Below are 72089 nucleotides of genomic sequence, written 5' to 3'. Positions count from 1 at the left end.
ATAATAGATGTTTTACAGGTAGATATGATGTATAGTTTTACACTGCAACCGGCAAACAACAACTCTATCTATCTGTTAAACTGCGCCTAATATCGAGGAGGAGGAAACTGTTACATATAACACCTGTTGTAAGTGTCAGCATTCAGTCCTACTATGTAGTAGTTTATAAGACTAAGGGTTCGATTCGTAGAAGAAAACCCTTCGAGGTTACATCAATTCAAAACAACTATCAACTTAAAAAGTGTGTCGCATAAGTAGTCGTACCTAAAATAAAGTTAAGTTAACGCATACATGATACCAAAAACTTCACACAAAAAATACACGTGCTCTTATGAGAGAATCAGTACTGTTCAGGTCTATCCGCTAGAGTGAGCTTCAGTAGCTGTCCCTCGATATCTCGCTCAGTGTCGCGTATTGCCTCTACTGCAGCCCTGTCCAACGCGGTGCCCTTTTATGGCGCCCTTCGCAATTAATTTCCAAATCAAATTTCACTTAATATGTGAAAACAATACTTTTGTATTTCAATAAATATTCTTACTTTTCTCTTAAAAACACCATCCTCAAAGTCAGGAAATTTGTTATATCCGTACTTCCAAATTCACAAAGAGCTTTGAGTAAGCCATAAATGTGATCTACTTCATAATCTTCTGACCTGCTCGACCCATATTTTAACTGGCATAAAATGTAAAATGTAATACGCATATTTTATTGTATAGTGCAGCAGTTAACCTTCAATACCGATGTGTTGTTGTAGCTCTTCAACCAGGAAAGATTCCCTCGTCAGAACATATACAAGTCGAGATAGTGTATATTTCGAAAGCCCCAGAGCTCTCAATTAAGTATGGGGCTTTGACGACATGATTCGCACATCCATAGAAGGTTTCCCTTTCGTGAGTTTAGTGCCTTGATTTCGGTTGCTCCGAGTGATGTGCATGAATTGTGGTAGCAATTTTGGAAATGATTCATCCTTAGCGCAAAGAGAAAGAAATCCGTTATTTCTACCAGTCATAGACGGTGCCCCATCTGTTGTTATAGCGACAAGCTTTGACAGTGGTAAGTTAGTCTCTTTGGTGAATTTAACGAAAGCATTAAATATGTCTTCTCCCCTAGTACGCGATACTTACGGATTTCGCCTTGCTAAAATGGGAGACAATTCGACGGTGGCGCTCCTAGTGACTTGACCTGAACAAATCGCGCTAAATTCAAATATCAATGGAAATGTATATACGGAAATAGATAAGTAAATTACGTATGGAAAGAAAGTGGTATTGAGATATTAACTTCGAAGTTGCTAAAGCAATTCTGGATAAATGAATGCAGAATTATTTAAAAGGTTATTATTCAAAGACTGAAATTAGACACATAAAGAAGATATGAAATGGGCTGCTGTGAAATGGCTTGATCTTTCATTTATGCATTACTTTTTTTAGCTTTAGCATTCCTGCCTGAACTTTAACGGTTGGATTTGTCTTTTTTCTCATTTAAAAAACATTGTATGATCACATTAAGACACTTATCAATAAAAATATCGGCACATTCCTAACACACATGATGCAATGAAAAACATTTAAAAGCTGGACAATTTTCCTCTTAACATGAAGCCTACTAACAGAAAGAAAATCTATAAAATTCCGGCTTTAATCTGAGAAGAGGGATTAAAAAAAGAAAAGTATGAAAATGTTGTCGATAGTGATGCTTTAAGGAATATTTACGTACAATTAGAGTAAAAATGTAACATACCCTTGGCTGTATAGTCGAGGATTTTTAAAGTCGCTGGCCTGGAAATGATCTGAACAGATCTTATAATTCTTATATAAGCGTAACGTCCCTTCTTTCTTGTACACCTTATCCAAATCACTTCTGTGGCATTTAAAAACCCACAGATCACACCTACAACAACACATCGGTATTGAAGGTTAACTGTTGCACTATACAATAAAATATGCGTATTACATTTTATGCCAGTTAAAATATGGGTCGAGCAGGTCAGAAGATTATGAAGTACTATAAAAATCTCTGTCACTGGAAGAATATATATGCAAACACAATATTACTTACATGTTCTTGTCACGAGGGAACCTGAAGAACGACCGCGCATTTTTCTCTATTTCGTAATTACTGCAGCCAAACACAGCACATACCTTTCCCCTCATGTTGAGAGGAGATATCAAGGAATGACACACGCTACTATTTAATTATGTCAAGTCACTGAAAACGCATAAATAACACCAAAAACTTCACACAAAAATACACGTGCTCTTATGAGAGAATCAGTACTGTTCAGGTCTATCCGCTAGAGTGAGCTCCAATAGCTGTCCCTCGATATCTCGCTCAGTGTCGTGTATTGTCTCTACTGTATTTGTGCGTACCAAACATGATGTTCAGGGCTGTTAAATTTGAACCCTCAAGAAAATTATTACACCAGAATTGGAAATAAGACTGGCTTAGTTAAATTTTATATTTTTGTTGTCAAATAATGCTTTAATAAGCATTTTTTTTGTTACCGTGTTTTGGTGGTAGTTATGCATGAAAGAAGGGGCTGGGTGGTGAAGGGGTCTCAAGCTACTAAAGTGAAATTAATTTTAAAATTTAACAAGGTTATATTTTCTTTTCAAAATTAGGTAACAACAAATAGAACAGGTACTTAGTAGCCGAAACACGATTGACAAATACATTTACATAGGTACCCCATTTGGGGCTTCAAAAAGTCAGAAACATAATTCTTGAGCCATGAGCCCAACCTTACAATGAACACCATACAACAAAGGGGCCGAAAACCCCCAAACATGCCAGAAATACCGGCTTCCAATTACATCCAAAAGCCTCCTTGAGGCAGAAACACAATTTTCAAAAAGGGCAACTTCCCCTTAAAATACAAGCCTATCATAGGCCACTCCGAACTCCACCTTTAAGCCGTCCTCAAAGGACATATACACAGGGGCAAAATACCCAATCTACTGAGGTCTGTTAAATGACAAGAAAGTTAATACATGACCTCTAAAATCACAATTTGAGAGGAGGCGAACTTGCACTCCTAATACACTTTGTCTTTAAGACCTATTTTGGCTCTAAGGCCACTGATGCAAGGGCTAATCCCATACTACAGAGGTGACTTAAGAAACTACTAACTTACATTACTGAAGAATAGGTTGCGAAAAATAAGTTCACCTCAAACAATGTGAGTGGGAACTCGAGAGGGTTAACACTCTCTATCCCAGTATGTCGCTTTACAAGAGAATAGAAGAAAAGAGAAGTTACATTTTAGGAAAAGGTTACATAGGGGAACGCTTAGAACCTGCCCCGAAAGTTAAACTGCTGAGCTGGCAAAGAAAAAATTTATTAATCGGCCATTACCTTATTGTTGACCGCTGCCGAGGAAAGAGGCGCTTCCCGCCTCCTGCTATGTACTTAATACACTGAAAGATGGAACAGAAGTGGCCCGGAGACCCTAAAATCAGCAGTTTAAATACTCTCGCAGAAAGTTCTAGGCGTTAGGGGAAAGAAAACACCCTCCCACAAAGATTTTATTGGGTAGGACCCCGCAACAGATTCAAGTTGGGGAAAGATACACCAGATTGGTCAGAAATTAATTGAAAAAATTCGTGATTGGATACATTCAAAACAAGGGGAAGAAAGGGGTAAATATTGCCAACTTAAACAATGACAGAAAGAAATTTAACAAAGAACAAACTCCTGAAATTAAATTTTCTCCAACAAAATAGTTCTTTGACTCCGCACTAGGGTGCACTATTGTTGATCTTCAGTAGTGTCCTCTAGAAGAGAAAGTTCACACTTCTTAATACAAGCAAGACAAAAGTACGTCGAAAATGACACAGTTCACAAACTCAAAAATTTCCAGGTAGTGACATCTTCTGAGAAATTTGGAAATTAAGACCGTAGATAAAGTTCAGACTTCCTCCAGAAGAGGAGTTTCAACTGGCGCAACTTTTAAATAAACGGTGTGGAGGTGTACCGCCCGGTACAGACCTCCCCCCCCCCCCAAAGTTCCTCCACGGGGTAACACAGAAGAACATAAACTTTTGTTTGAAAATAAGTTCCAAGTTTTGATGTTGATATTAAGATAACTTGCAGAAGTATTTGAGAATTTTCTTAATTCGGTTCCAAAATTTTGTTGTTGGAGGTGAAGTGAAGTCTTTAGGTTTATAGAAGTTGAATTTCTGAAGATAAGCTTTTACTACTTAAAAGTGAAGGAAAAATTTGCAATGTCCATCAGATATTGCTGTTGAATTCCCAAATGTAGTTATCTCTTATAGTAACTGTCCATGTAGTTGATGTTGATGAAGTTGGATGGCCGGACCGGCCGTTGCAGCTTGCGTCCAAAAGGAGGCCGCTCGTACCCCTTAAGTACCCTGAGATACCGCTCGCCCGCACTATGAGGGGAGCAGAGTGTTGAAACACGCCGCGCCCGCGGTGAACATATACAGGCTGCGGGCCAGTAGCAGGTCGTGCGCCGCACATCAGCCTTGGCCGGGAGGAGAGCTCCGGCTCGCCGTGCACATGTCGTCCTCGCTGGAGAGGAGGGGGCCCATCCCCCTCCCCAGTTGCTGCACGGCGCTGCGCGGCTGCGGGGGCACTGAAACATTAAGGCTAGGCGGCAGAATTGTGTTGGACCATCGTCTTTTTGAAGGCACAGGCATTATGGAGAGGTTGAGGGGCCAGCGGCGTGTAGATATCCGTGGCATTTAATCTTATGAAGCCACAGTGTAAGGTGGAGCAGGAGACGGGAGCGTGGTAATGGCCGTGGCAAGAACAGGATGGCAGATTAACGGATCGGGGCGGGTTTTACAAAAGGCTTACATCTAAAACCAAAATATTATAGAAGGGGCAGAATGCCATAAAAGTGAAACTCAAAAAAAAAAATATAACCTTCATATCCTTTCAAAATAATATGAAGCAAGTTAACACAAAATTACACCGGTTTCACCTGGGACAGGTGAACCCTAAATATCCTCTCGGTGGCTGGATTACTTAACAATAAGGTAACCGGCGTAAGAAAATCGAGAATGATACAAGGCCCATGAAATCTGGGGGCAAGCTTGCCCGCGGGAACAAAATTTTTGACCATAACCTGGTCACCTACCTTCAAAGGGGTTGGTCTCCGTCCACGATCATACCTTTCCCTAACCTTTTCATGAGACACTTTAAGATTGGCTTTAGCCTTCTTCCAAAGATCTTTAATGTTGTCCGGATCTATTATCTCGGGTAGAATGTCATTCAGAGACCAGAGGTTAGAGAGCGGCGAGTTGGGAACAAACTTGAACATTAAAGAAGCTGGAGTGAACTTGTGAGATTCATGAACCGCCGAATTCAAAGCAAAAGCTATCCAATGCAGGGACGTGTCCCACCTGGAAGGATCTTCATGATGATAGGCAATGAGTGCGGACCTGAGATTACGGTTAACCCGTTCAGCCAGAGATGGTTGAGGGTAATAAGCAGAAGTAGTTACATGAGAGATGGATAAGTCAAAACAGAATTTACGAAATAAATTAGATGTAAAAGCCTTAGCATTATCGGAAACTATGTATTGACAAGGACCAAAAGAAGCAAAGATAGTATTAAGACAAGAAATGGTGGACTGAGCGGTAGCCAGCTTAGTCGGAAATAACCAGGAAAATCTAGTAAAACCATCTACACATACAAAGATGAACTTGTTGGCATTCCCCTTTGACTGGGGGAAGGGTCCCACATAATCAATATACAGGCGCTCCATGGGGCGCGACGCTTGATGAGAAGACAAAAGACCTACCTTAGTGGACATGGTCGGTTTACTAAGCAAACAGGATTTACATGCCTTTACTAATTCACGGATTTCACCGTCCATACCTTTCCAGATGAACATATCACGAATCTTTTCACGAGTTTTAAAGATACCAAGATGCCCTCCTAATGGGGTCTCATGATAATACTTGAAGATCATAGGTACAAGAACCGCTGGAACAACAACTTTCATCATCTTATCATGCCTCGAAGGGCAACATAGAACTCCATTCCTCAGAACATAAGGGACAACATGTTCCCCAGAAGAAAGGGTTTCCATTATCGGAGCCAGCGTCGGATCTTCACGTTGGTATTTCTCGATATCCCTAAACAGCATGGGAACATCTGTTAGGATGGCATTAACCTCAGATAGCATGGACTCGGGAGGTGATGGACTGTCGACCTGTTCATGCTTCTCAACGTCGTCTGAAAACATACGGCTGAGTCCATCAGCGACAACATTTTCGGTACCTCGGATATGCCTGACTTTGAATTGGAAGGCAGAAATACGGATGGCCCAACGGGCTATACGACCAGTACGACGCGGCCTACCTAAGACCCAGCTTAATGCTTGATTATCTGTCTCCAGGTCGAATTTGACATGTTCCAGATAGAGACGGAACTTTTCTAAGGCAAATAAGACTGCCAACCCTTCGAGCTCATAGATGGAATACTTGGCTTCTTGAGCCGATAGAGTCCTAGATGCATAGGCGATGGGTCGCCTCCCTAGTTCAGTCTCTTGAAGAAGGACTGCCGCTACCGCCGACGACGACGCGTCCGTTTGGACGATGAATTTCTTTGAGAAATCAGGCATAGCAAGGACAGGGGCATTACAGAGAGCTAATTTCAGATCTTCAAAAGCGGCTTGTTGAGAAGGTTCCCACTCGAATTTGATGCCTTTCCTACGAAGAAGGTTCAATGGCGCCGCTCTATTAGCAAAGTTAGGAATGAACTTTCTGAAGAAATTCACCATACCAATGAACCTGGCGATACCTTTAATGTCCTTGGGAGGTTTAAAATCACGGATGGCCTGTGTTCTAGAATGATCGACTGCTACACCATCAGGTGACACAATATGCCCTAGGAATGACATAGAGGGCTTAGCAAAAGCGACCTTGGACAACTTGACAGTTAACCCAGCCTTACGAAGGCGATTCAGAACTTCTCGCAGATGATCTAGATGTTCTTCGAAGGTCTCCGAAAACACGACGACATCATCCAAGTAGTGATATAAGTACTCGAATTTGATGTCGGAGAAGACCCTATCTAGTAGCCTAGTGAGCACAGCTGCCCCCGTGGGGAGCCCGAAAGGCACGCGGTTGTATTCGTATAAATTCCAGTCCGTGGCAAACGCTGTAAGGTGTTTAGACTCTTCAGCAAGGGGAATTTGATTATAGGCCTGATTCAAGTCCAAGATAGTAAAGAACTTGGCCTTACGAAACCATGAAAAGCAAGAATGAAGGTCGGGAAGGGGCACAGATTGTAACACCACCTTCCGATTGAGAGCCCTGTAGTCAATTACAGGCCTGAAGCCCCCTTGGGGTTTCGGGACTAGAAAAATAGGCGAAGAATACGCTGACTTAGAGGGCCTAATAATACCATCCTTCAACATCTGATCGATGATTTCTTTCAGAGCCTTCATTTTAGGTGGAGATAGCCTATACGGTGGAAAACGGACAGGAATCGAATCCGTGACCTCAATTTTGTATTCGATCAGGTCAGTAACGCCAAGAGTATCAGAGAATACCTCGGGAAACGACTGACACAGTTTGCGAATACTATCAGCCTGCTCCTCAGGTAGATGTCTAAGGTCTAACAACATCTCATCCTGGGTAGGCGAAATAGAAGAACATGACACAGAATTACACTTTAATAGTGGAATTTTACAACTAGAAGCAAATTTGAATGTGCACGACCTAGACTGGAGATCGAGCACCAGACCAGTGTGAGAAATAAAGTCAGCTCCCAATATAATGGGGCAAGACAATTGCTTGGCCACAAACAATTTAATTTTCCATGTAAATTTAAAAATACGAATTTTGACCAGTAAGGAACCTAGAATTTCTAATGGAGATGTATTAGCTGAAACACATTTCACAGGAGAAGAGTCATAGACAGGTAGGTTACAAACAGACTTCAATTTCGAGTACCATTCAGCCGAAATAATGGAACAAACACTGCCTGAATCTAATAGAGCTGTTATAGGTTCGTTATTTACCTCAATCTTAAGGAAAGGAACAGGTGCGGGGGTATCCGCCGCAATCTTAAGACACTCTTTGGGGCATTCAAAGGACAGATTAGCAGATTGAACGTTCCCAGAATTTTCGATCTGCTTACCAGGGGCTGAGCCTCGGGAAGATGAATTAGTTGACTCAGCCGAAGCCACTAGTCACTTTTGATTGTTGTTGGAAGTTACCCCAGAAGTTGAGCAGGAGGGGGTGCTATTCGAATTGGGACAATTCTTGGCGATATGTGAGAAAGCCCCACATTTAAAACAGCCTTGTGATGAACCAGCTCCATTATTTGCCCTACTAGGCTTGATCAGAGGACACTTATTGCGCAGATGGTCAGGCGCCCCGCACGCATAACATTTACGGGGATTGACTGGTCGGCGAGGTGGAGGCCGAGTGTTACTAAAGGAAGGCGGGGGTTCTTTCGCGACACGCAAAGAATTGGCGTATCTAACTCCTTCCGCCGAGACGGCCAATGCTTCAAGTTCCGAGAAGGTTTGCGGGCACGCCGCGAAACACAAATATGACCTATAGGGAGGTGAAATTCCCTCTACAATAGCCTGCACAATCTGATCTTCAGGAAAATGAAGGGCAAACACCCTAGTATAAAACTTAATGTCCTGTATGAAATCAGCCAAGTTTTCATCCAAGCGCTGTACCCGATAATAGTATTTCTGAATCAGAGATGACCTCGCGCGGGCAGGAATGAAATTTGCAAGCAAGTGTGCGTGAAAATCTTCAATAGATGACTGTTCAGCAATAGCTCTTACTATTCTATCTGAGAGAACACCAATAGCATAAGGATAGATTATTTGTAAAATTTGACAAGGGGAAAGAGAAAACACAAGGGCGTGATCCTGAAATTCAACTAAAAATCTTAAAAATGAGATAACTTCACTGGTGGTGTTGACAGAAAACTTAGAGATACCTCTTAGCAACATTGCCAATGGATGAGGCAAGCTGCTAAACCCGGGTGACATAGTAGGTAGAGGTTTCAGGGGCACAGAAGTTAATTCAGAACGGATGTTACTCAACGATGCACGGCGTTCAGACTCGTTGTCCAATGGGGCAGAGATAGTTTGAGCAGTGGGGGTTTTCCTATTTACTTCTCCCTTAGGAGACTCTTCCTCACTACCTACATTCACTATGGTGGGTTGATCAGATTTGGGAGGAATTTCCCCAGTTAACAATTGAGTGACTTTACTAGACAATTCAGAAATAGTTTCAAGGAGCGTATTAGCTTCCTTCCTCTGAACGTCATTCACCTTTAGAGACAACAGATCATTAACTCTATTTGAAAAATGATATAGCCTGCCTTGCACACGCTTAATTTGATTAGGAGACGGATCATTTTCATCAAAAAAACTAACGACCGATGCTAGCCCAGTAATGTTCTCGACGATCGTGGAAAGAGAGTCATCAATTTCTTTCTCTCCCAAATTGGGGATGGAAATGGGCAAATCAAGGGAGTCTCTAAGCTCGTTAGTGTCGATAGCAACCGTGCCTCCAGATTGCACGTTTCTAATAGTTAATTCGTAGATCAACTCCTCTTTGCGCAAGTAGTTAAGGAGGAGAACATCGCGAGGGCCGGGCATGATAACAGAAAAATTTTGAAAAACCTCAATAAAAAATTTCCAGCAACTGAGAAAATGGTTAGAGTTCGGATCAAAACAGAGTTTAGCCGTCAAAAGGGGCTAAATTGAGACCCATTCAACCACGCTCTGCTACCACTTGTTACCGTGTTTTGGTGGTAGTTATGCATGAAAGAAGGGGCTGGGTGGTGAAGGGGTCTCAAGCTACTAAAGTGAAATTAATTTTAAAATTTAACAAGGTTATATTTTCTTTTCAAAATTAGGTAACAACAAATAGAACAGGTACTTAGTAGCCGAAACACGATTGACAAACACATTTACATAGGTACCCCATTTGGGGCTTCAAAAAGTCAGAAACATAATTCTTGAGCCATGAGCCCAACCTTACAATGAACACCATACAACAAAGGGGCCGAAAACCCCCAAACATGCCAGAAACACCGGCTTCCAATTACATCCAAAAGCCTCCTTGAGGCAGAAACACAATTTTCAAAAAGGGCAACTTCCCCTTAAAATACAAGCCTATCATAGGCCACTCCGAACTCCACCTTTAAGCCGTCCTCAAAGGACATATACACAGGGGCAAAATACCCAATCTACTGAGGTCTGTTAAATGACAAGAAAGTTAATACATGACCTCTAAAATCACAATTTGAGAGGAGGCGAACTTGCACTCCTAATACACTTTGTCTTTAAGACCTATTTTGGCTCTAAGGCCACTGATGCAAGGGCTAATCCCATACTACAGAGGTGACTTAAGAAACTACTAACTTACATTACTGAAGAATAGGTTGCGAAAAATAAGTTCACCTCAAACAATGTGAGTGGGAACTCGAGAGGGTTAACACTCTCTATCCCAGTATGTCGCTTTACAAGAGAATAGAAGAAAAGAGAAGTTACATTTTAGGAAAAGGTTACATAGGGGAACGCTTAGAACCTGCCCCGAAAGTTAAACTGCTGAGCTGGCAAAGAAAAAATTTATTAATCGGCCATTACCTTATTGTTGACCGCTGCCGAGGAAAGAGGCGCTTCCCGCCTCCTGCTATGTACTTAATACACTGAAAGATGGAACAGAAGTGGCCCGGAGACCCTAAAATCAGCAGTTTAAATACTCTCGCAGAAAGTTCTAGGCGTTAGGGGAAAGAAAACACCCTCCCACAAAGATTTTATTGGGTAGGACCCCGCAACAGATTCAAGTTGGGGAAAGATACACCAGATTGGTCAGAAATTAATTGAAAAAATTCGTGATTGGATACATTCAAAACAAGGGGAAGAAAGGGGTAAATATTGCCAACTTAAACAATGACAGAAAGAAATTTAACAAAGAACAAACTCCTGAAATTAAATTTTCTCCAACAAAATAGTTCTTTGACTCCGCACTAGGGTGCACTATTGTTGATCTTCAGTAGTGTCCTCTAGAAGAGAAAGTTCACACTTCTTAATACAAGCAAGACAAAAGTACGTCGAAAATGACACAGTTCACAAACTCAAAAATTTCCAGGTAGTGACATCTTCTGAGAAATTTGGAAATTAAGACCGTAGATAAAGTTCAGACTTCCTCCAGAAGAGGAGTTTCAACTGGCGCAACTTTTAAATAAACGGTGTGGAGGTGTACCGCCCGGTACATTTTTAATATGCATTCAAAACTTCAATGCTTTCATTAATACCCTAAAATAACACTACCCTAGATTTATTTCATTTCATTTCATTTATTTATTTCAATTAATTCCAACGAGCCTGCAGGCTCATACATAGGAATTGTACAGGACATTACATACTGGCGGGCACTTACACATCAAAATATAGTTTGTGTAGATAAGATAATTAGTAAATGGTTGAACATATAAACACATACAATATATAAAATATGTACATCATCAATATGAGGATTACAGAGAATTATTTCTGACTGTATTTACATTTACGTAACATGAAAGTTGCATTGGAAAGTGCAGTTGAGAACTTGTTACAGACATTTGATTAGCGAGAGGTGAATAATTGTATTATATTATATTTAATGCAAGAAATAGACTTATTGGTGTAAGTAAACAGCTGATGTAAGTAACTCCTCAGGTAATCTGAGAGGACATTATATCATACTACAATAGAAGCTAAGAGGATATTGGCGTTGGATTCGCATGGTTTGGTGTTTATAATTAATTATTAGACAGGAAAAACTTATTGAACTAAAGTTGATTTGTGTATTTCAAAACCATCCTCTGTTTTTGGAATTGCATAACTTAAAGCCTATAATTCAGCAATACTTAAAATACGATATATCCTTGGTTTAATTATGCCAACAACACAAGGAAATAACACTGAACATTGCGCAAAATACGCCATAGAACTTACACAAGATGATAACTCCATAGGATGTGATGGCTGCAATTCATGGTACCGGTACCACAATTCATGCACATCACTCGGAGCAACCGAAATCAAGGCACTAAACTCACGAAAGGGAAACCTTCTATGGATGTGCGAATCATGTCGTTTTAGGCTTCAAAACTATGGTCTATGCAAAACTTCGCAAGAAGAATCAGAAATCGCCAGAAACTATAATAGCAATTGTAAAGAATTAAAGGATAAAATAGAAGAGCTAGGTGAAACATTAATGACAAAAATGACCCTTTTAATGGAGACACAACTTATGCAAACTGACCTACTAACTACAATAACATCTACAACTCCGCAGCAAAATAACACAGAATTTGCCCAAACATCTAGATCATCAGTAATAAAGGGAACAAGTCACCTGGAAATACAAGGGAACAATACAACAACAGGAGAGGATGCAGAAACGGATACACATTGCAAAATCAAAGATATCACAACGAATAAGAATGTGGAAATGGGAAAAGTGGATAACACAGGAGCACCCCGACAAGATAATATAACCAGCAAAATGAAAGGGATGGGTAATGAGCCCACAATAATTGGAACAATGAGCAATAGCGAGCTCCAAGCTGGAGAAAGAAAGGCCTGGTTTTACATAGGAAAACTCCACAGAGATACTACAGAAGAAAAAATTAAGGAACATCTTCAAAGACAAGGAATAACAAATCAGGTAACTTGTGAAGAATTACAAACTAAAGGATATTTCAAAGCCTTTAAAATCTCCATCCCGCTTGCGGAAAAAGAACGAGCCATGGAACCAGTTTTGTGGCCAGCCGGCGTGCTAGTAAGACAGTTTCGTTTTCGAAACAGAAGGCAAGAAGGCGCAAAATTTCAATAGGTTAATGAACACACTAATCAAAAAAGATAACTCTGATTCAGGCAACCTCACACTTGACTTGATTTTATGGAATGTAGAAGGAATAAGAGGTTTACTCTCAACAATCCCAGAAAATCCTTGGGCAGGACATGATATAATTATAATCACAGAAACAATGCTGACAGAAAAGATGGATACGGCAGGCTACTACAGTAAACACGCATTATCAATTAAGAAGGATCGAGGAAGGCCAGAAGGAGGAGTGACCTGCATGTACAACAACAAAATGGGTAGACTGATAGATACAACAATAGATGAAAACTTAGTAATCTTGAAAGCAGAAGAAATTACTATAGTAGGAACTTATATTAGTCCGTTGAAAAAAGTGGAAGACACTGTCGAGCAAATAGCCAAAATTCTAGCACTTACTGACAAGGACAAAAATGTAATACTAGCTGGAGATTTTAATTGTCGTCTGGATAAACAGACTAGCAAAACAGATATCGTATTAGAAATGCTGCTCACGGAAGGATGCCGTCTAATCAATAAAAGCGAAGAAGTCACCTACTTGGCTCCAAACGGTTCCAGTACCATTGCTTTAATTTTCTACCGAGGAAGAAATATTACATTGATAAGACATCAGATTATGAGAAATCAAGGTATTGCCGCACAAAGGAAACATCTACCAGTATCGACAAATTTCTTAATCAGACAAGAGGTTCCACACGAAACAGAGAATATACGCATAAGATCAAGAAATATAGACGAAAACAAACTCAGGGAAAACAGCCAAAGAATAGAAGAGACTCATCAGCTCATCGAGGAAGGTAATCTCGAAACAGCTCTAGATGCCATCAATGGAATAATAAGGGATTCTTTGTTCCACAAGAAACCTCGGAAGTCCAAAGAATGGTTTGATGAAGAATGCTACATAGAAAGAAGAAAAACGCTCAACTTACTACATATAGCCAGAAGACTTAAAACTGTAATCACCTTACAAGCGTACGCGATACAACGAAGAAACTATAAACAATTACTGAAATCGAAAAGGAGCAACTATACCGAAATGCAGGCACAACAGAAAGCCCAAGAAGCTTTAAGAGATCCTTTTGTAGCTCTAAAGAAGAAAAGAGTGAATCCATCGAATCAAATAAACATGAATAATTGGGAAACCCACTTTAATAATGTACTAAATACAGGAAGACGAACATTAGCACTAGAAGTCACAAAATGTTCGGCAAAAATCTAGAAATAACAATAGATGAAGTGACGAGAACAATTCAAGACACTAAAAAATACAAAGCAGCCGGTCTGGATGGAATTTACAACGAGAATCTAAAAGACACTCTACAATTGCTAGCACCTTATTGGACCAAGCTATTCAATAAATGTCTAGAAACAGGTAGAATTCCGGAAAGTTGGAGGACGTCCTACATAAAAATCTTATACAAGGGAAAAGGAGAGCCTGATGACGAAAACTCGTATAGAGGGATAGCGCTAGAGAACAACATCATGAAAGTATATACAAAAATCATTAATCAAAACTTAACGAACTAATAGATGATCATCTCCCAGAAGAACAATTCGGTTTCAGGAAAGGCAGAGGAACTCTACAAGCTGTCGCTAATTTACTAGATGAGGTGCAAGAAGCACTTAGGCACCCAAAAGGAAAATTTTATGCTATATTCATTGACTTCAGCAAGGCTTTCGACATGCTCAACAGATCAAAATTAATGGAAAAATTAGACGGCATGATTGGAGCAGACAACGAACTTAAGATTGTAATAAATAACCTTCTAGCCTATAATAGCGTGAGAATAGATGATGGGGTATCACTTTCTTCCCCCATCACTCAAACAAACGGTGTGTTACAAGGAGACCCCATTAGTCCTACGCTTTTTAACGTAGCTACAACAGACATCACAAGAATAACAGATAATTTGCCAACAGTGCTGTATGCATACGCAGATGACATGATAATAGGTTCGAGAAACAGAGAAGACCTTCAGATCGCAGTAGATAGACTACAGGAATGGGCCGAAACAAACGACTTCCAGGTTGAAAAAGACAGTCTGTATGGTCTTCAGATAAGGAGGAAGAATAGCAGCGACAGATAGAATTTCATATGCAGGGGTAGATTTAACTACAGTAAATAATTTTCGCTACCTTGGCATCACTCTACAAACGTCAGGATCCTCATTCAAAATACATGTGAGGGAAAGAGCAGCAGCAGCAATAAGAGGAATTTACGATATACAAGACCCAACCAAAATATCAATAGGCTCAGCAATGAAACTTTTTCATGCAAAGATACTACCCATTCTGACATATGGCATAGATTTAATCTGGGACAAATTATCAACATCTGACATAACTACCCTTGAAAAAGTGAAAGCTACCTTTCTGAAAAGAATATTAGGTATTTCTAAGACATCTCCATCTAGACTAGCTTATGAACTAGCTCAGGAGCCTTTCCTTATTGAGGACCTTAGATATCTTTCTGTGCCATCGACACCCCAAGCCACTGCTCACCTAAATCTAAGGTTAAGCAAAAGAGAAGAAATCTGGCCGGAGTTCTACGTGACGGATGCTATGACAAACAGAGACTAGATGGGCCCAAATAAGATCATGCGCAGCGCTATCAACAGGCTGGCAGTACATGGTTTCCATCATAAGCTATGCGTAAAAGAGATATATCACGATCCAAGCGACGAATGCGTGTGCAAACTGTGTGAGAAAATATGTGAACGATACCAAATCAAAAATCAAAAAATCAAATCAAAATCTCTTTATTTGCAAATGAGGTGTCTACCTCGGTGGCAAATGGTACACTAAAATACATTATTGTCAAGCACTAAATATTAAATTAACAAGAGAAGAAAATTTTTCCTATAATACAATATTATACAATTTACGCTAACAATGTTTTCTATTAAACACACAGCTCATCCTTAATAAATTTATATTGTTTACAAAATTCTACTTATAATATATCCTGTCCTACTTACAAATATAGTCAACTGATATACAGTATGTGGAATTACTTCAAATGATACTATACAACTGGTATAACATTAATATTTACATTGCATTTATTTATTTACTTTTTTTTTTTTTTACCCGTTCTGGATCCTAAGTAGCATAACGACCTGCTGCGTCTTAACCAGAGCCCCTTTTGCCACCACTTTTCATTGTTCCTGAAGGGCCTTCACAGCTACCGTAGCGGTCCCAGGGCCCTCGAAGTCCCCACTGTACTTCACCCCTACAGGCAGTCCCCTACTTTGGCTGTCCAAACTCCTTAGACCAGGGGATGGAATTAATTTATTCACACACATTTTTTTATATACAATAACCTGCACTGGTCGAATGCCCTCTAACATTTCATTTATTTTCTCTGTTGCTGTTTATTCTCTTCTTGAATATCTGTACAGATTTTGGAAAAGGATCAAACACTACCCCTGGTAAACTGTTCCACTCCTTCACACCCTTCCCAATGAATGAAAATTTACCCCAATCGCTTCTGCTAAAATTCCTTCTAATTTTATATTTGTGGTCAGTCCTGCCGATATAATTATTTTCCAACTGAAGCCTCTCACGGATATCTCCCCATGCTTCTTCTCCTGTATAGGCTCTATATAATCCTGTAAGTCTAGTTTTCTCCCTTCTCTTACTTAAAGTTTCCCACCCAAGTTCCTTTAACATTTGTGATACACTACTCTTTCTCCTGAAATCCCCTGTTACAAATCTTGCTGCTTTCCTCTGCACACTATCTATTTCTTTTATTAGGTATTCTTGGTGAGGATCCCAAACACTGTTTGCATATTCCAATAATGGACGAACCATACTCAAGTAACTTTTTTCTTTTAATTCTTTGTTGCATCCTTTAAGTAGCCTCATTATGACATGTAATGATCTGTATGCTTTCCCAACAATGTCATCAATATGACCCTTCCAGTGCAAATTACTTTCAAATCTCACACCTAAGTATTTGCACTTGCCATCTTTTGGGATAACTACCTCATCCAAAGTATATTCAAATTCAGTTTTAAAGCTCCTGTTTGTAAAAGTTGTAACAGTTGATTTGCCTCCATTAACCTTCATATTATTTTCTTCAACCCATTGTTGGATACTTTCAAGGTCCCTTTGTAATTCTGAACAATCCTCAATGTTGTTTATTTCTCTATAAACAATTATGTCATCTGCATACAATCTTATTTTTGATGTTATATTGTTCCCTAAATCATTTGCGTATATTAAGAAAAGTAACGGACCGATTATACTACCCTGTGCAATTCCCTTCCAAACTTTCTCTTCCTGAGATACATTATTTCCTACTTTGACTTTCTGAACCCTTGAATTTAGAAATGCTTTTATCCAACGTGTAACCCTTACGTCCAATCCTATTCCCTCCAATTTCTTTAATAATATTCCATGTTCCACTCTATCAAAGGCTTTGGAAAGATCTATGGCTATGCAATCTAACTGACCTCCTGAATCCAACTGATCTGATATGTCCTGCTGAAATCCCACCAGTTGTGCCTCACAAGAAAATTTCTTTCTAAATCCATACTGGCTCCTCATGAACCAATTTTTATCATCACATATCCCTCTGATGTACTTTGATATTAAACTCTCCAGAATTTTACAAACTATACTGGTCAGGCTGATTGGTCTGTAGTTCTCTGGTTTCCTTTTATCACCCTTTCCTTTATAAATTGGTATTATTATAGATTCCTTCCATTCCTTTGGTATTACACTATTATTTATGACATAGTCAAAGAGAAATTTTAAATAAGGCACTATGTACCACCCCATTGTCTTTAATACCTCCCTAGTAATTTGATCACTCCCTGCTGCTTTTCCTTGCTGAAGCAGTTGCATTTCTCTGAAAATATCTTTGTTTGTGAATGAGAAGCTTCTTGTTTCCCTCTGTCTCTCTCCCTCTCTATCTTCTGTTTCGGTTTCCAACTCTTGACAATCATCACTTCAATAAGTGTAGCAAAAGAGAAAAGTCCTTACATGAATATAGTAAAGAGTAGAAAATTTACATATGGCCATTGGCTGCAATAAAACTTTATTATAAAAATAGCCTGCACAGTTGCTGTTTGGTTGCTAGGTAACACCGTCTGGCCGTTCTCAACCCATACCTTACATCATAGTCTGCACGGTTGCTCGGGTTACACTTCCGTCACACATTCTGTGATGCTTATTTCCGTAACGCACATTTTCAAATGACCCCCAGTTATAAGACATATTTATGTCGGAACCATCGGTCTTCAGCGGAGTGTGGAAAGAGTGAGAGGAAAAAATCGCATGACGTTAATGTTACAAACATCGTCTTGGACGACATTACTGAAACGAAACCATTGCCTGATGGCAATGATTGGCTAAGCGTTCCAATGATAACTTCCATGAAATCTTCGATTTGATCGTTCGCTGATCATAACCTCTTCTTTAGTTTAAATTGTATATGTAGCCATCAATTAATATACGTATCCGAAGCCAGTGTAGCGTACGTTTTGCATACAAAGTGATAAGCGTAGTGTTATCTCTGGGAGCGACCTTTGAACTCTCATACATATTCATAAATACTTCTGTTATAACTTCTCGTTCTCCCTGTTGCTGACTTGAGAGCGGAGAGAATTGTAGCTTACTCTCTTACAGATCTCAAGATGTCGAAAGCAGTACGAAAAATTATATGCACCGCCAGTGCACCCAAACCTGTTGGACCATACAAGTAAGATAGGCCTTTTTTGATCGCTGAAAGGTTGTGTATTTGAAGAAAGGAACATATTTTTGCTATTAGCCTATTATAGTTGATTCGTTCGAGTTCGTCGTTTGGATGCATTGTGTAAAATTTTGGTTCTTAATTGTCAAGCAGTTAGTTAGTTGACTTTGACGGTATCATGATAATAATGTACCGTAATTTGTCTGTCATTCCTTGGATCATATTGCTGTAGATTCTAGATGATGCCAAGATGTTGGAATTTTGTCCTGTGAATATGTTGATATCAGTGGCGGTTCGTGCATGAAGGGCATTTGGGCGCCGCCTTTTCAAAAACATTTAACGTAATTTCACTCTGTAAATGATTAGGTACATAAGGACAAATGTAGCGAAGTCGAACTTCTGTGGTGTGATATTCAGTTATGCAATGTTATCTTTATTATTTCGGCAGTAAACATTTGCTTTTCTATTTTCAAGAAAATGGCAAAGGCTTTCAGGCCCCGGCTGCTGCCCAGCAAGCACGATGTTTTCTCTTTAGTCGTGAGGAGCTCGGACTATGGCAGCAGAGCCCTGAGTACGTCCCCAAACTTTGCTAGGAGCCTGGAAGGACGATGTGGGCTTGTCTGGGGAAGGGGAGAGTGCAGGTGGGTATGATGTGTCCGGCAGAGTCCTCAGTAGGTCCCAGGCATGTGTGCTGAACGGCGGAGTCCTCAGCAATATTGCCAACACTTTAAAAATGTACCTAGGCTTTTCCCCCCATGTCTTATATTAATTGTTGTTAGAGATTAATTCCAAAATATTTTACAAAACAATGAATTCTATTATACTGATATTCAGTTCTATAAAGAAGCCAAAGATCCAAAATATAACCGTAACGTGACGGCACTATTTGTAGGGTAGTCAATTTGTTAAATATGTTGTTATGCCTTGAAATTTGAGCAAGGAGATAGAAATTCGAGAGTGCACTGTTTAGGCCTATTTGTTTTCATGAATGTTGTTATTATCAGTTGTGATTGTGATCAGTGAAACAGTGAAAAAAAAAAAAAAAAAAAAAAAAAGGAAAATCCACAGCCTGTTTCCAGTCATTTGACTGGGTCAGGAATGGAATGAATGAAGCCTCATCTAGTGGTGAGGATAGAAATTGTGCCGGCTGCTGAAGCCTGTCGCACTTCTCTGGAGCAATGATTAATGAACAAAACATGAAATGAATTGATTCTGGAGAGTGTTACTGGAATGAAATATGACAGGGAAAACTGGAGTACCCGGAGAAAAACCTGTCCTGTCTCCGCTTTGTCCAGCACAAATATCACATGGAGTGACCGGGATTTGAACCACGGAACCCAGCAGTGAGAGGCCGGCGCTCTGCCGCCTGAGTCACGGAGGCCAGTGAAACAGTGCAGTGCCATAATAGTTGGGATAGCTTTAGCTGTTAGCGTGTTAATTAATGTGTGTGCATAAATGCCATTGTAGTGTAGTTGTAGTGCAAGCAGATTTCTCTTCAGCCAGTGTCATCGATTATTATTATTATTATTATTATTATTATTATTATTATTATTATTATTATTATTATTATTATTATTATTATTATTATTATTCATCTCAGTGAAAAGTGTTACCACACTCCTTCTGAGAGTATATTGTCGCTTGCACCCCAGCATTTTTATGAGTAGTACAGATGTCATTTCAAAGAAGTGAAAGACTTGATAGTTGATATTACTTTTGTATAAGATTACATCATATGAAAATGATGAAATGGCAAATAATATATTGAACACTAGTCAGCGTCAACATGTCTGACTCGTTGGCTGAATGGTCAGCGTTCTGGCCTTCGGTTTAGATGGTCCCGGGTTCGATTCCCTGCTGGGTCAGGGATTTTAACCTTAATTGGTTAATTTCAATGGCTCGGGGGCTGGGTGTGTGTGGTGTATTCAACATTAGAAACAATCCTAGGTAGGGCCCTCATCTTCACAGATATGAAGGTCGCCTAATAGGCAATCTACTAGAAAAAAACCTGCACCAGGCCTCTTCGGAGGCCATACGCCAGTATTATTATTGCCATTATTATTATTAGCATCAACATCATAGAAACTAGCAATCTCGATCATGCACTAATTGAAAATAGTTCACATCATGCAAAACGTATGGCACTCATAAAGTTTAAAATTAATTTCTTACGAGCTTTAAGGCTTACCCCAGTATGTCCTATTTGTACTTCAGGTCAATACGGCGGCATGTTGTGGCATCTAAAATGTCTATCACAGTATCGTAGAAATTATGCCTCTTCGTTAAGTCACTCAGAAATTTCTTCTCAATCGCAATAAAAAAAATGCAGAGAGTCTGTCCTGTACTTGTGAATTTCTTTGTAAGGTGTGTATCCTTTTTTGAGACCGAGAAACTTCTTTCAGCGAAAGTGCTTGTTGCTGGGGTGGTGAGAATAAGGTCAATCAATTTAGTTGCTTCTGGATATGCTTTCTTAAGACCACTGATGTTCAAATATTGGTAGAGGTCATATGCATTATTTTTCACAAGGTCTGGCCTCATGTAGAGGACAGACAGTTCACTTTTAAGTTTCATGCAGTTGAAATTTTGTCCAGAGGTCTTCACTAAAAATTGATAGGCACTGTTTGGGAACTTCTTCGCAAAATTGTTAAACTAGTCAATATTAATTAACTGAAGGAACTCCAGCTTGTTAATATCAGAAAATCTATCTGTTAGTTGCACGGATATGATGTCAATTATTTCCAAATACAATCGGAGGTACGATGTTTTCTTGGTTCCTATAAAATCAATTCTCTGGCGCTTTTGAGGGTAGTCTTGCCTCCCTTCATTGTCTTGCAACTTTGACCACATAGTTTCAAAATTATTTCTGGTTGTCCGTAAAAAAATGCTTTAAACTGCTGGATCTCTTTGGAGCAGAAGGCAGCATCACATATTTGCTTCTAAAGAATCTGATACAGAAGATCAGATTGAGGGAGCACTTCAGCAAATAAACTTGATAGGAAATAGAAATCAGATTCGTGCAGGTAACATAGTAACCCTTAGCTTGAATTCTCATTCCATCGTCCCATTCGTCTGCATTATCTTTCATTTCTCTGAAGAATTTACAGAGATCTGTATGTACAGAGGGCACAACTTCAACCAGCCTACCAGCATATATCCATCGAGTAGGCGCTACTTTGGTAATCGTCTCTGTATTACTTTGTCAAGAACAGTGGCCCTTTCAGGGGATGATGAAAAAAACCCTGGTAACCCGGACAAGGTCTGAAAAAATACTTTGCATTCCCTGATGTGGTTAACAGATTGCTGTAATATCAAGTTGAGCCTATGACCAAGCAGTGAACAAATATGGTCTGGTCATATCCCTGACTAACTTCTGCAACCCACTGTGCTGTCCTGCCATCACTGCTGTGCCTTCAAATGTTCCTGCTACTAACTTTTCCCCACACTGAAATTCTTGTAACACTTCAGAGAGATGTTTAGAGAGAGAAACAGCAGAACGGTCACCGTTTACATCACTGAATCTCAAAAATTTTATCTTGAATTTCGCCTTTGGAACTAGCATATCTAAATACCGTAGAGAGTTGTGTTCTGTTAGAAACATCCGTACTTTCATCCAAAATAACGGAAATAAAATTTGCTTTCTTAACCTCATCTTTAATTTCGCAGGTCATAAAAGCAGCTATGGCTTCAATAATATCATTTTGTATATCAGATGAAAGTCCTGAGAAAATGGTAGATGTTTCTAAGTGGTGCCCAAATACGTCATCTTTCTTAGCAATTAACGCTAGTGACTCCCTGTAATTACCTCTGTTATCAGATTCTTCAGTTTCTCGATGACCCTTGAAAGGTAATTCTCGCTTTGAAAGAAAACACACAGTAGCTATTAAAGTGCTGACAATATATCTGTGATATTTTACTAGCTCATTATGATCACCAATTTTCTTTCTGTAAACTGTACTCAAACAGAACTCTATTCTGGACCTTCTGAACTGAATCATATTGGCAAAAGCGTTGATATGTGCTTAAGACACCTCATGGCATCTCTTTAAAACTCTGAACCTATCTAAATTGTACACACCATCTTTATTCCAAACATTATTTTCTGAGGATAATAGAATATGAAAATGTAAGTTTTCTATCATACATGAATATTCTGGGCCCAACAACTCACTGATTTTCGGGGTGGAAGCGACAGCACTCATTATAATGTTTAATACATTGTGCAGTCCTATAGGCTATCCTTACCTAACATAAATTAAATATAAATTCACACTTTAACGAGAGAAGTCACATCGTATTATAATAGAAAACAATAACACAATAATATAACAATGCACTGTTGAGCGCGGTGGAAAGAACGGACAGAACAGCTCAAGTCCTATGTTATAAGCTTTTGTTTCCACTTTCCACAGTGGTAACACGACCGGAGAACGTTGCAGGATACATCTCAGTGTCGAGGGGAGAGGGGTTTGCTTGGCGCAGGTGCAGTAATACTTGCCTAGCCGTTAGAAGAGATTCAAAGCGTAACCACTGCATGGAGTGGTAACAGCCTTTTGCTCAGCTTTTACGGTGGCAATCTGATGCAATATAGTTCTCGCAACATGCCCTGGTGAAGAAACAAAAATATTTCATATTAATATTAAAGAATATTTGATTTTTATATTTTCAAACTGTTACTAGTGGTAACAGTGGATACTAGCACGCTTTACCACTGATTCATCTAAAAGTATCATGGTCAGTGAAAACTGGACCGATTGGTGAGGGGAAAGAGATGGCGGCACAGCCCTGCCAGAGTAAAATGTCACGAACCGCCACTGGTTGATATACGAGGACGGTCTGAAAAGTTCTCGGAATCACCGCTAGATGTCAGTGCTATAGCAACGAGGTTCCCGCACAATAATCACACATCCTTTGTGAGTGAACACGTGGCGCGTCAGTGCTCTAGGTGCAGGGGTGTGGTAGTGATGACTCTTTGTTGTTGTTCCCACGTAGTGATTTGTGACAATGGAAAAAACTGAGATTCGAGCAGTGATTAAATACTTTGTAAAGAAAGGTATGAAAGCAAAGGAAATTCATGCCGACTTTCAGAACACACTGGGGGACTCTGCTCCTTCATTTTCAACTGTTGCCAAGTGGACCAGAGAGTTTAAATTTGGTCGGGAGGGCTTGGATGATGATCCGCGTAGTGGACGGCCAAAAAGTGTTACTACCCCAGAATTTATCGCAAAAGTGCATAAAATGTCCATGGAGGATTGTCGACTGAAAGTGCGGGAGATTGCTGAAGCTGTAGGGATGTCTTCTAAATGGGTATATTATATTTTAACCGAAGAATTGGGTATGAAAAAATTATCCGCAAGATGGGTGCCGCGACTCTTGACATTGGACAATAAACGCACCAGATTGGAAATGTCCGAACAAAGTCTGGCCCGTTTTCAGTGCAACCAACAAGATTTTTTGCACCGGTTTGTGACTACAGATGAAACTTGGGTCCACTACTATACCCTAGAGACAAAACAGCAGTCAAAGCAGTGGAAACATGCTGATTCACCACCCCCAAAAAAAGCAAAGGCAGTGCATTCGGCCGGAAAGATCATGGCCTCAGTTTTCTGGGATGCAAAAGGCATTCTGCTGATAGATTATCTTCCTACTGGCCAAACAGTTATGGGGCAATACTATGCAAACCTCCTAGACCAATTACAGGAAAGGATACGTGAAACAAGGCCTGGTTTGGCAAGGAAAAAGGTCATCTTTCATCAGGACAATGCTCCGCCGCACACAAGAGTTATTGCCATGGCAAAACTTCATGAACTGGGGTACGAATTGTTGCCACATCCACCTTATTCACCTGATTTGGCACCATCAAACTTTCATCTATTCCCAAAGCTGAAAATTTTCCTCGGTGGACGGAGATTTTCTGCAAGGGAAGAATTGACAGCTGAATTGGAGAGGTATTTTGCAGACCTGAAGGAATCTCATTTTCGAGATGGTATCAAGGCATTGGAACATCGCTGGACCAAATGCATTAGTCTACAGGGAGACTATGTTGAAAAATAAAAGCAGTTCCACCAAGGTAAGGTACTGTAGTACATTCCGAAAACTTTTCAAACCACCTACGTATATATGTAACGTGCCGGAAGCTAACAACATAGAATTGTCGCACTTAAAGACTCAGTGCCCATAATCTCAGCCGTGATCGAACCCACTACCTTGGAAACTGAAGACCTATAACTAGACCCCTGCACGGATGTGGATATCTTCAAAGTTATGTCTCAGTGGGTGCAAACTGTATCGCATGCGGATACTCTTGCTGTTAATTTCTAAATAATGAAGTTTATTAATTTTCACTCAGGTATACTCTTGCTTGTTGTTAAGTGACTCTTGACAGTGGTATGGGAGAATGGTGATATATAAAGAGTCTTGAGACCATAAAGCCGTAAATCTGACCTAAGTCTATCTGGCTCCTGCTCACAATTAATGGAAGGAAGGAACAAAGGTTAATATTTTGGTAGTTGTTGCAAGAGAAAATTCCTCACAAACCTGTGACTGTAGGTTTTCTGGTGCCAGGTATAAGACCTATTGCATTGTGTTAGCAGATCTATCCGTTTCAATACCATGGGTGTAATATACGGTACTGTAGTTAAATATTTACAATATCTGCAGATAACAATATGTGGGTGCGGATGAAGGAAGTGCAGATGTGGATAATATTTTGTATATCCACGCAGGGCTCTACCTATAACTAACCAAACGCATAGCGTAATTCATTCATCTGCTTTCCTTAAGATGTAATAATAATAATAATAATAATAATAATAATAATAATAATAATAATAATAATAATAATAATAATAATAATAATTTTGTGTCCCACTAACTGCATTTGTTGGTTTTTGGAAACTCTGAGGTGCTGGAAGTTTGTCCCGTTGGAGTTCTTTTTACGTGCCAGTAAATTTACCAACACGTAGTTGACATATTTGAGCACCTTCAAATATCACCAGACTGAACCATGATCGAACCTGCCAACTTGGGAATAGAAGGCCAGCGTCTCAATAGTCTAAGCCACTCAGCTGGGCTTCTTAAGATTTCAAGAGGCTCTCAACATGGGATAGCTGGTGACCTCAGGGACTCCAGCTGAGCCTGATGTAGTTCTGCTTTTATTTTTTTTTTCCCTCTGACTATTGTTAAGAGAGGATGTTTGCTTGTTGTATTTCACCTTAAACAATAATCACTACCACCACCATCACCTATGACCCAGATGCTCACAACATGTGAGACAGTTAAGCAATCACAGAGCCCCAGCAGAACCACTTCTACTTCTGCAGGGCTACTTTCTTTTGATTCAACTGCATAAGGTCTAGAAAGTCTTAATTTCTTTACATATCCTGCCTTAAATGTGATACAAAATCACAAAATCTGGTATTATTCTGAAGTCAAAAAGAAAAAAAAAGTAGCTTATCTCATTTAAAAATACAGTAGAGTCTCGTTAATCTGAACTAATTGGGACTGGAGTCTGTTCGGATTACGAAATTTTCGGATTAACCGGATTTTTTCTAATAATAATGTTATTGTTTTTACGTCCCGCTAACTACTTTTACGGTTTCCGGAGACACCTAGGTGCCGGGGTTTCCTCCTGCAGGTGTTCTTTCACTTGCCAGTAAATCTACTTACACGAGGCTGACGTATTTGAACACCTTCAAATAACACCGGACTGAGCCAGGATCGAACCTGCCAAGTTGAGGTCAGAAAGCCAGTGCCTCAACCTTCTGAGGAAAATAGTTTCTACAATATAGTACAGTACATATTGGAATTGAAATGCCCATTCTTTAGCAGTTACATTATTAAAATACTGTATAAAATTACAGTAATGTAGTTAAGAACCCGTAGAGGAGAAAACGACAATGAAAATGACATTAGCGAGTGGATGGAAGCTGACTGTCATCAATTAAACAAACAGACCAAGAAACTGTAGCTATGGTGGAGAAAGACTCTGGAGTTGGTGAGGAACAGGGTTACGACGAAGAAGACAACAATGAACAACTAGTGTCACATTCAGATGCCGTGGCCGCCTTAGAACTTGCCGTATGCTACGTGGAGCAACACTCCGCTGCTATGCCCACTGCTGTGATGTTTATGAGACGCTGGTTTAACACTGCATATTTGAGTAGGTTCCAATCACTACGCCAAAAGAAACTAACAGACTTTGTAAAGATAAACGACCAGTGATTGATGGTCTATGATGTGTAATTGTGTTTACATTAAGTTATTCTAGTAAAATATGACTAATAAAATGCAAGTAAATCTTCATTCTATTATATGTTCTTTCATTTCAATAAGGAGAATTAAAAAATGAATACATATTTCAGTTCGGATTAACCGGACTTTCGGATTAACGGGGTTCAGATTAACGGGACTCTAGTATAGTTCTAAGTATGATAAGATACTTACCGAGCTCGATAGCTGCAGTCGCTTAAGTGCGGCCAGTATCCAGTATTTGGGAGATAGTAGGTTCGAACCCCACTGTCGGCAGCCCTGAAAATGGTTTTCCGTGGTTTCCTATTTTCACACCAGGCAAATGCTGGGGCTGTACCTTAATTAAGGCCACGGCCGCTTCCTTCCAACTCCTAGCCCTTTCCCGTCCCATCGTCGCCATAAGACCTATCTGTGTCGGTGCGACGTAAAGCAACTAGCAAAAAAAAAAAAAAAAAAAAAGTATGATAAGATACTTAGCAATTGGTTTGCATATAATTACACATCGAGCGTGTTGACTACTTGGTATGGGTCACAGCTTGCATTCAGGAGCAGCCAGCAGCTCTGAAGATAGTTTTCCGTGGTTTCCAATTTTCACACAAGGTAGAAACTGTGGCGGTACCTTATTTAAGACCAAGTTGCTTCCTTCCCAGTCCTAACCATTTTCTATCCCATCGTTGCCATTAGTCTTGACTGTGTTGGTGTGACATATTTCCATGTAAATACTATAATTAGCAGTCTGAAGCCTTAAAATGAGACTGATGATGTGAAAATGATACTCTTGTATAACAGAAAATTTTCTGGGGCTTTATTTTCAGAGCTTTTATAAAACATAACAAATGTTACAATGAAGACAATTCTTTGTTTTTCACCTCTTAATGGTTATTTTCTTGTATAATTACTGAAAAGTTTAGGCTGTCTCAGTTTTAGGACCCTTTACCATCCCCTCCTTTTTGATACTTTCTGAAAACTAAATTCCTGATACCATCATACTTGATTTCTGGAAATATGTAGCAGTTGCTTATTTGCTCAATGGTAATGGTTTCTTCCACTTCTGAATGGACCTTGTTGGGACCACATTTCTTCAGTCGTTGCACTTTGAATTTTGCCCAGTATTGTTGCGTCTTTTCTTGGTGTAGCTCTTTTCTTTCCTCTGACCACGGGGTATTTTCATTGAAATCTAGCTCGCAGCCTGTGTATTTTGTAAGTCTGCTGGCCCCAGTTCTCTTATGTCCTCAGTCTCCATCAGCCATGGACTTTCTTGTTTCATCAGGAGGTGAACAGGAGGTTTGCCAGTTGCTTGGGAAAGAATCTTGCACAATCGGAAAGCTCTGAGTGGTGTCATCTCCAGTGTTCCTCATCTTCCAGTACAGGGCTCTGATCTTTATCACTTAGTGACACAGTCTTGGTCTTGCTTATTACAGGTGGTTTGATTCATCTATGTCATCTATGCTCTCGGTGAGAAGGCTTCTTCCTCTGACAAGTTGGGTTCAGTCCAGTTTCTCCTCTCCCTCCATTGGTGAAGTACTTGGTTTCCTCCTGTGACACTTGGAGTCCCACTTTGGCTGCATGTCTTCTGAGAAAATTGACCTAGATCACAGCCATTTTCAGAGATTCAGCAGTCAGTGCCATGTCGTCTGCAAAGGCCAGGTAATCTACTGTCAGCCCTTTGTTCTTTTGACCCAGGTGGATACCACTCTGGACACCCAAGACGATAGTTCCTTGTGCCATTCTCTTGCAACTTTTCAAGGATGATGTTGAAGAGCAGTGGGGAAAGACTGTTATCTTGCCTGACCCTTGTTTTGACTGGGAGGTTTCTGAAATCTCACCTCTGAATTTCACTTTGGGCTGTGTTTTAGTGAAGGTTTGTGGAACAAGTCTTTTGAATTTGTTGTCTTGTCCTAATTCCTCATTAATTTTACTAAAGGTTGGTCTGTTCATGTACTTGAAGGCCTTTCTAAATTCAACAAAGGCAGCTACTATCTTGTGGCTTCTAATTTTGGAGTAGGCTGGTACTGTTTCGAGGTTGAGATGACATTGACTTCATTGGTAAGAATTAATGCTGTGTGTAGATTGTTGATCTGCTTACAACATGCTGAACACTGAGGTATAAGCAGCTATACACATCACTAACCTGTGTCGATTAGCTTCTAGTGCGTGATATAATGGTTACATTGGATAGAAAAGTGCACTAAGACAGTTGCAGTTAAGTGCTAAATCAGCACACTTTTTTCAGTTTCAACTTAGTTATATAACTTTGAAATTTTTCAGTCTGTTGAAACCAAACTAGAAGGTACCTGCAAAAGATATAATTTAATAAATAACAGTGACATGTTTCGTTCTTGAAAGAACATCATCAGATTCTATCAAATTACCTTTTCTTAAGAACTGATGAATATTATGTTTGTTTGTCCAACCCTTGTACCATTTCTCTACGGGGTTGGATATGAAGTGAGATGAATCTGCAAAACGAGAGGTGGAAGAGGAAAGGGACCTCACTGACTGTTGGTTTTGTCAAATCGTCTGAGGACCTGAAGCTTTCAAAAAGAAATCTGGTTAATAACAAGGTCCTATTTGTACTCCTCCCTATGACTGACTGCCTCCCGAGCTAAGCATTAGCTTGTTCTTTACAGTAATGCTGCGTGTATTGTACAATTCTGCTTATGTGATTACCCCAATGAAGATGTTTCCTTATATCAACACCTAGGTACTTACAGTGATCCCCATAATGAACTTTCCCACCATCCATGCAGTAATTAAAAGTGACAGGACTTTTACTATTTATAAATAGGCACAATATGCACTGTAAAGAACAAGCTAACACTTAGCTCGTGAGGCAGTCAGCCATAGGGAGGAATACAAATAGGACCTTGTTATTGACCAGCGAGGTCTCTTTTCTCTGCCACCTCCTGAGCTATAGCTCAACAAACACACAATCAGTACACTGAAACTCAAATCAAGCTACAATCAGCTGTTAACTGTTTTTAATAAAGTTTTTACAAAGAATGATTGTACTCTAGTTGTATTTTTAAGTGTTCGTTTTAAAACATTCTTAAGAAATTTTGTGGAATGTAACCAAAAACTGTCGCACAGATATTTTCTAAAGATTCCTCAGAAGACGAATTGATGTTCTCAATAGTATTCAATGTATTCAAGAGTAATATTCAATAGTGATTTTACTTCTAAGATATGAAATGAAATGTCGTATGGCTTTTAGTGCTGGGATATCCTAGAACAGGTTCGGCTTGCCAGGTGCAGGTCTTTCTATTTGACACCTGTAGGCGACCTGCGCATCGTTATGAGGATGAAATGATGATGAAGACAACATATACACCCAGCCCCCGTGCCATTGGAATTAATCAATGAAGGTTAAAATCCCCGATCCGGCCGGGAATCGAACCCGGGACCCTCTGAACCGAAGGCTAGTATGCTGACTGTTCAGCCAACGAGTCGGACACTTTTGAGTTATTATTTTTAGTAAGACACTACAGCTGAAGAAGTCTTCTAGTAAAACGAAACATGTACTGTATTGCACTTAAGACATTAAAATTACATGTATTTTCACTTGTGAAGCAATGTGTGTTGATTAGGTGGACACTTTAAATAAAATAAAGTTCTTAATCAAATTATATCAGTACAGACCATTACAATGAAATTTGTCAATTCTTTGTCAGAAATTGCCCGAAACAAATTGTGTACCTTTCCTTTGGATCTTTTCCAGTTCAATATCAAGTAGTCCTGGTGAGGGTCCCATACGCTGAAATCATACACTAATTGGAGTCTTACCAGAGACTTATATGCCCTCTCCTTTACATACTAACTACAAACCCGAAATACCCTCATAACCTTGTTAAGAGATCCGTAACAGTTATTTACAATCCCGTTTATGTGATTATCCCAATGAAGATCTTCCCTACCTAGGTACTTATAGTGATCCGCATAAGGAACTTTCACGCCATCAATGCATTAATTAAAACTGACAGGACTTTTCCCCATTTATGAAACTCACAACCTGATTTTTCATCCCGTTTATCATCACACCATTGCCTCCTGTCCATCTGACAACATTATTGTGGTCATTTTGCAGTTGCTCACAATCTTGTAACTTATTTATTACTCTGTACAGAATAACATCATCTGCAAAAAACCTTATCTCTGGTTCCACTTCTTTACTCATTTCATGTACATATAAAGAAAACATAAAGTTCCAATAATACTCCCTTGAAGAATTCTCCTCTTAATTATTACAGGGTCAGATAAAGTTTCGCCTACTCTAATTCTCTGAGTTCTGTTTTCTAGAAATATAGCCACCCATTCAATCACTCTTTTGTCTAGTCCAGTTGCACTCTTTTTTTGTCAGTAGTCTCCCATGATCTACCCTATCAAATGCCTTAAATAGGTCAGTCACGATACAGTCCATTTGACTTCCTGAATCCAAGATATCTGCTATTTCTTGCTGGAATCCTACAAGTTGAGCTTCAGTGGAATAACTTTTCCTAAACCCGAACTGCCTTCTATCGAACCAGTTATTAATTTTGTAAACATGTCTAATATAATCAGAAAGAATGCTTTCCCAAAGCTGATGTGCAATGCATGTCAAACTGACTGGCCTGTAATTTTTAGCTTTATGTCTGTCACCCTTTCCTTTATATGCAGGGGCTACTATAGCAACTCTCCATTCATTTGGTATAGCTCCTTCACACAAACAATAATGAAATAAGTACTTCAGATATGGTACTCTATCCCAGCCTACTGTATAGTATATCCTCAGAAATCTTATCAATTCCAGCTGCTTTTCTAGTTTTCAACTTTTGTTTCTCATTGTAAATGTTATTGTAGGTAAATTTTAATTCTTCACTAGTATTAGTCACCTGCTCTATCTGACATTATTCTCGTAACCAACAATCCTTACATACTGCTGCCTTCTATAAGTTCTCACATACACACTCCCCTTGTTCATGATTCCTGGAATGTCCCTCTTGGAACCTGTTTCTGTCTTAGAGTGTCTGTACATACCCTTCTGTTTTGATTGCTTTTTTCTGTGATGAGTATTTCTATTGCCTCCTTTATATTTAATGAAATTCTATTATTTTATGATGTGTAATGTTTGAGGCATTTCTATTATTAATTAAAACATCTTTTTCAGGTAAATTCTGTTGTTAACACATTGAAGACTGGGCAGGTGAAGTTAGATCTTAACACTGTGGACTGAGTATTTTAGTGTGTTTTCACATTTTTATAGAAAAATAACTGATAACCTTACTTACAGTCACAAACCTCTTTTGGATTCAGCAATGTTTGAGCTACGCAAGCACACTTTGGTTTTCAAAATTGGAGCAAAACCACTAACTTTAATAAATAAATTATAAAACATTTTTTTCTACTTTCAATTGTTTTAATTTTCACAATGCATATTAAAAACATGAAAAATTACATAGGGTATTTACAAACACCATGATACATTTATGAAATTCAGCACATACTGTACACTCTAATCATTGAGAAATGAAAAAAATTCATAAATTGTGATAATTTGCTCTAGTCATTAGCTGCTTGAGACTATGTGTTTTGAAGCTGCCTCAGTAGTACCAACTTAGTATCACAGTAGAATTAGGTTCCAATCATGTGCTGCTGCTTGGTATTTTTTTATGAACTACAAGCACTGCGAAATGTATTCCAGCACTCTGCTAGCGTTTGCAGTATGTTGAAGTGCATATATAATCATTAGAACTCAACGACGAACGGTGCTCGTCATCTACGGAAAATTACCATCAACGTACGATGCACGGCGCTCGTCTTCAAAGTGTTAAATGTTTTCTTTTCCAGTATTTTTAGACTTGCATTACTTTTGGCAGACTGAAAAACTTCAAAGTTCAGTTCAACTCACTGCATTAACATAAGGACAGGAATTGTATTTGTCCTGTGTTCCTAATCTTTTAACACCCTGTTATTGTGTTATGAGTTCCGATACATGTTTGTGTCTGTATTTATGTTGAGTGTTCAGTCCTGAAGCTGGTTTAATCCTCAACAGCTCCATAGTTGGGGTAGGCATCGCTGAAGAGACATACGAGGGAAACGAGAAATGAAGTGGTTTCCCCGTTGTTTTCCTCACCAAGCCGTAACTTGCTATTGCACATCAGCCTGTGAAGCCCATTGAAATGTATGCCTTAACCCACCCTAAGAATGATGTTTTCACACCATTTGTCATAGGAATTGGCTACATAGGGGAAAAAAACATGCCAACTGGGTCGCTATTGATGTTTGCATTGCTGCTAAAACAAAAGAACTGAACTGAATGGAAGTATGTATTCACAACATGTCTCGCTGTCTGGATGACTGCCTCGAAGTTTCACCGCGGTACAAATGATTTTGTTTCATATGGATGCTTGCCGCGATGTCAACGAGGATGGTCTGCACTCTGATTTGTGCAAGCAGGGTCACCTCTCCTTCGCTGCAGCGAACAGTGCACGTTTCATTTTATTGCGTTGTCTTGGTGTTGAAGATGGCAAAAATTAAGGAGAAAATAAGTAATGCAACAAGAATCATCATAACTCACATTTTCTATAAAAAGAAAAACCTATGAGCTGGGAATTGCAGGTAAGTGTGCAACTTTATTACTGTGAATGGCATGTCACTCAGATCATTGGCTGAACGGTCAGCGTACTGGCCTTCGGTTCAGAGGGTCCCGGGTTCGATTCCTGGCTGGGTCGGGGATTTTAACCTTAATTGGTTAATTCCAATGGCACGGAGGCTGGGTGTATGTGTTGTCTTCATCATCATTTCATCCTCATCACGACACACAGGTCGCCTACTGGTGTCAAATAGAAAGACCTGCACCTGGCGAGCTGAACCCGTTCTGGGGTATCCCGGCACTAAAAGCCATACGACATTTCATTTCAAGTCACTCAGAGAAACAGAATCAACAAAATCCTGAAAGTAGACAGAAAAGCTAAGACATTCATTGAAAAATAAAAAAGATGGGCAATGGTGGATGATGCGGTGTACAGAGAACTGGAGCCCTTCACAGATACTATACGGAAGAAGAAGATCATTTTTTGGGTCAAATTATGAGGACACCAGAAACCAGATTACCAAGAAAAATTATAGAGAATTTCCACAACAAATAGGATAGATTAAAGAAATTAGAGAGGATATGGAAGAGCTAGAAACAGCTCTTGGATGATTTGCAAAACAAAATAGAAAATTGAAAGAAACTGAAAAACATAAAAGTAAGATTTAAACATAAAATAGACAAATGACACACAATAAAAAGGGCATTTACAGGTGAGGAACGACATAAAAGACCAGAACAAATGAAGAGCTACTGGGCAATTTGGAAAGAAAACTTATCAACGAAGATAACCAAAAAGTGTTTGACTGAAACGGTCCAATGGGGCTGTAAAAGCAGGAGAGGAAGAAAAAGAAGAATGGACACATGGCAAAGTGCAAATAACATATTTTAAAGAGCTTAAAATTACAGTGAAATACACTTCGGAATACTACTTGTGATGAGTCCTCGAATAAAACATGACCACACATCACTATTCGCTTGTCTGGCAATTGTTCTGTTGATGTTGTAGGAAAAGTTTTGAAGCATTCTCTTATGCTATTTTCCCTACTTGAACAACAATTGTTTGATATGGTCATAGACCTTTTTATTTATTTTACAAGTTGTTTTACGTCGCACCAACACAAATAGGTTTTATGGCAACGATAGGACAGGAAAGGGCTAGGAGTTGGAAGGAAGCAGCCATGGCCTTAATAAGGTACAGCCCCAGCATTTTCTTGGTGTGAAAATGGGAAACCATCTTCAGGGCTGCCAACAGTGGGATTCGAACCCACTATCTCCCGAATACTGGATACTGACCGCACTTGAGCAACTGCAGCTTATCGAGCTCAGTCGTAGACATTTTACAATGTGCTGGAAGAAGAGGGAAGTACATACCATCAAGGGTAATAACTGGGGCTCGGAAGTTGAAGTCCTACAAATTGCCTAAAAAAGACCTAAAAACTGGCAAAAGGACGTATAAATGTGATCCAAATTAATTCATAATTGTAGTTTTAATTAAATATTTAATGAAGGAATAGAATGTTTTAAAATACATAATTCTTGGGGTATGCAACACACAATACTTCTTTCAGACAGTACATATTTTTAAATTAACATAATTAAGAAAAAGGAATTCTGTCTGTGTTAAAAAAGTACTTGCAGAATTTAGAATGAAATATTTTTTCCACATAGAATGAATTCAGCAAATCTGCAATGTACATTCTGCAGAAAGAAATTGAAATTCGTATAACTGGAATCATATTTGTCTTAACCACACTAGGGTTACAGAAATTGGAATTTGGAAACCTTACCTCAGGTGGCTTTGCAGTATATCACAGTAGTCATCTTCAGGTTCTTAGGTGTAAAGGATCACCAGTTTTCGGACAGCACGTTGTGAAACATCGAAAAACTTCTCTCCACATCAACGGATTTTAAGGGTTCATACTTGAAGCAAGGGAGATCTTCCTCTTCACAAACTCTCACATCAAAATTTTCTCCTTTCAATATTTCACTTATCTTGCACATAATTTGATACCTCAGGTTTTTTCAAGCATTAGTTTCAATTTTTTAAGTTTCATTTAATTTTCTCTCTTACTGCAGAAAAGATGCTTAGAATGATGATTCTAATCGAGAATGGTCAGTACAAATGTAGTCAAAAGAAGGTGAAGTTGCAAAAAAAAAAAGGCTGTTGAGACCTGAAAAAGGTCCTATAATTTAAAAAATCTCAAAAAGGGCAACAAAAAAAAAAAGGACAAATAAAACCTGACATTTTCTGGCCTACAGTGACCCAGAATGAACATATATTATGTTAGGCCTCGTCTTCGGACACTCGAGAATTAAGACTTTCCTCAACTTCTGAGCCCTAGTAATAATCTTCCTTGTCAATGATGAGATTATAATACAACATTTTTGTCTACTTGAGAAAACAGAACAGTCTGCGACTGAAACTGCAAGCAAGTTGTTTCACTGCAGCTGGCAGCGATAGCAATATACCTTGTGAGCCAATTGACACGTTTGTGACACAGCGACATAGACATCCATAGCAATAGCATAAACGATCCACTTGGCATGTTTTCATGGTAAGGAACAGCATTCTAGCATCGTTTATACCTCAGTTGCTTTCATATTGTCAAGCCAAGGATGAGCCTGAGACAGGTCAATGTTTTAGCCCATAGCAGAAGACATAGAGTGTTGTAAACACTAGGTCTTGTCAGCAACAACAACCATTTGTTCCTTTCTTTTATTTACATATACAGTTGCTCAAAGAAAGAGTAGGTAAGGGTTATTCTGCCCGAAGGCAGGTCCGAACCTCCGCAGAGGTGCTCCTGAGCTAGAGTTTACGTGCGGTAGGGTGGCCAGTTCCTTTCCGCTCCTCCATTCTCTTACCCCCCACCAACAGCGTGTGGCAACCCATCCAACTCCTGACCACGCCCAATGTTGCGTAACTTCGGAGATCTCACGGGATCCGGTGTTTCAACACGGCTACGGCCGTTAAAGAAAGAGTGACCACATGGTAATATGTAAGTTCATAGCAATTACAATCAGCAGAGATAAGGATTCCATCTAATCAATACATGTTTATATGTGTGACTATTTATACATCACACTGTGGTACTAGTTTCAATCATATAACGATTATCCTCAGCCACTTATAGCTAAAAATTGACTCTGTATATATATGTAAAACAGTGCTGAAACTTATACTTAAAATTCGGTGATGTGCTCATGAGCTGTGTTGTGAAATTTGATGTGTCTTAAAAAATAAAATTTTGCATCTGGTGACATCACAACAGGTATACATTCTTGAAATTAAAATTACCTCTAATGACACTTACATTGGATAAAATAGTATTTTGATGAATGTCAAATTCATCCAATTTGATTAGTTGAGTCAGTGGAAAGTATGTCTATGAGAATTTTAGCATTCACAATAATCATGAATGTCATATAAGTACTATCGGTTGAAACCCACAAACTGCGGTAATAAGATTATGCTGAGGAGAAATTGTCAGTTTTTCTTGAGAGTGTTTCAGGAGAGTTGATTTTAATTTGTAAACTTCCATTGTTTTCCGGGAATTTGAAATCGAGGTGTGGTTAATTGACATTTGTGAACATCATAAACTGTATATAAATTTGTGAACTGTGCCATTTCGGGTTGTTGAAGATAGCATTTGGAAGGGAAAACAATGAAGAAACTTATAGGGGCTTGTGAACTAATGCTGGACGAAAGTGAATGAACAATGTGTTTTGCAGGGCTCACCTCCGGTAGCACCGTCACTGCTGATTGTGCACAGACTAAAGCCAAACTGACCACTGACGAGAGTGTGTGAGGAGGAAGGTAAAGGAAGGGAAGACGATAGAAGTTTACAAATTAAAATCGACTCTACTGAAGCTCTCTCAGGAAAAACTGGCAATTTCTCCTCAGCGTCATCTTATTACCCATTTTGTGGGTTTCAACCTATAGTACTTATGTGACATTCATGATTATAGCGAATGTTGAAATTCTCATAGACATACTTTCCACAGACTCAACTAATCAAATGGAATGTGTTTGACATTCATCAAAACACAATTTTATCCATTGTGAATGTCAAAAGTAATTTTAATTTCAAGAATTTATACATGTCGTGATGTCACCAGATGCAAAATTTTACTTTTCAAGTCACATCAAACTTCAAAACACAGCTCATGAGCACATCACCCAATTTTAAGTAGAAGTTTCGTCATTGTTATATATATACATATATATATACAGAGTCAATTTTTTACTACAAGTGACTGAGGATGATTATTATATGATCGAAACTAGTCCCACATTGTGATGTAGAAATAGTCACACATATAAAAAAAGTATTGATTAGGTGGACTCCTTATCTCTACTAATAATTATATCAATACAGACCAGAATGAAAATAATTGCATATGAAGTTCCTAGCAGGTACACTTGTAATAAAGGAGAGTACAAATGATCCACCTTATATCAATACAAAATATGTTGCTAATACAAGATCACAACATTTTTATTAGGGACTGGTTTCCATGTCTTTGGACATAAAATAAAAATGCTGTGATCTTGTATTAGCAACATATTTTGTATTGATATAAGGTTGATCATTTGTACTCTCCTTTACTGTATGTTAGTCTCTTTTCAATACGGACTAAATATGAAGTTTTTAATATTAAAAGGTACACTTGTCTCAGACATAATGTTTGTTGTGGATATCCACAGAGATTGCTTCTGCATGGGAGGTGAAACAGGGTAAGTCGTTCAGTTGCAGTGCAAAATTCCAAGCTAAGACAATTTCTAAATCAGGAAAACCAAATGAAGCTTTCTTTTACCAACTGTGTGTGCAGTCAAGCTGTGCGGGTCGACAACACGGTGTACGTGTCCGGTGTGCTGGGCCTCAACAAGGACACTATGAAGCTGGTAGATGGAGGAGCTCTCGAAGAAGCAAAGCAGGCTCTTATCAACCTCGGGAAGATCCTAGAAGCTGCTGATTCCAGCTATGGTAATGGTATGTACAGTAAATGGCATTTTTTTCACTCTTAATGGCTGAAGGTGATCTTATGAAACATCCTCTATGACAGCTGATGGCAGAACTGTTATTAACACGTTGGGTGCCACGTGCCGCCATATGGCGTCACGGTGGTCTACAAATTTGAGATGGCGTGACGCCATATGGCGGCACACCGTTCTTGAAATCAGAGTTGGCGTGACGCCATATGGCGGCACAGTTGAGTTTCAGGCGATGCGCCGTAGATAATCAGCTGTGACATCTATCCGCGTAAAATTGGTACTACGTGAAGGGCGAACTTCAGGGTCGATTCCAGCTATGTATTTTTACTGTATGCCACCATGTGGCGCCACAGTATTCTTCCGAAGCCACTGACTGGCCAGTGGTCTTTGTCACAGGTGAAAGCGCGCCAAGCTTTATTTATTCCTCGTTTACGTACGTATTATCACTCAGTTTATATAGTTGTGCAAAAATATAAAAAAATGGAAGATATTGGTAATAATCTTACGAGGGAACACATACATGTGTTACACTCGGATTCGGTTGAAATTTGGTAGGAATATTCGTGGGAGGCAGTAGAATGCCAAGGTGAAAACTGCATGTACCCAGCGCAAGTTTAAACGCCAAAATTGAGCAAATAAATAGTCATAAAATTAGAAGTACCACGGGAGTATCGGGGTGTGGCGGAGAGGTAGGGAGGAGCGAAACATCGGACGTGAACCAACCGGGCTGCATCGAGCTGCGCCAGCAGCCAGGTAGCGTACAGTTAGCGCGTTTCCCTTAACTTCCCGATCAGAAGTGCAAAACGTAAATATGAAAACAGCACATGAAACAAGTGTACAAAGGACGATGTTTGAACAACGATGCCAATAAGGTTTGAAAAATTACGAGTAACAAGAACTCGGGCATGTCGAGACGCATATTTTCATTGTTTAGAGTTATCAGAAAACTGTTCACAACAATATGTAATGAAATATAAGTACTTGTTTTGCATTTTACTAGGTTTTCATAAATATTGCGTTAATTTGAATTAGGAAATAAATATCCCGTATTGGAAATTCGTATTGAACATTCCATGTCAAAAAATTCTGTGACACCATATGGCGTCACGCTAAATTTTATCTTTCCTAAAAATTGATGTGACACCATATGGCGTCACGCATGACCATGGTATGGTGAGATAAAATTTACTTAGTACATCATATAAATACATCCCAAGATTATATAAACAGTCTACAACGCGTACAATTGCTTTGGCACCAGCGGAATGCAATTCAAAAACATGCCTGGCACCAGTGGAATAGTGTGCTACAATCGGCTCGGCACTTAACGTGTTAATCCAACTCAAGTTTCCTTTTGATATGCATTTTTGTATTTCAGTGATGTTTCTTTCCTTTATCTCCCTAAACTATTACTTAATTTTTTTCATTTTTAATATGCTTATTTGGAACTTATATTCCTCTGTTTTGCCTGTTAGAACAATGATCAATAGCTGTTGTACTGTCGTGAACTTGACCGATTTGATAGTCTAAAACAGAGTACACTAAATTTGGTGATGTTGAATCCCACTTGGGACCATTCTAGAAGGAAAATTCCAGGACAATAAAATTAATGTTTTATAAAATCACGGGCAGCTTCCCTACATCCACAAATTATTTGGGTGTGGTCAAGGGTGTGATGGGAATAGCTTGTGCCACTGGCAAAACTACAAACATCTGCATTTCCTGTATAAATTAATTATAAAACTGATAATCCATGTATGTTGCCATCAGTCCCTTCCTATACAGCACAGAAACCTAGAATTCTCTTCTTTATTTTGCAAACTAAATGTGAAATTCATAAGAACTCTTCAGCTAAGAGAACAGAGAAACTATACTACAGTATTTATCCACACATTATCACAAGATCGTAAATTCAAACCCGCAGATGGAGAAGGGCAGTCATTTTTACTACTACTACTAAAAAAATGTTTTCATTCCTCCCCTGAAGGGGGAGGTGGGTCTCTTAGAGGGTGATGCTGTCGCTCAGGCCGAGAGATTTGTTACGGTGAAGGAGATGCTTGGAGAAGGTGAGGGGGTTGGTGGCCATGGCCTATACTAGGGACTGTCCTGGCTTTCGCCTTAGTGCAGGAGAATGGAAAACCACGGAAAACCATTCTCAGGACAGCCGACGGTTGGGACCAACCTTGAGGTCCAGCCCTGTCCTGTCTCCCAAATGCAGAGGTGTAGAGCCACAGTAGAGCTGTGGCCAGCCCTCCTCTGCTCGGTTGGCTGGTCAGTGTGCAGAGCTGTTGGACCACGGACCAGCCATGGCCACTTATGGGCCAAGACCCACTCTGCATCTACATACATACATACATACATACATACATATCTCATGTCGTTCCATCTTAAGCGATGGGTCGGTGAATGAGGCTTCTCCACCAGTTCCGGTCTCTGAACTTCTCTCCTTCTTCGATGTTTTCCAAAGTATGTCCTTGCTGTTCAGTGTCAATCTTCACCATGTATTTGTACCTGAGTCTTGGTCGCCCTCTTGGTCTTTTGTCTTAAAGTTTTAGATCATACATTTGTTTTGGTAATCTGTTAATATCCCATGTGTCGCATATGTCATACCTTCTCAGTCACTGCGCTGTTATTCTGTCCTACAGTCTTACAACTTGAGTCTGCTTGCAGATTTTCTCATTACGGACTCTGTCCCTCCATGTTTTACCGATCATGCTATGGACAAATCTCATTTCTGCTACCTGGATTCTACCAACATATTTATTTCTCATGGTCCATGTTTCGCAATCATAGGTCAGGATTGGTACGTAATAGGTTTCATATATGACTCTCTTACATTTTGTTGGTATTTTCTTGTTCCATATTATGTCTTTAACTATTTTGTAGAAGTTGCTACCTGTCTGATTCTTTAGGAAATTTCCTTGTCTATAGAACCAGTATCAGAGATAACACTCCCAAGATATTTGAATTGATGGTTCATCTGTAGCTGTTTCCGCTCCATTTCAGTGTGTCCCACTGGTTGTCTGTATCTTTTCATGACCATAACCTCACTTTTCTCTTGGCTGAAGATGAGTCCATATTCTTTAGCAGCTACTGTCCAGGAGTTTATTTGTTCTTGAAGGTCTTCTTTAGAGTCTCCCCACAAGCATATATCATCAGCGAATAAGATAACTTTCATTTTCTTACCTCCAATGGTTTGGTGAACTTTTCTCTGAATCTCGTTCATCACAGTGATGAAAAGAAGAGGAGACAAAACACCACCCTGTCTTAACCCTGATTTTATATCAAATGTTTCAGTCATTCCTACAGGTGTTTTGACTTTACTGCAGGTATCTTCATACAAATTCTTGATCCTGTGTATCATATCATCCTGTATTCCAATTTTCTTCAGTGTTTCCCATACCGTCTCTCTGTTTACAGCATAAAATGCTTTCTTGATATCCAGAAAGGCTAACCACAAGTCTCGGTTGTGTTCGTAGTATTTTTCCATTAACTGACGGACAATAAAGATTAAATCAGTTGTTGATCTCCTCTTCCTGAATCGAAACTGTTCTTCCAAGAGGTTCTCTTCAATAAGGGGTCTGATTATAAGCTCTATAATTCTTTCATAAAGTTTACCAACTTGAGACGTTAAAGTGATGCCTCTATAGTTGAAACATTTCTTTCTATCTCCTTTCTTGAAAATTGGAATTATGATGCCTGTTTTGCAATAAACTGGTATGTACCCTTCTTTCCAGATCTTATGAAAGTATCTATAGATCCAATGTTTTCAGAAATGCCCATAGCCTTGATCACTTCTCCATTCATTTCATCGGCACCAGCTGATTTTCCGGTTTTGATGTATTTCCAGGCATATTTTACATCACTCCATGTTAAGTCTAACCCGTTGTCAGAGGCAGACTTGCATGAGATAGTACTGTTTTTTCTTGTGTAGGCTGCATGCAATTTACATTTTTTAGCAATTCATCAAAGATGATCTTATCATCTTCAGTGATCAGATTTTCATTATCATCTCTTAGGTATTTGGAGTGTTCTTTATCTCTTTTTCTATTTTTCATCATCCCATATAACATTTTCTTATTACCATTAATATCCTCTTTCAATTCATCACTCCACTTGTTCAACCACTTCTCTTGTTCTTCTGTAACAACTTGTTTTGCTTGTTTTTTAGCAACCCTGTATAGTTCCTTATTATGGTCAGTCCAGTCCTTAAAATATTTTCTAAACATGTTGTTCATGTTCAGGACAGCAGTTCTTGTTCTGTCATTCCACCATGGATTTTCCTTCCATCTTCTAGTGCCACTGGTTTGTCCATATACCTTCTCAGTTATAATTACTAGATTTTCTTTCAGATCCTTCCATCCCTCCTCAACTGTTCTTTCATCTGTCTTTGGTAGTACTGTTTTGATGTTTTCTTGGAACTCTATTATTCTGTCATTGTCCTTCAGCTTCCATGTCTTCAGTTTCTTTACCTATGTGCTTCTTACTTCTTTTAACTTGTTAAACTTGAAGTATCCAATGAGGAGTCTATGATATCTTTCCAGGGAGACACTAGGAATCACTTTTGGGTCTAACAGTATTTTTTAGTTGTTTCTCGATCAAAAAATAGTCTACAAGATATTCACTTTTTCCATCCCATCCATCTTTTGTGACCTTATGGCTTTTTTGTTTTTGATACTATGAGTTGCCTATTACAAGGTTGTTCCTGAGACAGAGATCAAGTAGTCTAGTTCCTTCTGGGTTTCGTGGAACCCATCCATGTGCTCCTAGAATACTTTCATATTCATTTCACATAGTCCCTACTTGAGCATTCATATCCCCTATGATAATCATTCCATCTCCTCTTATTCTTTCCTCTATGTCTTCTTAAAAATGTTGTTTTTCTTCATCTTCATAACCAGTCTGTGGTGCATAGCACTGAATGATGTTGATGTTCTGGGAAGAATACAATTTTAGCATTATGTGAAGAATTCGATCAGAAACATATTTTATTTCTACTATATGATCTTTCATTTGATGATCCATAACAACACCAACTCCATTTTTTGTTTGATCTCCACCTGACCAGAATAGATGATATCCCTCTCTGAGTTCCTTTGATCCTTTTCCCTTCCACTTGGTTTCACTGAGTCCCAGTATGTTTATGTTCCTTGTTTTCATTAAGTCTACATATTCCTCTATTTTGCCAGTTAGTGTCAGAATGTTTAGCATGGCTATTTTGATGAGTTTTGTGTATTCTCCTCTTTGGTTGTGATGGAGCATCAGGTATTGAACCGTCATTAATATCATTACCAAGGAGGGAACTAGAGTCATTATTCTGGAGATTGCATTATTTCCACCCGATGCCTCGTTTAGTTTTGAAAGCAATTCCAAATTATTCAGAAGTTGATTTGCTGGGCCTATCACTTCCAATGATTTTTCTGTCAGGGTTGTTTCCCTTAGCCTTTAATAGTCCCCTATCAACCTGCAAGGCAGCAGGCCCTGAGTCACTTCTCAGGGATCAGATATTGCCTCTTCCGCCAGATCCACCGTACCAGTGATTTTCACTTCTGCCTTCACTGCCATTGAGGTCTTCACCCATATCCCTGGGCATGGGTTCCATGTTATACCCCACGGGACTGGGTCCCTGACTGAACTCAGCCATCCTATCACTCCGGCCTACTGAAGTGTAGGGTGCCCAACCCCGCGACGTGGACGCACCAGACAGAAATTACTCAAGTGCAGGAATAGGGAAGGTGACCCTATCTCCCTTGAGCCGAGTTAATGGCTGTGTATGGTGCCATAACCAAAGGCATCTATTGATGTCATTTTTACTGACAATAGTTCATCTTGAAAAAACTACAGTCTTACCCTAGCTAAAGCTTTTACGGTAACATCGTACTGCAGGATGGCAGGTTAGGTGTAGATTTCATCTACAGAATTCGCAAAGCCTCAGCAGTCTTTCAGTGCTTGCAATCCATCTGCTCTGTTTCATTGGTTGTTAAGGAGATGAAACTCAAACTTCATAAAACAATCATCATGCCACCAGTAATCTACATCACTGAAACATGAAAAATTATGGTGCAGACAGCATGGAAACTCAACATGTTTCACCTATGTTCCTTATTCAAAATTTTGGGTGTTTCTTTTTGCTTACCTTTAAAGTTTACAATACACCTTGAGAAGTCCTCTCTTCCATACCATTTGAAATAAGGCTACAGCATAAAGCAACAGTTTGTACAATGAATAAATATTGAAGAGTTGTTTACAAAAACAAGCCCAATTTTACATAAACTCTAGTCCTGTTTCCAACAGAAGAACTAAGTCTATTACAATCCAGCCCTCCTACATCCATTCAGTCTGATTTGTGTAGGCGTATGTTTTATACCAGGATTGGTCTTTTTAGTCATTGCAAACACATCCATAAACTGAGTTGGACTGGTCATTGTCTGCAGGAAGAAGTTATGTGTACTTGGATCGAGTTACAGCCAACGAATAAATGAGAAGGACTTTTGTCTGCAGGATGAAGAAAACCTTTACAAAAAGGATTGAAATTTGAAATGTATAATAGAAATATTCTCAATGGCCAGTCCTGTCGCATTTTAATCTTAATGATTTTTATGGCTAGAGATGTCTCAAATACAAGATCAAACATCTCTGGTGTTTTTAATGTAAAGAAAATAAAGCATATGTAATCTGTAAGATTGTAAGTTGTTTTGACTAAGTGGAACCTCAAGGTATCTGTCATTCAGTTTTGACGTACTGTACTATTTCAGGCCACAACCTGTGGACAGCGAATGAAGTTATTACAGCTGAAGCTGCTCCTTCTTCATCTGTGCTGTCTGCTACTTCTGCAGTAACCACTTGCTTTGTGTAGACACTGTCGTATCTCTACCGAAAATATTGCTTCCCGACACGTCCCTTTCACTGCTGTCGTCTATCAAAGGAATAATCCCTGTGCCTGTAAGAGTATGCAATGACCTGGCCATTCTTCTGTGACTGACTAGCCTCTAGCCATTGATAAATTTAACCATAATAGGTATTTTATTTGATCCTGTATTGACTTGTCTAAATCTATCAAAGAATTTTAAAGTTCGATAAAATTCATGAAGCATTATCGAGATGGCAGGAAAGGATGCAACACATTATAAAGCAGCTTCCTTGAAACTGAACAGAGCTCATTTCATGTTCTATTCCTGACTGTTATGAGTCAAAAGGAGCATGTATTGATACATTTTGTATTAATTCTAACTGAAACAGCAATATCAGAAATGTACACAGCTTCTCGAATCATATGGTGAAAAAAGACCCCGGAAAGCAGCAGTGCATAATAGGTGCTCTAACTTCCACTTGCACCGGCCGTTTGTGGTATGTCGAACTGGCTGAGTCCACTGGATGTACACTGAATGTCAAACCAACTTGAATGGTTAAATGTACAAATCATAGCTATGGATGATATCTCAGCCGCAATTAAGAAATTGAAAGGAAAAGCATTGCAGGTTCACACATTTAATCCCTCCCTATGTCATCAAGAATTGCGGGGATGTTCTAAAAGAACCATTGCATTTTACATTTAATCTTGCACTTAAAACCAAAACATTCCCTGCTACTTAGAAAATACACTCATGTTCATAAAAAACAGAACACCTTGAAAAACTTGAGATAAGAAGTTCATATTCACAGGACATTTAGTATGTTCTGAAGAAACAATTAGCATTTCAGTCACCTAGGTTCAACATGTGTCCTGTTGCCTAGCAGGCACAGGGTCCTCATGGGCACTGATAAACTTGTGTCATGTGTGATGGCATCGATGCGTATAGGTGCGAATGGTGTCCTGGGGTATAGCTATCCATGCTGCATTATACAATTCATCTTTGGTGGTTGGCATTGGGTTACAGCGCCGCACCTGTCGTTTTACCATATCCCACACATTTTCAATTGGCGATAAGTCCGATGATCGGGCAGGCCAGGGCAACAGTCTGACATCCTGTGACAACAAGAAGGCACGTGTTCATGCAGCAACATGTGGTCACGCATTGTCCTGCTGAAATACGGCGTCTGGGGTCTTGTGAAGAAAGGGTATGGCTACGGGTCGCAGGATGTCATTCACTTAGGTCAAACTGGTCACAGTGCTCTGGACATGCACCAGCTATGATTTGTGGTTGAACCCAGTAGCACCCCACACCATAAGGACTTGAGTGGGTGCTGTATGTCTTGTGCGAATGCAGTCAATGTGATGCCTCTCCCCCTGTCTTTGGCGAACCAAAATGCGGTCATAATTTTTAAACAAACAGAACCTGGATTTGTCCAAAAACACTATCTGCTTCCATTCCTGTCCCCAGTGACATCATTCCATACACCATTACAGTCCAGCATGCTTATGCACATTAGTCAAAAGTAGGCGGAGAAGTGGACGACACGCCTGTAACACAGACCATAATAATCGGCGCCGGACTGTCACTCCTGATAGTGTACGATGTGTTCCACTGTTGTGCCAGAGCTGAGGAGGATGCAGATCTGGCCTGCAATGCCATTCAGAAGAGGTGTCGTTGTGTTGTAGGCCTTCTGTGAACCATTCTGTATACACCCATTGCACTGTCGACATACTTCGTCCCATACGAGCAGCAATTTCCCGGATGGATGCAGCATGTTCTCTCATGCCAATAATGCGCCCTCTTTCAAACTCACTCATTTGACAGTACGGTTCTCCCATACGTCTGTGAGGCATCCTGCATGTCTGCTCGTGTCACACTGATCCTTTACCTTCGGTTTATAGCGATAACGAGAGCCGCAGGCACATTTTACCAGTCAGTGGTGGTGTGACGAGATATCGATGTGGACCTTGAACCTGAGGGCCGACATGGTTCAAATGCTAATAATTTTTTCAGAACATACTATTGCACATGTCTTGAGAATATGAACTTCCTATCTCTAGTCTTTCAGGGTATTCTGTTTTTTATGAACATGAGTGTACGTTCAATATTTAAATCTGGTAACTGGCTACTAGTTAATAACTTTCATCCAGTAGCAAAATTATTAGTTCATATTATGTAAATACGTTGTTTTCCATGTAAAATCATGTGTGTCAGAGTGTCAGCATGGCTTCATATTCCAAAGATCAACAGTTACCAACATGGTACATTTCTCACAGACATTCAGGCGGAAGTAATATTTTAAAAATGTGTTTGACAAAGTAGATCATGACTGGCTTCTAAGTAAATTGAATTCAAAAGGTTTTCCTCAGCTACTTCTTCACTTTTTCAGTTTATACTTACAAAACAGAGCACAGTACATCACTTTTAGAAGAAGTACATCTAAAATTCTCTTGATTCTGGGAATTCCACAAGGTTCAAATCTAGGACGAATTCTGTTTTTACTTTTCATTGATGTTTTCCCAAATTGTATAAGACATTCCAAATGCTTGATTTATGCAGATGCAGATGATCTGAAATTCAGGCATATTTCAGGAAGCCATCTTCTACAGTGCGATATAGATAGCATCTGCAAATGGAACAATATTTCTAACAGCCAAAGTGCCGGTAACTCTCAAATATTACATGTGATAAATATCATTTTTGATCCATATTGATGATATTTGATTGAAATAATAACAAGTTCATTTATTAATTTGACCACCTAATCAATGCAATAAATCTTGTCTTTGTTGATTTACATTGACATGTTAATTAAAATGGTACATGTTTCGCCTTACATACAGGCATCATCAGCCATGGGTTTAACCTTGAAATAATATCAGGCACCTGATTTACATATAAATTAAATAAAATAAAACTAATTTATAAAAAACCTTGAAGAGAAAAAATTAACAATGTTGGTTTTGAAGATATTGCTATGAGTGAGAAGCTGACAATTGGTGAAAGTATTTGCAATATTGACATTGGAAGACTACTATTGTAAGTAAAATGAATAAAGCAACAGTTTGTTATAGATAAGTGGTAAAATTGCTATAAAATGATGTTGACCGACTAGCGGTTAGAATTAGTTAATGACGAGAATGACGATCAAAATTATATTTTTTAAAACATAATGTTGAATAAAATAATGTTTACGGATGGTCAAGTTACCTGTAATTATTTGTTTACGCAAGATAAAAGTCAAAAGCCAATAGCAAATGGTGAAGTTGTGGTTCACTTTGATGAAGAAGTACGAGGTTGTATTTGAAGGTTAATATACGATGTTTATATTGGACCTCTATGGACCATCTCCTTTGATACGATGCTATAATGTTGTTAAGAATATGGGTTTCTTGAATGCTGGTCGAAAACGCAATGTGACAGTTGAATGTAGCTAACGAGTTGAATGTTGGATCAGAAGTAGAATCTGTAAAAGAAAACCAGAAGCGTGGTGTTAATTGTATGAAAAAACGTAATAAACATATTAGGGTGGAAATCATGTACACTTACCATTTGACGAATTCCAACTTTATCTTCATATTGTGATCTTTCCTACTTTTAAAGACGCCACTCAAACTTATTCGTATACTAATGTCATTCCTTGTTATGTTATGTTATGAGCTAAAAGTTATTGATGACTATCGAGCTCTTGCTACGAGTGTTATAGCTGTAGGTTTGTATTGGAGGGGGATCTGTTTGTTAAAGCATGACTATGGGCTTGTTTGTAGTACTTGGAGGGGAGCTACTATCCACTAGGGAGAAAGAGGAAAGTGTATTGCTGCGCGTGTTGTAACAAGTTACTCTTACCATTGTCAAATGCTAAGTGTACACGATTTCCACCTAATAAGTTTATTATGATTTTTTCATACAATTAACACCACGCTTCTGGTTTCCTTTTACAGATTCTACTTCTGATCCAACATTCAACACGTTAGCTACATTCAACTGTCACATTGCCTTTTCGACCAGCATTCAATAAACCCATATTCTTAACAACGTTATAGCATCGTATCAAATGAGATGGTCCATAGAGGTCCAATATAAACATCGTATATTAACCTTCAACTACAACCTTGTACTTCATCAAAGTGAACCACAACTTCATCATATGCTATTGGCTTTTGACTTTTATCTTACGTAAAGAAATAATTACAGGTCACTTGACCATCTGTCAACATTACTTTATTCAATCAATCAATCAATCAATCAATCAATCAATCAATCAATCAATCAATCAATCAATCAATCAATCAATCAATCAATCAATCACTCAATCAATCAATCAATCCTGGACTGCATTTAGGGCAGTCGCCCAGGTGGCAGATTCCCTATCTGTTGTTTTCCTAGCTTTTTCTTAAATGATCTCAAAGAAATTGGAAATTTATTGAACATCTCCCTTGGTAAGTTATTCCAATCCCTAACTCCCCTTCCTATAAATGAATATTTGCCCCAATTTGTCCTCTTGAATTCCAACTTTATCTTCATATTGTGATCTTTCCTACTTTTAAAGACGCCACTCAGACTTATTCGTATACTAATGTCATTCCACGCCATCTCTCCACTGACAGCTCGGAACATAAGGCTTCTGATAAGTTCACCTGCATACACCCCAGTGTCAGTGGGTAGGGTCTGACACATCCCACTCTGATGAGTCTAGTGTCAGACCTAAGACGAAATGCTGGTTAATAGAGCAAATGCCTGAAAAGCCATACATCTAATTTTTTATCTGATTTTGATATGCTCTGTTGGTGGAAAAATATCTAATTCCCTCCATGGGAACTTAGAATTTCCATACATACCACTTAGTCGGGCAGCTCGTCTTCTTTTTCCCAATTCTTCCCAGCCCAAACTTTGCACATTTTTGTAACGCTACTCTTTTGTCGGAAATCACCCAGAACAAATCGAGCTGCTTTTCTTTGGATTTTTTCCAGTTCTTGAATCAGGTAATCCTGGTGAGGGAACCATACTCTAGTTGGGGTCTTACCAGAGACTTATTATGCCCTCTCCTTTACATCCTTACATTATGTTTTAAAAAATACGGTTTTGATCGTCATTCTCGTCATTATCTAATTCTAACCGCTAGTCGGTCAACATCATTTTATAGCAATTTTACCACTTGTCTATAACAAACTGTTGCTTTATTCATTTTACTTACAATAGTAGTCTTCCAATGTCAATATTGCAAATACTTTCACCAATTGTCAACTTCTCACTTATAGCAATAAATTTAAAACCAACATTGTACTAGTCTTTACCATGTTAATTTTTTTCTCTTCAAGGTTTTTTTATAAATTAGTTTTATTTTATTTATATGTAAATCAGGTGCCTGATATTATTTCAAGGTTAAACCCATGGCCGATGATGCCTGTATGTAAGGCATGTTATTATTTCAACTCTCAAATACTCCATGTTAGCGAGAACTTGAAGAAAGTCATAGAATACAATGAATGACCTAGGTATATCATTCGATGCCAAGAAGTCATATTGAAGAAACAGCTAACAAAGTACTACGATTTGTCTTGTGTAATGTAAAGCCATTTAATGGAATAACAACAATTATTTCACTCTATAATATGTTGGTACATTCTAGACTTGAATAGCTAGTGTTATATGGAACCCATGTAACAATTAAGGTATTGAAATAATAGAAAGATCCAGAAATGTTTCCTGAAATTTCTATACATGAGGAAATAGGGTGAATTTTCTTTGAATGTGAGCTCCAAGTGCTGCTCACAGATGTCCATGTAGAGATTTATGCAATACCATATTTATGTACAACCGCGGAAAACCATCTTCAGTGCTGCCAACAGTGGGTCCATTTGATTTCATCCCGCTTCATCCCCTACCCTATATCAGCAAATGGAACTATGGGTACACCAGCATAATGACAATCTATACTGTATTTTCAATACAATATTGAAGTAATTGCATGTATTTTTTTCTTTTCTCACTCCATTTCATTAAGTATTTTCTGTATTTTCAGTTGTGAAGACAACTATCTTCCTCGACGACATAAATGACTTTGCTCCTATTAATGAACTCTATAAAGAATGTGAGTATTTTATTTATTAGTTGGTGTATTTTCTAGGATTTGTATCTAACATTACGTATATCCATGTGTGCTATTCTTGTTTTAGATTTCAAGCCTCCCTTCCCAGCACGGTCCACATTCCAAGTTGGGAAATTGCCTATGGTATGTTTATGGAACATCATATTTACTTGGTCTGCTTTCAGAATCATTCAGATGAGTTTATCATTTGTTAGTGTAAAATTCTTCTTCATGCGTCCCCACTTCAATTCTCTCTGGGTGACATAATTTACCTGTATTCTGTCTTTCAACCTTTACCGAGGCAAGTGTAAAGTTCTGTACTCCTATTTATGCTGCTATTACGGTGGGTTCGCCACTACCAGAGGCATTTATGCCTACTGCCAGGTGTAACTTGAGGCCAGTCCTCAGGAGTTCAGACACGTTTTGAAACCACTTTACTCAAGTACAGACATTCTGACAGACGAAAGTTCTTCTGTATTGTCTGTCGTTGGGACTGGGGTCCTCTTCCGCCATCTAAACCATTGACCGTTGACTGTGTTCTCCTCTCTGTGAATTTATGTGTCCTGACCTGGGCTGGCAAAATACTGGAAAGGATTTTAGATAGGTGAATGAGAAGAAAGGTAGAAGGAACAGTATGGCTTTAGAAGTGGAACATCTTCACTGGATCCTATCTTCAGCATGAGATAACTAATGGAAAAGAGTTAGGAATATGGAAAGGATCTGGTCATGCCATTCATAGATGTAACAAAAGGAAAATGTTTGGGAAACCACGGTCAAAAAGAGACAGTTACACAAACTGTAGAAATGATATGAGCAATGTACAACAACTGCGTCAATAGTATGCAGACTCCGGTTGGAAAGACAGAATGGTTTAGACATTAAACTGGTCTAAGACCGGCGAGTGTGCTGTCACCTCTTTTGTTTCTGATGGTTATGGACAAAATTAAATAAAGAAAGCACATGGGGATAGGGAGATGAAGTTATTACTATGACAGCAAAGAAGTACAAAAACAACTTGATACACTGAATGAGAAAATGGAAAAAATTGATATGAAAATCGGTGCAGAGAAAACCAAGATCATTTTTAAGAGGAGCAAGACGAGAGAAAGGAATTGTAAAATTTGGTGGTCAAACCCTTGAAATTGTTGATAGTTTCAAATACCTAGGGAGTGAATTAGTACAGAATACAAGGTAGGACATGGAGGTTAGCAAAAGTGCATTCTACCAAAGTGTAAGAAACCTTGTTTGGAAGTGTAAAGAGATAATGTACAAAATGTATTGAGACCTGGACAATGACAAGTAGGGAGGAGAGTAGAATTCAGGCCAGAGAAATGAAATACCTAAGAAGTATGATAGGAAAGACAAGGAAAGACAGAGTGAGAAAGGAAGATGTAAAAAAGGAGGTCAGAATGGAAAACCTAAATGAGAGAATTGATAGGGGTAACCTAAGATGGTTTGGACATTTAAAGAGGATGGAGGAGAAAAGAGTACAAAAACAGATGATGAGATGATGTTTGGGGGGTAAGAGAGCAAGAGGGAGATCTAGAACAAGGTGGATAAAGAGGAGTGGAAGAAGAAACCTGGACTGGGATGAAATGATGGAAGAGGAATGGTGGGAGGAGAAAGGAAGGTGGAGAAGTGCTGGCAGGAGCTGGATAAGGGGAAAGGAAGAGGACGATGATACCGTCTTCCCTTCTTCCCACCATTGTTCTTCAATCAGAGTGTTGCTGTTTATGCCACTTTCGATGACAGAGTCTTTCAATGCAGCTGAGTCACTGGCTTGCCACCAAGGCTGTTGCGGTTCAAATCTTGCCCATTGCATGTGGTGTTATGGAAATTAAAATTTATCTCCCGAGATTCAGAATACACCTTATAACAGAATGTCTTGTTTCTTTAAAATACAGGCTTACTTTCTTTTCTTTCCAGTGATCATTTTCTCCATCTTTTTCTTCTGAATTCTCTCATTTTGTATTTCTTCGATGACTCCAACCCACTTCAGCTTTTCTCTGTTGGTTCTTTCTTACAGTTTACATTCACCTGCTCTTCCCCATATCTCTCTTGGTATATTCCCTTAGAATGTCCTTTGTACTGCTTGAATCCTGCTCCTGTTTCCCTCAGTCGAGGTCCGTAAAAAATCAATGCTACATATTGTCTCTAACATGCTTGTTGCCTGCTCAATTCTCACCCAGTATGCCACTACTTGTAGAGTCTAGTTTCTGCTCTTGTCATTATCGAAGTCTTGCTCCTCTTCATTTCTTCCCATGTTAAAATGTCATCAGCAAACAAAATCCACTATGGTAATGAATACCAAGGCAGACAACATATTTATGTTTACCCCAACTTTGTTCTCTCACGCCTTCCACTGTCCTGTCAGTCTTTCGTTGCACTTAATTTTTATTTATTTATTTCTTCTACCATATTTGTCCACGACTTGTCTGATAACCTTGCTGTTTATTTTGCAACGCACATACGATGGAACAAGTGTCACCTCCTGCTTGTCCAGCTCCATGGCATGCTGTCCTTTGGTCCAAGGGGTCACAGGTTTGATCCCTGGCATGGTCGGTGATTTTAACTTTCATTAGTTAATTCTTCTCGCTTGGGAACTGGGTGTTTGTGCCATCTTCGCCGTCATTAGAATTCGTCCTAGGCAGGGCCCCATTCTAACGGATGCGCAGGTCGCTCATACGGCATAAGCCATATTATTATTATTATTATTATTATTATTATTATTATTATTATTATTATTATTATTATTCCTCCCACTCGGGAGGTTAGCACACAGTAATCCCTCTCTTGATGAACCAGAGTACCACTTACTCCTGACCAATGCACAGTGGGTCAAAATCGAAATCTAGGGAGACAAAATTATTTTTACGTTTTAATCATGAATTTAGAGTGAATGCAATGTATATAATTTGTTTACTTCATAATAAACATCAGTTAAGACCTTTCTTAAGCTACATCTACGTCTACACATGCAAGAAATTGTATATGACTAGGAGTTGGATAGAGCCTAAACTACAATAAACTACAATAGATTGTACTCAGTTTGCTTTTAATTTGGAAGACTGCAATTGTGGATAATCGCAGACAGCACTTCAGTCACTATCACTAATCACTCGATGACCCTGACCTTGATGACTCATCACATGTGTCATCTGAAGCTTCATCGTCATTCACTGCCTCATGCTGTTCATGATGAGCCGGTACATCTGGTTCTTTCAGGAGTAGTAATACTTCACTGGATAATGCTCTTCTCGTTTTATGTTGAATTTTGGTTTTATGAGATATTACTGAGTCCAAAGATATCAGCAGCATATGCAATATGTCCTCATTTGTATGTTTTCGTGAGGATTTCCTAGAATGTCCAAATCTGTATTTTCTCATCTTTGTTACGTGTTTCTTGGGCTTCTTCTGACAATTGCCCGATAGGTATAATACAAAAATCAATTATATATATGCACCATGAATTAATACTTTATGCACAGGGAATGGCATATAATACCATGGATACAGATTTAGATACAATTTTACTGTATTATCCTGGGTGTAGGTCTTGAAAGCGGTATATTTATAGGGAACTGACAAGAAAGAGCACACAAAATTGTAGAGAAACGTCTGATTAGCTCTTCATTTATACCCTAATTTTGGATGACAAGACTGGATCCTCAAAAAAAAAAAAAAAAAAAAAAAAAAAAAAACGGCGAGCAGTGTTGCCATCATTCGAATTTCCGGTGCCTCCAGATCTGGGTTTGTCAACATGCAGCCCCATTTCTGATCGAAATTTATTTTGTATTACAGTACTTTCTTTCTGTTTTCTATTTTTGTCTGATCTTCATCCTCTTACTTGCCATTTCTTAATTTCTATTTTGTAAGATATATGTAGCAGGCATTCAAAAAAAAGAACGGATCCAACAATGGAGGGTAGATAATCCAAATTTATAGCTCTCTTCAGGACAAACTGTTTTAGTGAGTGTGTTATTCATTTCTCTGGGACCAGCACCACACACATAACACCTCAGTGCTGATGAACCTGTAATAGAATTGCAGACTTTTCCATCCACCATGGTCAGCAATAGAGTTCGATTAATATATATGTATTGATCATAAATTTCTATTTTACTCGGTTGGAGGGACGTTATTTAAGTTTCAGTAATTGAACCTCTCACCTAGTCAATTTGACAGTCTTCTTTTCAAACAATTATTGAAGGGGTCTTAAAAATCATGTCGAAGAAGGTCGTGGGTTCTGTCATAAAATTTTATTTTCATTGTTGCTTTCTACATTTAAATAATACATTTGTAATGGAACAACTGAAGCTACAAAAATATCAGTGTCACTGCCGTCATCTGTAAATTTCTGCTTTTACTGACTATGTCCGTTTGAAGCATCACACCTCCATTTTAATATAATATGAACTGTATCATTGCTAGAAATAGACTGTTTCAATTGTACGGTCGACCAGTCATTGCAATGTTCTTGTGGCTGATGTTTCTGTTATTGTTATTGATTCACTTGGTGGATAGCATTTCTGTTTTGTTTCTCTAATGATGTGGTAAGGTGGGAAAATATTACAGTTCCTATTTTTGCATTCAAGTCGCATATTCATATATTGGCTTTTGCTGTAACTGTTACTTACAAGGAATGATAGAGCCTCTCCACCGGTAAGTGGTACAGGTTTTACGTTTTACAGCTGGTGATATATATGATTTTTTTAATTTTAGTAGCTCTATGTGGAGACTTAAGAGTTTCTTTAACCATTTTTGCAGCATCTCGTTTTCCAGACATGTGCAATAATACTTGTGTGGCATGAATAAGTTCTTGTTCTGAATGTGCAGAGAGTAGCGGTTGAATTTTTCATCTCTTTGATTTTTCACCACTTTCTAGGCCTTCCGACTTTCGATGCGGATGGAATAGGAGGATTTAAATTTTCTATTAATTTAGAATCATACACAATTTTCGAAAATGTTATCTTCTCTTTTAACCAATCAGAATATTTTGAAATGAATTTTGCTTTACTTCTATGAACCTGCTTCCAACGCGTGGTAAAATTAACAACAAAATCCTTTAAATCACCTTGTAGGCATTCAGTTATCTCTTCAGAACAATTGTCTATCCCTAATTTACTTTTGACAAAGTCACAAAGTTCCACTTTTGATACAATCTTCGAACACAGTGCTTCAAACAGTTGTAAACGTGTGAGAACTGGTTGCGCGGCATCATCTAAAATGTAAAATAACCAAGTAAGTTGCAAAAAGATGCAAAAATTCTTATAACAGGCGTAAACTACAAGACTTTATCTACATTTTAACATTAAGTAGACAGTGACGCAGAGTGACGCGACATACTAAAACTCTAAGTGAAAATATAATTTTAAAAATAATAATTAAATAATACATGATGCAAATATAGCTAAAATTACGTATCGATTATGCCCATTAATAACCGAAACCCGTTACAAATGTAAAGATCATACCTTCAGCTGCATGTTCCAACTTAAAGCATCACACTTACCTCAAAGACAACCAAACCACAGCCACTTACATTCACTCTCCAATTCAGATTGCGAGATACGCACGCACAGCGCAGGAGGTAAGATAAGATTCCAGCTCGAACAGTGGTGACAGATTTACACTAAGATGCGTTTATATCCCAGAATAGTGCGCGGCAATTACATGAGAATGCTGTGGAAGTAATCAATTTTGATTCTTTAATTATGAAAAAAATAATTTTGTCCTCCTAGATTTCGATTTTGACCCACTGTGCAATGATAAAGCATTCAAATTCAAAACTTCATCCTTAGAGAAGTCTTGCTCGTGAACAGACGAGATTTTCTTCTGAAGATGCAGAGCAAAGTTCTTTGTGAAACATAAAGAATTTCACTTTGTTTTCTTGACAGGGTAAAAGCATATCATCAGATCTACAGTAGAGATTAGTTTTACATACACAGAGTACGAAGTTGGATCAGATATGTATCCTTTTTCCATTTTCCCATGGGGTGGATGTAAACTGTCTTTAGCTTATCTCAGCTATTTCTGGGGTTACTGGTGCTATCCAGGGCATTTTGAGTTTTGACTGGAGGTTTAAGGCCAGGGGTCCTCCCTCACTCATCAAGCGTGTTAGCTTCAGGGTTTGGCTCCTGTAGATGTGAGGTACCATTTGGTAGATGGTGGGTGCAAACTCCACTGTTGACAGACCTGAAGATGGTTTTCTGTAGTTTCCCATTTTCACACCAGGCAAATACTGGGCTGCACCTTAAGACCAGTCTGTGTTGGTGCAACATGGAAGTAGCAAGCAGGCTTTCCTGGCACCATGTGATATTTGAAGTGAGAATTGTAACCCAGGATCGACCGGGAACCAGACCTCAGATAAGCCACTACGCTAATCATACCCCATCAAATATGAATGAGACTCCTGATCTGCTACACCCTGCTAGGCCCCACACCACTGCTGCTGTGAAGGCCTTATTGGAAGAAATGCAGAGGAGCGCTCTGGATTGCACTACTTCTAGTCCAGATTTGTCACCATGTGACTACCAATTGATTACCCCTGAGGAAAAAAAAGTCCAATAACAAAGAACTACAAGGGTTAATGCTCAATTGGCCATGTACTGTCCAGCATTCTTTTGTTAACCCGGCATTACTCGTTAGTGAGTGCAGCACTCACCTTTATGTTTAAGGCCATAATATTCCCATAATTATAAAGATGGAGGTATTTTTAATACGTCAATTTGAGGTAGTTATTTACTTAGGAACATGAGCAAGTGGAGTGGCCGTGCAGAGCCAAGCTCTGTATTCGGGAGACGCGTGGGTTCGAACCCCACCGTTGGCTGTTCTGAGAATGATTTTCTATGGTTTCCCATTTATACTTCCAGGCAAATGCCAGGTCAGGTCCACAGCTGATCCCTTCCATGTCCTTATCCAATTTCATTCACCATCATTCATTTTATCTTCATTAGCTCCTCAACTGAGGAGGGGTATTCTCAGTATGAACTAAATAATGTAGAGATATAAATCAGTGCAACAGGAAACAAACATTTTACACAGTCAGTCAACACTTCTGTTTTTTCAGCATCTTTCCTGGAACACTTTTTCTGGGTTCGAACATTTGTAGCAGTGTTGTAGCCACAAAGGCGCACACATAAAATGCTGTCAATTGTGTACACTATTTTATTTACAAATTATTTATACATATTACACAAACATGCACTAATAGACTGCCATTTTGAAACAGAATACTTCTACAAAGAAGTAGAAGAGGAAGACTGCCATAGTAGCATGTCAACGCACTACCAATCACAACATGAATTCACATACTCAGTTAACGACTTACACTCACAACTCTTGTTAAACAACTCAACTCTACCCTCAAGACTGCATCTTTATATATGTTGCTTGGCCAGGCTTCTAGAAGACTATGACACAACATATTTTCTTGTAATTCCGAGAGTCTCCAATAACCTATTTACAATGAAAGGAATTTTCTGTAACTCTCTAGAACCAAAGATACGTTGTTCCAGACTGTTACCATGTGTGGTACAATATTGCATTGGATTTATACATTATATGTACAGTTAAATAATAAATGATATGCTATTAATTACATGTTCTTACATTAAATAAACTCTTATTAATATACATACAGCAGATGTTTCATGACATAACCTCACAAATAATATGATCATGATTTATACCAAATAGAGTCCGGAAATAATAATAATAATAATAATAATAATAATAATAATAATAATAATAATAATAATAATAATAATAATAATAATAATAATAATAATAATAATAATAATAATAATAATAATAATTATTATTATTGGGCTTGATATTTCCATTATTTACCCATGGGTTAGAGAATATTGTTTCCAAGTTATACTAGTCCAGTTCACTTGCAGCGTGAGCATGGAGGCCCCACTTGGTAATCCCATCCTTTCCTAAAATGAATGGAATACAGCCTACAGCCTTCAATGAACAAAAGTACCTCTTCTTCCTCGGAACTTGCAGACACTCTGTTTCAGAGTTAGGATCACTTTTGAAAACCTTATCTGTTTCATTACCATTACTTTTGGTGTTCAAGTCCACTTCCTCCAACGTTTCACCCAACCACAAAATTATCTGAACAGTGCATGCCATTATAACTTGTGTAAATTCACGAACAACAGTCACAATATTTATATTAAACACACGCACAAGACGAACATTGACTTATTACAGTATGTGAAATGTAAGTAGCACCATTACTCGCTACTGAGCACACCGCTCACCAAACATGCTCTGTCTTGGATTGAGAGTCTTTGTTTTTGAAGATAATGGAAATGACTGACACCTCCCCTTCCTAACAATCTGTTTGAAAGGTATATGCAGTTTCAAAAGTAGAGGTGTTGTAATATTCCAACAACAAGTAATATACTACGGAGGTGAATGCCACGCTCACCATGTGAGTAACCGTGAGTTAAGAAAGTACCGGTGCGATGGAAAATGATGAAAAATCCAGGGGAGGATATAGATCATACTCTACAAAACTTATCGTGTAGCCATCTTGATTTATGGACTGGAAGCAGCATCATTGACTAGACCAGCTAATAAAAGACAAGTAAGACAAATAAGAGAAATTAGAGTGATTGAAACACTAGAACTGAAGAGATCATACGAAGAGAAGGGCAGCAAATAGGACCTGTAGAGCATACAAGCAAGACCTCGTGATGTTTGGGAGGAACAAAATTTTAAAGACATTGGAAAGTGATGTGTGGTTTGTCACGATGTAATGGATCTGGGTACTGAAGCAATGATCTGATGATGTTCTTCTTCTTCCTGATGCGTTTCTGCTTATGCAGTTCGTTCACAGGGCCTCTTCCAAACTTCTCTTTTTCCCCACATTCTGTTGTTCATCACTGTCTGCCACTAAGTGACTCTGCTAGCACCTTACTTGACAACATATCAGTGAATAATTCTGAATTATGGTATACAGTATCAAATATTAATAATGACTTAAGTGACCATAATATTTTAGTTTTTGACATGCTATGGCCAAACCAAAACACTCACCTAACATCTCCTCACTCTAATATTTCTGCAATACCTAGTATGTGTAAGGAAAATGAATTGAGAAATACCTACATGAACACTGGTGTAGGTCTACACATGTCAGATACATATCTTGCGAACAGTTGCCAAATAGATATATTGTATGATTCATTCATTAACCAAATACGACCAAAGGACAATTATACGAGCTGTCCTAATAAATACAATACAACATTAAAGGGCACAACCTAGGAAAATTCCGTGGGCTACTAATGATCTTCTTACCCTTATAAAGAGACGAGACTGCTTGCATGCAAAACTCAAACATCCTACTCACAAGAATAACTTGCTTCTGAGACAAGAATACTGCAGGTGTAGAAATACAGTAACTAACTTAAAAAGAAGACTCAAACTTGACTACTACTCAAACCTTTTCAAATCTCATAATAACAATCCAAAACAGACATGGAAATTAATGAACGAAATCATTCATAATAAAAAAGTAACGAATGTCTCGTGTACCACGCTTGAAATTGAAGGCAAAGTAATAACTGATAAACAGGTTCTGTGTGACTCATTCAACTCCTTTTTTATAGACATTGCCAAAAACCTAGCTCTAAGTATTCCTGAACTTAATACTGTGACTTTCAGTGAATTTACTAGTCTTGAATCCCTTTACCTGTACCCAACGGATGTAGCAGAAGTAAAGTCAATCATATCTAACCTTAAAAGTATGAATAGCTGCAGAATAGATGACATTACTACCTCACAATTAAAAAAAGCAAAGGACCCTATAATAGGATTACTCGTAGAGATCATTAACGAGTCCCTGACTACCGGTATAATACCCAATAAACTAAAGATAGCTAAAGTGATCCCTGTGTTTAAGGGAGGGAATAGACTAAATCCAAATGATTATAGGCCAATCTCGATTTTATCAATTGTTTCCAAAATTATGGAAACTGTTGTGAAGAAAAGACTTTTGGCTTTTCTAAACAAAAAGAATTTCTTCTATAAGGGGCAATATGGGTTCAGGGAGAGGTCTAGTACCGAAGTAGCTACTGTTGATCTCATTACAATGTTACAATCCACTGTAGATAACAACAACATTGCAGCAGGCTTATTTATTGATCTTACTAAAGCTTTTGATACTGTTGATCATAGTATTCTTTTAAGAAAATTAGAAAAGGCTGGAATTCGTGGCCTTGCGCTGAATTGGTTTCAAAATTACTTAACAGGACGAAAGCAACTTGTTACCGTGAATAATTACTCAAGCTCTGCCAAGTATGTAACCCATGGTGTCCCACAAGGTTCCATACTAGGTCCTATTTTATTTCTCATTTATATAAATGATATTTCTTCATGTAATCTAAATGGCTATATCACATTATACACTGATGACACCAATATCTTCTATACGGGCAAGAGTAAGGACACAGTTTTAGAAAACATGCAGCAGGACATACTCACTCTCTTACACTGGTACCACTGTAACAAATTGACAGTGAATCTGCAGAAAACTAAATACATACTTTCTTCAAAACAAAAAGTCCTTCACTCAAATAGTGATAAATTACTAATAAATGATACGGAAATAGAAAAAGTAAATAAAGTGAAATATCTTGGATTAATGAAATGAAATGTCGTATGGCTTTTAGTGCCGGGATATCCCAGGATGGGTTCGGCTCGCCAGATGCAGGTCTTTCTATTTGACTCCCGCGGGCGACCTGCGCGTCGTGATGAGGATGAAATGATGATGAAGGCACAACATACACCCAACCCCCGTGCCATTGGAATTACCCAATTAAGGGTTAAAATCCCCGACCCGGCCGGGAATCGAACCCGGGACCCTCTGAACCGAAGGCCAGTACGCTGACCGTTCAGCCAACGAGTCGGACATCTTGGATTAATTATTGATGAGAACCTGACCTGGAATGACCATGTTGAATACATAACTAAGAAAATCGCCCCAGTTGCTGGGTTACTAAAAAGACTTAGATATTTAATCCCTGAACACCTCCTCCTACAAATTTATTATTCACTAGTACATAGCCACTTGCAGTACTTATGTGTAATTTGGTCACATTGTATAAAGTCTTCCCTGAATGAACTAATGGTGATACAGAACAGGGCAATAAGGAACATATTTAACTTACCATTATACACCCCTGTAAAAGACCTATACACTCAGACCAAAATTCCACCTCTCAGCATAATTACAGAGCTTAATTCTGTCTTACTAATGTATAAAATAAAAAGAAACATAATATTTCACAACACTACTTTAATAACCAATTCAGACAACCACAGGTATCAAACTAGACATGCAGATGACTTGGCCTTGTATCACATCCACTCTTCTAAGTATGGGAAGAACAGTTGTAAATTCTCAGCAATTCAAGCATACAACAAACTTCCTGCTGATGTAAAAATTGCCCCTACTTTAATAACTTTCAAACGAAAGGCAAAAGAAAATTTATGGAATAGATACTTCATAGGTGAAATATAAATATGTAATGTTTTAAAACAAACACTCGCCCCGCTTTGTCAATCCTGTTGCATTGTTACTCACTTTAAGTATCTTTAATTAAGGAATTATAGAATGGTATTTTATTTTTATTTTTTACACTTTCTGTATTGATGTCTCTACTTTTACTGTTTAAGTCACCTCATTATATCATTGTAAGTATTCAGAGTTTGTAGATCCGCCATTGAATATATTATTCATTGTACAATTCCTCTGTATGAGCCTTTGGCTCGTTGGAATTAATTATTGAAATAAATATCTATCTATCTATCTATCTATAAATATCTATATCACTGTAATCCTCTCCGATTTATGTCATTCTCCACCTGATCCCTCCATCTTGTTCGTGATCTTCCAATTGGTCTCTTCCAGATTCTGTCCATTCCAGAGCTCTTCTTGGTAATCTTTCTTGTTCCACTCTTTTGATGTGGCCGAACCATTTCAGCCTATTTCCCTCCATAGTTTCTTTTAGAGGGTTGATCTGTAGCTTGTTTCATATGGTTTCATTTCTTATCTTGTCTCTCCTTGTTTTACCCAAGATCTCTCACAGAAAGCGCATCTCTGTCGCTTGTAATCTATTCAGATCTTTTTTATCCAAGTCCAACATTCTGATCCATAGGTTATCATTGGCAAATAATATGATTTACTGTATATATCATGAGTTTTGCTTTGGTACATACTTTCCAATTTCTAATTATGTCTGATACTGAGTAATACACAGTAATAAAATTTTGAACAATTTCCTATCCTCCGAAATTTCTTCGTTGATGTTTCCTTTCCCAGTTAGCTTACTTCCTAGGTATTGAAAAGCATCTACTTCTTTAAGAAATTTTCCATTACACGTAACATTCTTCATTATTTTGCTTTCTTTACTGATTTTCATTACCTCACTTTTCGTTAAACTTATTTCCATGCATGCTTCTTCAATTGCCCTCTGCCATGTATTTAATTGTTCTTCTAATTTTTGTCATTTTCTTCCCATATTATTATATCATCTGCATATGGTATGACTTTCATATCATTTGCTGTTGACTCTTGGTGAACTTTCCTCATAATGTTGTCCATCACTATATTAAAGAGCATTGGTGAAAGTACACTTCCTTGTCAAACTCCTCTGTCTGTTCTAAACCATTCTGAATTTTTGCCATCTATTAAAACACAGTTCAGACATTTGTTATACAAGTTTCTACTTCCATCTCTTGACAATTCCATTCTATTCAGCCCTTGCCATATCTCTTCTCTTCTAACCGTGCCATAAGTGTTTTGTATATCTATGAATGCAACTGCGATGTCTCCCAAATTCCCATTTCTTTTCTACTATTTGTATAGCTGTAAATATAGTGTTAATAGTTGATCTTCCAAGTCTAAATCTTTGTTGTTCTTCTCTTAATTGTGAATCTATCTTGTTCTTAATTTTTTGTAAGATTATCTTTTCATAAATCTTCATGCAGTGACACAGTAATGCTATTCCTTTGCAGTTCTCACAAAGTGCCTTATTACCTTTCTTAAAAATAGGTACAATAATTGCCCTTGTCCAATCATCAGGAATCTCTGTCAGTCCATTCTATCTTCATTATTCTATACAGCCACTGCATTCCAATAGGTCCTGCAGTTTTAATCATTTCCACTGTGATGTCATCTATTCCAGGAGCTTTGTGATTTCTCATTTCTAAAACAGCTTTTTCTGCATCCGACATTTGTAGATCTTCTCTTCCTATTTCATCTGATTGTTTATTCATCCCTTCCACTGTAATGGTGATATTTATTTTATCTTCATCTATTTCCTTGGGTTCATTTGTTTCATTTTGTTCTTCATATAGATTTTGGAAGTATTCTTTCCATACTTTCAAAACTTCTTCTTCTTCCCACACAGGTTTTCCATCTGTTGATGAGTTGATGACTTTTGATGTATTTTCTTTTTTTCTTCCTTCTGTTACCTAATATGCAGTATAATATTTTCTTGTCATTCTTATAATTCTCTTCTATCTCTTTTGTATATATTTCCCAGGACATCTTTTTAGCCAGTGCTATCATTTTCCTTGCTGCTCTGCTTAGTCATTTCCATTTGTCTCTATTATGTTCTGTTTCTGAACCATTCTCTCCACGTATTATTCTACTTCTTGACTGCATCTGCAATTCTCTCATTCCACCATGGAGTTTCTTTGTGTCTGACTTTTGTTGTTGTCCTTCCACAGGTTTCTTCTGCTGCTTTGACTAAATTCTGTTTGAACCTTTTCCATTCTTCCTCAACATCCTTTCTCTCATCTTTAGGAAGTTGAGTTTTAATCTTTTCCCTATATATCTCTATCTTTTAGTTTCCAGCATTTGATTTTTGCCTGTCTTTTCCCCCCATATTTACCCCTTCTGAATTTCATCAATGTCCCCACCAATAGTCTGTGGTCACCCTCAAGATTAATGCTTGGTATCACTTTCATGTCTGTCAAACATCTTCTGATTTCTTCCATTATTATTATTATATAATCAATTATGGATTTCTGTTGCAAGTTTCAACTGTATCTGGTAAACTTGTGACTATCTCTTTTCTTACACCATCCATTACCAATGATCCATTTATTTCTCAGACACATGTCTAATAACATCTCCCCTTCATCATTTCTGCGATCTTCTCTGTGGCTTCCTATAACTGTTTCATATCCTCCTTTATCATTTCTATCTCTAGCATTGAAGTCTCCTATAATCACAGTCTTGTTAGATGTTACAGCATCCTCCAGTTTAGTGATGAACTCTTCCTTTTCATCCATTTACAACCTATTTGAGGAGCATAAATCTGGATTATATCAAGGATATTTCCTTCCATCATTAACTGAACTTTAATTATTCTGTCACAAACATAATCCACATTGAGTACTTTGTTGGCCAGTTCTTTAGCCACTATTATTGAAACACCATTTCCTCTTTTGTCTCTTCCTGACCACCACATTTTATATCCCCTCTCCAGTACCTTATTACCACTCCCTTTTTTTTCTTTTTTTTTTCTTATTTCACTTGCTCCCATTATCGGTTTTTCTCTGTCATTATCCATGTGATTTCCTGAATTCTTGCATTATTTTCTAAGAATACTACATTAATAGTCCCAATTCTTATAGTTTTCTTTGACATATTTGTCTACCATCGAAGCCATTTTGGCCATCACACCTGACAGATCTGCACAAAGGCTTTGTCACTTTTGGTATTGGTTTTACGTTCGATCCGAGGCTCGTTTGATTGTTGAAAGTGATATAATATGCTACCACTGGCTTGCTAGGCCTATCATGGATCTTTGCGTTAATATTTTGTTATGCACTAGCTGGTTGGTGCCTGACACGGATTTCCTTATGTCAGTAAGGTTTATGGTTTACCTGCCAATACTCGGGAGGATTGTTGAAATGGTTACCCTCTGGGCGATGGGGTTGCCACATCCCTACACCAGATCTGATGATGATGTATAAAAATAGTTTTATGCCTGTTTTCATATCAAATGCTTGATATCAAAGTCTTCATTCATATTTGTACATGAGGCTGTTCAGGATGTCCCAAGTCTCCTATACAAAGCACTAGCAACAAACTGAATTCTTTTAGTCTGGAAAATATTTGGCAGACAATATAGCTGCAGTACTGGATTGCTAATGTGAATTAGTGCAATGATAAACTTAAGTTCTTATTTACAATTAAAGTTAACATTGATGCTTTGGCAACCCATACTTGTAGACATGATATGGGATTTTGGGCTTATGCCATGTCAAGAAAACAAGTTGAAACTCTTTACGTTTTGCAGAGAATGGATGCCTTCCCTCCTTGGATGTTCTAGTAAGAAAGAAACTGGATGGCTCCTTATGACATACCGTCTATCGTAAGCCTACTCATACAAATCGCTACCTCCATGCAGATTCTCACCACCATCCAGCACAAAAACAGGGGATTCTCACGACACTCGTCACGAGTTACATAAAATCAGCTTCATGGTCTGTATCACACTTTAACAGATTCACAACTAAGTATTTTTATTTATTAATTTTTTATTTTCCACCTTGTCGATACATTAGTTGCTTAAGGCAACTTATTGGTTAAAAGTGGTCCATGTTTCGTATATTATTAACAGCTTCAGTCACATAACACTGTTTAGATGAAAAATTTATTAGCTATTTTCATCTCTAAGTTGAGGTAGGTGTTAGCTTCTTTGCTTGCCTGGTTGGCATTTGGATTACATGAAATCAGCTTCACGGTCCATATCGCACTTTAACAGATTCACAACTAAGTTTTTAAAATATTTTTTTAATATTTTTTATTTTCCACCTTGTCAATACATTAGCTGCTTAAGGCAATGAATTTTCCGCTTGGAGTGCAGTGCCAGCATACAGCGAGCCACCTGGTGACGAATGAGCGTACCACCACAATTCTCCAACAGTAAAATAATCTTAAATTGACAGAGTCATTATTGTAGAAGTCTTCCTCGGGAACAGTCAAGATTTTTCTTATGAAAACACGGAGCACAGTTCTCTATGAAATGTAAAGAGTTTCACCTTGTTTTCTTGACATGGCATAAGCCCAAAAGCCTACAATTGAAGTTGTTTTCTTTGTTCATTTATTTATTTTGTGTTCTGTTCACAGGGAGCCAAAGTGGAGATTGAAGTTATTGCTCTGTCTGGAGAAGTACAGACAGTTGAATCCTGACTAGAGCATGGGGCAAAACTGTAATGTATGGAAAGATCTGGTATACAGTTTTCTTCAGACAAGATGAGCAAAGAACTTTGTTATTTTTATAAAATAAAGAAATAAGATCCTGTATACTTGATTACACTTCTTTCTTAATGTTACTTACTTTTTCATCAGACTTACGTTATTTGGGAGAAAGATGAAATGGAGCTGGAAAGGGTTTCTCTAAATCTACACAAATGACTAAACTTTGTATCTTCATAAAATACAGGGTGTCAAATAAAATGCTGCCAGCCACAGAGACCTCATAGCGAGCAAGCGCTTCTGGTCAACATAGCGACCACCTGCCACTGACAGATTGAGTGCTGACTGATGACAAACCAATGTTTCCGGTCTCCTTTCAGTCTCTGGTATGTGCTTTGGGATGGTTAGATGGCTGACAAACTAAGAGCGTGTATTTCATATCAAAGTAGTTTTTAAACTTGATTCCGCTCATTGGAAATTTTATTTAATTTCCTGAAACTACTTCACCCGCAAGAAGTGCAATTGTAATATTGATAAAATGCACAGCTTTAGGCGTACTAACAAGAGGAATCTCTAGGTGGGTGCGGGTGGTAGAATAACACCTGCGGTATTGCCTGCATGTTGTAAAAAGCAACTAAAAGGGACACCAAGGGTTCTCAACTTGGGAGCGTGGGTTGGCGACCATGGGTCCCTTATCAGAGTCCTGGCATTGCTTCCACTTTTGCCAGGCTTCTCACTTTGATCTACCCTATCCGACCTCCCTTGGTCGACTCTTGTTGTTTTCTGACCGCGATGGTATTAGAGCACTCGAGGCCTAGGGAGTCTTTTATTTCGATGCCCTTCGTGGCCATGGTCGATATCTTCATTTTTAGAAGTCTTGGATGCCTTCCATTTTCTCTTTCTGATTAGTGTTAATACAAGATGGTTGCCTAGTTGTTCTTCCTCTTAAAACAATAATCACCACCACCGCCATCTAACAAGAGGAAGGATGGGTCAAATTAGTGCTAGTCTGGCTTGTCCTCCACAGAAAACACTTCCCAAAGTTGTGCATCAAGTGTGTACAACACATAAGGCTGCCAAACATATTTCTTGCTCTCTCTTATCGTTCCCTCAGTCCTGAGGATTGTGACCTCTGATTGGTCAGTTGTTTCCATCTCCTGCAGTCCTTGGCCAGATGTGCTGCACCAAAGATGTTCAGCCCAGTTATACTCTTGATAATGTTCGACCATCGAGCGGAAACTCGTCCACGATCTCTCTTGCCGGGAACATTTCCAAGAAAGATCGATTTTTCTACGCTGTCATTTACTTATCCAGTAAGGTCTCTCTCCCAGTTAGTGGTCATCCATGACTGAAAGAGAGATTCTTTCATTCATGCAGCGTACCAATATAATACAATCAGCTAATTCACTCATTCGCACAGTCATTCAGTTAATTCATAACGTCTGTTGTAAGCTAAGGATATCATTGTTCAGACCAGTGTAATATTCTCTCTCTACAACTATGCAAGTTTTAGTGTAATTCTACAGTCCTACCTTCTGCTGCTGGTTTTTTTTCAACTGCTGTGCCGCTGCCTTTGCTACGTACTGCCTTGCTTGCCTGCTGCAACTTCTACCCATGGACATGTGACTGTGACATAATTGTTGTGGAAAACGCTGGCTCTCTATTACCTATGGTCCTAGATTTTTCCATTATGCTATGTTACTCGGGCTCCACCCCTCACAAGTCAGTCTCGTATCATTACGGAGTGGTGGAGCACCGAGGATCTGTGTGCCGTCTTATTATTTGGCCATTACAATCTTGGCCTTTTTACATCGTGCAGGGTGAGCAAGAAAATCATAATGCTATTTTGACTTTTAGATTTTTCACTTGGGCCTGTCTGGCCTTATTTCTTTTTTCTTTTTTGTTTTCTGTTTTTAATGCTTTCATTCCCCTCCCTGAAGGAGAGGGTGGCCACCTTGAAGGTTATGCCTTCACCGTGGCCAGGAGTTTTGGCTGGTTGGAGAAGGAGCAATAGTGTAAGGAGGAGGGTAATTTGAAGTAAGGAATGAGGAGGTGTGCGTGGAGATTAGTTAAGTACCGGAGATGTGGGCAAGGATTGAAAATTCAGAGTTGAGTGCGAGAGTGGGCAGGGGAAAGATCAAGTGCAAAGATGTAATAGAAGGAGGAGAAGTTTATAACGGATGTGAGCAGAATTACAAGTGATTATTTTCATACTGACCGTATTGAAATTCAATTATTAAATGTTAAACAATTAATTTATTGAAATCACCTATTCAGTACTAGTAAAGTCTTTAGGACTATATTATTGTCATTATATTAAGTTTAAGTATGCAGGCATCAGCTCCAAGTTAGAGCTGTGAGTGGATGCTATACTAGGATTTTTTATATAACAATTTGCACTGAAGTACAAGAACATTAAGGTCATAATTTGGAGTGAATAAGCCGTTCATGTCTTGAAGTTCTAATGTGACGTCCAACTAATGTTCACATCCAATGGAAATAATACTAAGTGTCAACTCTCATAATGTTATATAAAAAATATGATTTATGAATAATCCTAGTATAGCATCCACTCAGAGCTCTGACTTGGAGTTAGAATTCATGTCTGATGATGCCTGCAATGACAGGCGAAACATGTACCATACTTAAACTTAATATAATGACAGTAATATAGTCCTAAAGACTTTACTAGTATTGAATAGGTGGTTTCAATAAATTAATTGTTTAACATTTAATATGTGAGCAGAAGGCAAAGAATGTCTGATGGGGGCGGAGGTGGGGAAAAGTAATTTGGTGGGGGTGGAGGAAAACGGATATTGGTAGTAAGTGGTGGGGGGGAGGGGCAGGCCAGGGACGCCGACGAGGTGAGGTAGGTCGGGTCAAATGTTGGGGAGGTGAGCGGGAGGGTTCTACTCGATGGAGGCAGCTGTATAGACAGATGCCATGAGCGATGAGGCAGTGACTGTCTGCAAACTTTGGAGGCGCACGAGATATGTGGGTCCATCGGCATTGTAAATCCTGTATGCTCTCCGCATGGGGATCCCTGCCAGGCGAAGTTCATATACAATGATGTCAGTTGGGAGATGGGATCCACGCCATAAACAACACAGCTGTAGATGGCATGATGGTCTGCCAATGATGATGGTGGAGATGGTGGGCACGCAGTATCTTGAGCGGTGGCATTTTCCTCAGCAGGCTGCTGGTTTGTTGCATATTGTTGAGTAAGGGAGGGTGGAATTGGGAGAGGAAACGTCATAAGGGGGGAGGAATGGGACGTAATGGTAGTAGTTACAGGAGTATCAGAGGAAGCGTGGACAGAAGTGTTGGTGGTAGTGGGGATGCTGGTGGTAAAAGTGGTGATGGTGACAGGGAGGCTGTAGGAAGAGAACGATGTCAGGGGAAGTCCTTGGGATAGTATGGGTGTGGCGAGGGGCTCAAAGGCATTGCTGAAATATGGAGGGCAACATTCCACACGAAGCGTAGCGAGGTCAGGGAATACACCGTCTTGGAGCAGTTGTTGTATGGCATGTTCTGTTGGAACTTGGACAGGGATCTGACGAGTGGGAAGAAAATTGTCCTGTACCTGAGATACTTTGGTAATCGGGAAGCAGTTCTTGTGGAAGTATTGGAGAAGTTCTTCATCAGAGTAGGTGAGCGCGACATCGTGAATAGTGCAGTTGGGCATGATGTGGATGGGAAGGCCGACTTCCTACTTGGTGTCAGCCAATATGCTTTTTTAACGAGGCGGGGTGCAGAAGTAAAGGTGCGGCATCACCCGGCCGATCAAAAGAAGAAGTACGGAGGAGACCACCTTAAAAGGGTCGAGGCGCGTGATTGTGCCTTCAGGTCTGTGTGGAGTGTGATGTGATAATGTCTGTTCTTTTTTTTTCTTTCTACTACTACTAAATGTTTTCATTCCTCCGCTGAAGGGGGAGGCGGGCCTCTTAGATGGTGACGCCGTCTCTCAGGCCAGGAGATTGTTACGGTGAAGGAGATGTGCGGAGAAGGTGAGGGGGTAGGCGGCCGTGGCCTATACTACGAACTGTCCCGGCATTCGCCTTAGTGCAGGAGAATGGAAAACCATTCTCAGGACAGCCGACGGGTGGGACCAGGCGTGAAGTCCGGCACTGTGCCCCAGGCTCGTCTCCCAAATGCAGAGGCTTAGTGCCATGGCCAACTTTCCTCTGCTCGGTTGGCCGGTCAGAGTACAGAGCATATGGGACAACAACCCACTCTGCATCTACCGACTTTTTTTTTCTTCTAGACCTGGCTTCTTATGAATTTTTCCATTCAGCCAGCTAGTGTCAGTGTTAACTATCGAGATGCAAGATTTCTCACTTTCAACTTAATTTTACCACTGGAACTATACTCTGGACAGGGGAACATTAATTGTATTCACCTATTTATGTGCTTGTGATACCTACTGGTTGTTCAACACTCATATTTCTCAATCAAATAAGCTACCCGGCGAAGCATCTCTTCCTCCTAGCATCCACCTTTACTCCCCCCCCTGTCATAGTATTTTTATCATATCATTCCACTTCTTTCTTTTTACC

The 72089-nt window shown here is 38.8% G+C and overlaps 1 protein-coding gene across 4 annotated transcripts; it reads left to right on the top strand.

Annotated features, from left to right (window-relative positions):
• Positions 1 to 18393: 18393 nt before the first annotated feature.
• UK114 lies at positions 18394 to 67641 on the top strand. Of its 4 annotated transcripts, none has more exons than XM_068225181.1 (6): positions 18444 to 18552; positions 38067 to 38096; positions 38192 to 38352; positions 51231 to 51299; positions 51385 to 51440; positions 67465 to 67641. In XM_068225181.1, the coding sequence occupies exons 1-6, from the start codon at positions 18488 to 18490 to the stop codon at positions 67525 to 67527; spliced, it is 444 nt and encodes a 147-aa protein (XP_068081282.1). In that variant the 5' UTR covers positions 18444 to 18487; the 3' UTR covers positions 67528 to 67641. The 4 variants fall into 4 exon arrangements, with proteins under 4 accessions (XP_066992196.2, XP_068081282.1, XP_066992194.2 ...); XM_067136093.2 differs by lacking the exon at positions 18444 to 18552 and adding an exon at positions 19006 to 19184; XM_067136095.2 differs by lacking the exon at positions 38067 to 38096 and having other exon boundaries at positions 18394 to 18552.
• The last annotated feature ends 4448 nt before the right edge of the window (positions 67642 to 72089 follow it).

This window comes from Anabrus simplex, chromosome 1, assembly GCF_040414725.1.
Source record: "Anabrus simplex isolate iqAnaSimp1 chromosome 1, ASM4041472v1, whole genome shotgun sequence".
NCBI classification, from domain to species: domain Eukaryota; kingdom Metazoa; phylum Arthropoda; class Insecta; order Orthoptera; family Tettigoniidae; genus Anabrus; species Anabrus simplex.
Note: the sequence above shows the minus strand (reverse complement) of the source record. Positions and strands in the feature narration are given on the sequence as shown.

Excerpts from the sequence above, each read along its gene's own strand:
- UK114 (XM_067136093.2), top strand. The coding sequence starts at position 19,021 with ATGGCAAAGGCTTTCAGGCCCCGGCTGCTGCCCAGCAAGCACGATGTT. Across the intron at positions 19,185-38,066 it reads TGGGGAAGGGGAGAGTGCAG|AGATTGCTTCTGCATGGGAG; the intron begins GTGGGTATGATG and ends GGATATCCACAG. Across the intron at positions 38,097-38,191 it reads TGCATGGGAGGTGAAACAGG|TCAAGCTGTGCGGGTCGACA; the intron begins GTAAGTCGTTCA and ends CTGTGTGTGCAG.